Source organism: Prionailurus bengalensis, chromosome E2 (genome assembly GCF_016509475.1).
Source record: "Prionailurus bengalensis isolate Pbe53 chromosome E2, Fcat_Pben_1.1_paternal_pri, whole genome shotgun sequence".
Classification (NCBI taxonomy): Eukaryota; Metazoa; Chordata; class Mammalia; order Carnivora; family Felidae; genus Prionailurus; species Prionailurus bengalensis.
Genome location: NC_057352.1, coordinates 8525615 through 8593014, shown reverse-complemented (window position 1 = coordinate 8593014; position 67400 = coordinate 8525615). Strand labels below are relative to the sequence as shown.

General features: G+C 54.2%; 3 protein-coding genes and 2 long non-coding RNA genes across 17 annotated transcripts; 3 read left to right on the top strand and 2 right to left on the bottom strand.

Annotated features, from left to right (window-relative positions):
* Positions 1–14445: 14445 nt before the first annotated feature.
* Positions 14446–28344, bottom strand: TSKS (testis specific serine kinase substrate). 9 transcript variants are annotated; one of them, XM_043598504.1, is made up of 11 exons: positions 28025–28344; positions 27441–27666; positions 19610–19705; positions 19323–19406; positions 18947–19057; positions 18104–18390; positions 17410–17604; positions 16803–16976; positions 15965–16100; positions 14728–14927; positions 14446–14626 (listed from the first exon to the last, which is right to left on the bottom strand). In XM_043598504.1, the coding sequence occupies exons 1-11, from the start codon at positions 28192–28194 to the stop codon at positions 14470–14472; spliced, it is 1836 nt and encodes a 611-aa protein (XP_043454439.1). In that variant the 5' UTR covers positions 28195–28344; the 3' UTR covers positions 14446–14469. The 9 variants fall into 9 exon arrangements, with proteins under 9 accessions (XP_043454439.1, XP_043454441.1, XP_043454440.1 ...); XM_043598506.1 differs by having other exon boundaries at positions 18947–19015; XM_043598505.1 differs by having other exon boundaries at positions 18947–19030; positions 28025–28342.
* LOC122493848 lies at positions 17507–20983 on the top strand. Its single transcript, XR_006300049.1, has 5 exons — positions 17507–17618; positions 18364–19034; positions 19659–19729; positions 20375–20523; positions 20855–20983. It is a non-coding gene; the product is annotated as an uncharacterized LOC122493848 (long non-coding RNA).
* Positions 28345–32578: 4234 nt separating the features above from the next.
* AP2A1 (adaptor related protein complex 2 subunit alpha 1) lies at positions 32579–62003 on the top strand. Of its 2 annotated transcripts, XM_043598466.1 has the most exons (24): positions 32579–32813; positions 43181–43249; positions 43399–43541; positions 43690–43883; positions 49987–50116; positions 50494–50595; positions 51969–52077; positions 55280–55430; positions 55746–55914; positions 56021–56158; positions 56337–56519; positions 57003–57100; positions 57306–57537; positions 57645–57812; positions 57893–58056; positions 58370–58435; positions 58786–58842; positions 58953–59035; positions 59168–59257; positions 60391–60514; positions 60614–60730; positions 60849–60918; positions 61117–61251; positions 61564–62003. In XM_043598466.1, the coding sequence occupies exons 1-24, from the start codon at positions 32747–32749 to the stop codon at positions 61639–61641; spliced, it is 2937 nt and encodes a 978-aa protein (XP_043454401.1). In that variant the 5' UTR covers positions 32579–32746; the 3' UTR covers positions 61642–62003. The 2 variants fall into 2 exon arrangements, with proteins under 2 accessions (XP_043454401.1, XP_043454402.1); XM_043598467.1 differs by lacking the exon at positions 58370–58435.
* Positions 36216–38188, top strand: LOC122493846. Its single transcript, XR_006300048.1, has 2 exons — positions 36216–37866; positions 37905–38188. It is a non-coding gene; the product is annotated as an uncharacterized LOC122493846 (long non-coding RNA).
* On the bottom strand, positions 61996–66899 carry FUZ (fuzzy planar cell polarity protein). Of its 4 annotated transcripts, none has more exons than XM_043598497.1 (11): positions 66683–66899; positions 65940–66061; positions 65603–65687; positions 65421–65489; positions 65118–65222; positions 64121–64318; positions 63898–63993; positions 63480–63586; positions 63338–63402; positions 63184–63258; positions 61996–62265 (listed from the first exon to the last, which is right to left on the bottom strand). In XM_043598497.1, exons 2-11 carry the CDS (start codon positions 66020–66022, stop codon positions 62039–62041), a joined length of 1110 nt encoding a protein of 369 aa, XP_043454432.1. In that variant the 5' UTR covers positions 66023–66061; positions 66683–66899; the 3' UTR covers positions 61996–62038. The 4 variants fall into 4 exon arrangements, with proteins under 4 accessions (XP_043454432.1, XP_043454429.1, XP_043454431.1 ...); XM_043598494.1 differs by lacking the exon at positions 66683–66899 and adding an exon at positions 66328–66636; XM_043598496.1 differs by lacking the exon at positions 66683–66899 and adding an exon at positions 66483–66635.
* Between the last annotated feature and the right edge of the window lie 501 nt (positions 66900–67400).

The following is a 67400-nucleotide window of genomic DNA, read 5'->3' as shown; positions in this document are numbered from 1 at the left end:
TCAAAGCGCTTATATTCAGTGAGACAAAGGATAAAGGGTTTTAGGCAAGGGTTGGTCAGCTGTGGGAATGCAACCAGGAAATATATGCAGGGAACGAATGAAAGATAAGGATTGTCTTGGAAACATGGGTTTGCAGTCCCATCTGGGAGCCAACTTCCCACCTCCCCTGTGACCGTTAAGCTCCCTGGGGAGGGGATTTACAGAAGTCCCTCATCTCTCAGAAATTTGTGCCTTTGGTCAAATAAAATAAGCCCCAAGAAGTCTTCTTTCTTTTTTTAAGTTTTTTTTTTCAACGTTTATTTTTTTTTGGGACAGAGAGAGACAGAGCATGAACGGGGGAGGGGCAGAGAGAGAGGGAGACACAGAGTCGGAAACAGGCTCCAGGCTCCGAGCCATCAGCCCAGAGCCCGACGCGGGGCTCGAACTCACGGACTGCGAGATCGTGACCTGGCTGAAGTCGGACGCTCAACCGACTGCGCCACCCAGGCGCCCCTGTTTTTGTTTTTTAATGTTTATTTATTTGAGAGAGAGAGAGACAGAGAGAGAGAGACAGAGAGAGAGCAAGCGGGGGAGGGGCAGAGAGAGAGGGAGACACAGAATCGGAAACAGGCTCCAGGCTCTGAGCCATCAGCCCAGAGCCCGACGCGGGGCTCGAACTCCCGGACCGCGAGATCGTGACCTGGCTGAAGCCGGACGCTTAACCGACTGCGCCACCCAGGCACCCCAAGTTTTTTTTTTTAAGTTGAGAGAGACAGTGTGAGCTAGGGAGGGACAGAGAGAGGCAGAGAGAGAATCCCAAGCAGGCTCCTCACTGTCAGCCCAGAGCCCGATGCGGGGCTCGAACTCACGGACCGCGAGATCGTGACCTGGCTGAAGTCGGACGCTCAACCGACTGCGCCACCCAGGCGCCCCAAGAAGTCTTCTTTCTGTATCAGTTGATTCTCATTTGCCACCAGCTCAAAATCATCCTTATGTCAAAGTGGTATATTTTGGGGTGTCCTATTCTGATCCCCTTCATTGGCACAGAGCTTCTAAAAATTCCTTTAAAAAGAAGATCACTTGGAATCTCCCAGCTGATAAAAGTGTTTGGGGCATGTTAATGAGAGAGCTCTTGGCTGAGGGGCCTCGGGGTACTTTCCAGAGGGGGGCTGGTCTCCAGAAGGACTAAGCCATGCTTAGATTGTTGGGACCTTCACACGTACCCCCAGACCTCTGGGGACAGGAGAGGGACTGGATATAAGGGTTCAGTCACCAATGGCCACTGATTTAATCAGTCATGCCCATGTAATGAAATCTCCATAAAAAGCCCTAAACAACATGGTTCGGAGATTTTCCGAGTTGGCAAAAATATCGAGGTGCCAGGAGGGTGGCGCGCCTTTAGAGGGCAGGGAAGCTTCAAACCTCTTCCCCATACTTTGCCCCATGCCTCTCATCCATCTGGTAGTTCCTGAGTTGTATCCTTTATAATAAACCAGTAATCGTAACTAAAGTCCTTTCCTGAGTTTTGTGAGTTGTTCTCCTAAATTATTTTACCCGAGAGTGCAGGGGTCATGGGAACTCCTGAATTTGTAGTTGGCTGGGCAAAAATGTGTGTAACCTGGGCACCCTATTTGCAGCCAGTGTCTGAAGCAGGGCAGTGTTGTGGAACTGTAGGGAACCTTAAATCTGTGGGGTCTGGGTTATCACTGAACAGTTAACATCAAAATTGAACTGACTTGGGGCGCCTGGGTGGCGCAGTCGGTTAAGCGTCCGACTTCAGCCAGGTCACGATCTCGCGGTCCGGGAGTTCGAGCCCCGCGTCGGGCTCTGGGCTGATGGCTCAGAGCCTGGAGCCTGTTTCCGATTCTGTGTCTCCCTCTCTCTCTGCCCCTCCCCCGTTCATGCTCTGTCTCTCTCTGTCCCAAAAATAAATAAACGTTAAAAAAAAAAAAATTTACAAAATTGAACTGACTTGTTGGGGTGCCTGGGTGGCGCAGTCGGTTAAGCGTCCGACTTCAGCCAGGTCACGATCTCGCGGTCCGGGAGTTCGAGCCCCGCGTCGGGCTCTGGGCTGATGGCTCAGAGCCTGGAGCCTGTTTCTGATTCTGTGTCTCCCTCTCTCTCTGCCCCTCCCCCGTTCATGCTCTGTCTCTCTCTGTCCCAAAAAATAAATAAACGTTGAAAAAAAATTAAAAAAAAAAAAATTGAACTGACTTGTTGAACACGTAGTTGGTGACAGAGAATCAGAGAATTAATTGGTGTGGAAAAATATGATCTATTTGATGTCAAGGGAGGAAAACAACCTTCCAAACCTCAAAATAATATTTCGAATAATGTCACTGTTCTTGATCGCTTTATGATAACATGTTTGTCAAATATTATTTATGAAGGTTTTTTATTTCTAATTTTTTCAAATATTTATTTATTTTGAGGGTGGAGGGGCGGAGAGAGAAGGAAAGAGAGAATCCCAAGCAGGCTCCACACTGGCATCGCAGAATACGATGCAGGGCCCCGACTCATAAACCGTGAGACCATGACCTGAGCGGAAACCAAGAGTCCAAGAGTCAAATGCTTAACTGACTGAGCCACCCCGGCGCCCCCCCCCCCCATCTTTCATTTTTAGAGAGTGCGCAAGCAGGAGAGAAGGGCAGAGGGAGAGAGAGAAACTTCAGCAGGCTTTACCCTTGGTGCAGAGCCCTACCCAAGGCTCAATCCCAGGACCCTGTGATCACGACCTGAGCTGAAATTAAGAGTCAGACGCTTAGCCAACCAAACCACCCAGTCACTCCCGTTTATGAAGTTTTAATGTTTATAATCTTTCGAATCTTCTTTCAGGACCGCACTGATTAGTATTACCTGATAATTTAATATATTGGCTGTAGACCCATCTTACTACTCCTGTATAGAGAATAAAATCTTTGGGGCATCTGGATGGCTCAGTTGGCTAAGCATCCGACTCTTGGTTTCAGCTCAGGTCGCGATCTCATAGTTTGTGGGATTGAGCCCGGCGTCGGGCTCCGTGCTGGCAGCTGGGAGCCCGGAGCCTGCTTCCAATTCTGTGTCTCCCTCTCTCTCTGCCCCTCCCCCGCTCATGCTAGCTCTCCCTCTCGCTCTCTCTCTCTCTCTCACTCTCAGAAATAAAGAAACGTAAAAAAAAATTTTTTTTTAATTTTTTTAAATAGTCAAGTGTGGTTGGGGCGCCTGGGTGGCGCAGTCGGTGAAGCGTCCGACTTCAGCCAGGTCACAATCTCGCGGTCTGGGAGTTCGAGCCCCGCGTCAGGCTCTGGGCTGATGGCTCAGAGCCTGGAGCCTGTTTCCGATTCTGTGTCTCCCTCTCTCTCTGCCCCTCCCCCGTTCATGCTCTGTCTCTCTCTGTCCCAAAAATAAATAAAAACGTTGAAAAAAAATAAAAAAAAAGTCAAGCGTGGTCAAACTGGTATCTTGAAACAACTTACAGTTAAGGAAGCTCTGCTGAATGATTTGGTGGCCACTGAGGTGTGGATGTGGTTTTATGTCGGTGAGATCATAGGCAAGCGTGGCGTCATTGGCTAGGATGTTTGAAGACCAGTCTTTAACATCTATCTGTATTTGGCTTGTTATTTGAGTGTTTTGGGACCATGTGTGATCAGACCGGTATTTGAGTGAAATAAGATAATGTATCAAAATCAATGTTTTCTCGATCAGACACTACATGGAAGGACCAAGGTTTCTCTTGATCATAAAAGGAGCTGTCTTTTGCTTTAATACATTAATACAGCTCTAAGTGCATGTATTTTGCTTAGCCTAAAATTGGAAAGGATATATGTGAATATACCAACCTGGTATACGCATTTATGAGGATAATTTGGACCACAGATTAACATTCTAATTTGAGCGTTTGAACTAGATGATGATTTATTTTATTTCCAGAATAGTCCAGGGAAAGACTTGGGAAAACTAGAAGTTGCTTACAGTAGGAAAAATAGTAAGGCCACGTGCCCAACTGATATACTTAAATTGTGTTGGTAATATAAAGAACAAAATTTGGATGGTTTCTCTTTGCCAAAATCAGAGAGAGAACTTTTTTTTTAATTTTTTTTAACGTTTATTTATTTTTGAGACAGAGAGAGACAGAGCATGGACGGGGGAGGGTCAGAGAGAGAGGGAGACACAGAATCGGAAACAGGCTCCAGGCTCTGAGCCGTCAGCCCAGAGCCCGACGCGGGGCTCGAACCCACAGACCGCGAGATCGTGACCTGAGCTGAAGTCGGACGCTTCACCGACTGAGCCACCCAGGTGCCCCAGAGAGAGAACTTTTTGATGACACCTGTGCTTATAAATGCTGGAGTACTTGGTGATATGCGAAGTATCTTTGTGACATCTTTAACCGCAGGACGTAGCAAATGAGAGCCAGGACCTACATTTTTAATCTAATTTTGATGTGTGTTATATTATTGATCTATTCGGTTTTCTGATTTTTTTTTCAGTTTTATGAATTTTTAGACCCTATCTTTGCAAAAATAAGATACCCTATGGATATTTAAATAGTTACAATTTAGGGGCGCCTGGGTGGCTCCCTCAGTTAAGCATCATACTTCAGCTGAGGTCATGATCTCGCCGTTCCCGAGTTTGAGCCCCGCGTCAGGCTGTGTTGACAGCTCAAAGCCTGGGGCCTGCTTCGGATTCTGTGTCTCCCCCTCTCCCTCTGCCCCTCCCCCACTTACACTCTGACTCTCTCAAAAATAAACATCTAAAAAAATAAATGGTTATAATTTAGTATCAAAAAAAATGAAGTAAATAAAGTCTTTGCTTCTCTCATCCATGTCTTCAGAAGACCTTTAGAATAATTGGGTCAAATCCTTTGAAAAATAATCTCATTGGAATTTTGATTGAATTTGCTTTAAACATCCGTGACATAATTTGGAAAGAACACGAGCAAAACATTCAGACTAGCTATCCAGGAACACAATTAGTCCTTCATGCATTCACGTACTCCTTTAAAAGCATATTTGGGCCTTAGGGATACGGAAATGGATTACTCATGGTCACTGGTCCTTGGCAAGCGATATTGCTAAGTTTGCCAATTGCCAAGCTATTATCTCTTGGCTTCAACTCCATTCCCAGTTCCGGGCTTTGCGAATCTGGGATCGCAACTCTGCAAACCACACTTCCGCTTTGCCCACGAGCTGTGTTGGGCTCTGCCAACAGGGGGCACCAAAGAGACTGTGGAGACCTGGAGGAAGCCGAAGGGACCTGGCTCCTTCCGGTTTGCCCTCTGCTCCTTTCCTGTCAGTTTCTTGTTCCCATCAGCATCGGCATTACCCAGCGCCGCTGAGGCAGTTCCTTCCTGGAGGAGCTGCTGAGCAGAGCTTGCAGGTTTTCCAAATCTTGGACACCCTCGGAGATGTCGGCACCGTTTCGCCACTATGCTTCCGGAAAAGGTCTCGGTCCCTAGTGGTCCTCTGAACTCGGACATGCGTGCACCAGCAGAGCAGAGCCCCCTCCGCATTATCTGAGCCTCATTGCCAGTGGACCCCTCATCCAAGCCTTCAGTTTCAATTTTTTTTCTTTTCTTTTTTTTTTTTGAGAGAGAGAGCACAGGTGTATGAGTGGGAGGCGGGGAGCAGAGAGAGAGAGGGAGAGAGGGAGAGAAAGATCCCAAGCAGGCTCTGTGTCCTCAGCGTGGAGCCCGACGTGGGGCTCGATCCCATGAACCTGGAGATCATGACCTGAGCGGACATAGGTGCTTAACCAAGCGAGCCACCCAGGCGCCCTTCAGTTTCAATAATTCTAAACTTTCTCCTTTGTCTTTCCTGTTCCAGGGGCAGTAAATAGCTGCTCTCCATAGACACTATTGCCATGATACCCTAGGGTTCTCTTTTTGCCTTTCAGTTACCTAGTTACCAATCCTTTGTACCTAAATAACATTTATTTATATGGAATCATCTCTGTTACAATCACTGATGTGATTTCTGTCTCCTGAGTATACCTTAACTGATACCAGTATTAGCAACAGGAAGCAGATTTTTTTTTTTAGTTTTTTCTTTTTATTTCTTTTTTTTATTTTTATTTTTTAACATTTATTTTAGAGAGAGAGAGACAGAGTGTGAGCAGGGGAGGGGCAGTGAGAGAGGGAGACACAGAATCCGAAGCAGGCTCCAGGCTCCGAGCTGTCAGCACAGAGCCCGACGTGGGGCTCGAACGCATGGACCATGAGATCATGATCCCAGCTGAAGTCGGACGCTTAGCCGACTGAGCCACCCAGGCGCCCCTTTCTTTGTTTTTGAGAAAGATAGAGACCAAGCGGGGGAGGGGCAGAGAGACAAGGAGGGAGAATCCCAAGCAGGCTGCATGCTGTTAGTGCAAACCCCGATGCGGGGCTCTAATGAACTAACGAACCTGTGAGATCAGGACCTGAGCCGAAATCAAGAGTCAGACACTTAACCGACTGAGCCACCTGGGTGTCCCAGGAAACAGATTCTCAAAGGTAGGGTTTGAAGGATGCTTTCAGTGTTTCTTAGGGGTTTAAAACAGTGATGAGCTCCTTGCCAATGAGAAATGAGATGCCAGTGGTCCATTGTGTGCAGTGACATCATGGTTAATCATATATAAATATATGATTATGTAAAATATATATATAATGTCTATTTATTTTTGAAAGAGAGAGTATCAGCAGTGGAGGGGGGAGAGAGAGGAAGACACAGAATCCGAAGCAGGCTCCAGGCTCCGAGCTGTCAGCATAGAGCCCGATGCGGGGCTTGAACTCACGAACCGTGATCATGACCTGAGCCGAAGTTGGACACTTAACTGGCGAGGCACCCAGGCGCCCCGTGGTTAATCATATGTTGTCACTGATGAGGTTGACTGATGGGGTTCCAACTGGAGTGAGTGACTTGGGAGGTCAAATGGCTGCCACAGTTGATCATTATTGTACAAATAATGGCCACACGAACGTTGGTATTCGTGGCTTCTTCTGAGTGAGCCGACATGCTTACTGAGAGAACATTACAAGCTCGGGTCTTTAAACTCTCAGCTCCAGTCGCACTCAGAGAACCAGAGCGCTTCTACGGAAGCCCTAATAAAGTTTTATATTTCTTGTAAACACAGGGCTAACACCGCTGGAAATCCAACGCAAACTGTAGTTGTGTGGGCTTCAGAATGACCTAGTCCGTTGAACTTAAAGCCTCACCGAGTCTCTAATATAAAGCTTCGGGCATTGAATGGGAAGGTGGGGTGGGATCCTGAGACTTACAGTGGGGACATCTAACTGGATGCAGATAAATCCGAGAATCTTGAACTCTCTGTGTCCTACTTTTCCACATAGGCTACCAACTCATTTCTTCACTCTCCTTTGCAGCAAAGTCATCGAAAGAGTGACTTAGGGCACCTGGGGGGCGCAGTTGGATGAGCGTCCCGCTCTTGATCTCAGGTCAGGTCCTGATCTCAGGGTTGTGAATTCAAGGTCCATGTTGGGCTCTGCTCTGGACGTTAAGCCTACTGTAAGAAAAAAAAAAATCATGGGATCATGGTCATGGGATCAAGTCCCACGTCAGACTCTGCTGACAGCTCAGAGCCTGGAACCTATTCTGATTCTGTGTCTCCCTTTCTTTCCACCCCTCCCCTGTTCATGCTCTGTCTCTCTCTGTCTCAAAAATAAATAAACATTAAAAAAATTTCATTAAAAAAAGATTCTTTTTCTTCCTTTGCCCACCTCCCTGCCTTGTGCTCCCTCTCTCCCTAACATAAAAAATAAAAATAAAAAAAGAGAGTGATCTATACCTATCTTCTCTAAATCTTTGCCTCCCATCCTCTCTTTTAAAAATTTTTTTTTCAACATTTATTTATTTTTGGGACAGAGAGAGACAGAGCATGAACGGGGGAGGGGTAGAGAGAGAGGGAGACACAGAATCTGAAATAGGCTCCAGGCTCCGAGCCATCAGCCCAGAGCCTGACGCGGGGCTCGAACTCACGGACCGCGAGATCGTGACCTGAGCTGAAGTCGGACGCTTAACCGACTGCGCCACCCAGGCGCCCCTCCCATCCTCTCTTAAACATGGATTTCCCTGGGGTACCTGGCAGGCTCAGTGGAGCTTGCAAATCTTGATCTCAAGGTTGTGACTTTGAGTCCTACCTGGGGTATAGAGGTTACATAAAAATAACTTTAAAAATCTTTATTAAAAAGGAAAAAAAACCACCACATTTCCTCGGAGCACCTAACTGGCTCAGTTGGTAGAGCATGAGGCTCTTGATCTCGGGATTATGAGTTCAAGCCCCATGTTGAGTGTAGAGATTACTTAAAGATAAAATCTTCTTAAATTAAAATCATGGGGTGCCTGGGTGGCTCAGTCAGTTAAGTGTCCAACTCTTGTTTTCAGCTCAGGTCATGATCTCATGATCTCATGGTTCAGGAGTTCGAGACCCACGTAGGACTTTGTGCTGACAGCATGAAGCCTGCTTGGGATTCTCTCTCTCCCTCTCTCTCTCTCCCCTTCCCCCATTCAGTCTCTCTCTCTCTCTCTCTCAAAAATAAATAAACTTAAAATAAAAAAAAAAACATTAAAATCTTTTCTTAAAAAAATTTTAAATGTTTTTATTTTATTTTTGAGAGAGAGAGAGAGCACAGCAGGAGAGGGGCACAGAGAGAGGGAGACACAGAATCCGAAGCAGGCTCCAGGCTCCGAGCCATCCACACAGAGCCCAACGCGGGGCTTGAACCCACGAACTGTGAGATCACGACCTGAGCCGAAGTCGGCCGCTTAACCGACTGAGCCACCCAGGCACCCCAAAATTAAAATCTTGGAAACGAAATAAAAACACAAGTTCCAGTCCCCCACTATCTGCAAAGTTGCTTCCCATCACTTTACTTAACGGAAGACCCACACTGGTACCCTCCTGACACGAATCAAAAGAAATCCAAAGAGGGTTTCACTTTTACGAAATGCTCACTGCTCCTATGGTTTATGCCATTTCTGCTCATGACAGGTTTCACACGAACACTCCCGCTTTCAGATAGCGAGGGGAAGCTGTACACCTTTCCAGGCTTTTCCCCCCCGTTGCGTCAGTGAAACTACTTTGGCTGCTCAACCCTGTGCGTGGTGTCTCAGTGCTCATCTCAGCGGCCCTGCAGGAGTATTTGATTGCTCCTTATTGACAAACTTTCTTCACTGGCTCCCAGGGCAACACCTTTGGGGCTTCTTCCTGTTTCCCTGGTTACTCCTTTTCAGGCTTCACTGAGAGCTCTAGCACTTATCCCACGCTTCTGAATTTTGGAGTGCTCCGGGGTTGAGGTTTTGGTTGTCTTTTTTATTTATTTTGTTTAATGTATGTTGAGTTTTTCAGTAGTTTTATTTTTAAAATGTTATTGTTTATTTCTGAGAGAGAGAGACAGGGTGTGAGTGGGGGAGGGGCAGAGAGAGAAGGAGACACAGAATTGGAAGCAGGCCCCAGACTCTGAGCTGTCGGCACAGAGCTTGATGCGAGGCTCGAACTCACGAACCGTGAGATCATGACCTGAGCTGAAGTCGGATGCTTTAAAAAAATTTTTTTTAACGTTTATTTATTTTTGAGACAGAGACAGAGCATGAAGGGGGGAGGGGCAGAGAGAGAGGGAGACACAGAATCTGAAGCAGGCTCTCGGCTCTGAGCCGTCAGCCCAGAGCCTGACACGGGGCTCGAACTCACGGACCGCAAGATCGTGACCTGAGCTGAAGTCGGATGCTTAACCAACTGCGCCACCCAGGCGCCCCTGAAGTCGGATGCTTTAACCAATTGAGCCACCCAAGTGCCCCATAATTTTATTTATTTGATGCTTTTTAAAATTTATTTTGGAGAGGGGCGCCTGGGTGGGTCAGTCGGTTAAGCGTCCGACTTCAGCTCAGGTCACGATCTCGCGGTCCGTGAGTTCGAGCCCTGCATCCGGCTCTGGGCTGATGGCTCAGAGCCTGGAGCCTGCTTCTGATTCTGTGTCTCCCTCTCTCTCTGCCCCTTCCCCGTTCATGCTCTGTCTCTCTCTCTCTGTGTCTCAAAAATAAATAAAACGTTAAAAAAAATAAAAAATAAATAAAATTTGGAGAGAGGGTGAGCGGGGGAGGGGTAGCAAGAAAAGAGGACAGAGGATCCGAAGGGGACTCTGTACGACAGCAGTGAACCTGATGCTGGGCTTGAACTCACAGACCGTGAGATCTTCAGCTACTACCTCTGTGTCCATGGTTTCCAGGTTTCTGTAACCAGACCCTACGTCTCTCCTTAACTCAAGTCTCAACTGCCCCACTCGGTATCTCCTTCTGGATGTCTAATAAGCATTTTATTTATTTAAAAAAATTTTTTTAATGTTTATTTATTTTTGAGACAGAGAGAGACAGAGCATGAGCGGGGGAGGGTCAGAGAGAGGGAGACACAGAATCCAAAACAGGCTCCAGGCTCTGAGCTGTCAGCACAGAGCCTGACGTGGGACTCGAACTCACGGACCATGAGATCATGACCTGAGCCGAAGTCGGATGCTCAACCGACTGAGCCACCCAGGCGCCCCTCTAATAAGCATTTTAAACAACATTCACGCTCCAGTTCTGAGCTTGTTTGACACCTGATCTGTTTCTTCACCGTTTTCGTCATCTGTCCTGTAGCACAGAGGGTGACCCTGTAGGTTCTGTTCCCCAGCCCTCTGTGCCAAGCAGCTTTCCGCTGGCTTCAACCAATGGGAGGCCCAGGCAGGAGATAGACTGACGTGATAGACACAGGACATTTCCTGTACTCCCTCTCTGCTTCTCTGGAGGCGGCCAAAGCTCAGACTAGACAGACCTGCTTCCACCAGGTGACCTCAGTCCCTGGACATCACCACCTCCTCTGTTTGTCCTTCCAGCCTAGGGGTGGTTGTGGCCTCGTGCTGATGCTCATCTGTGGTTTCATCCTCTTTTGGCCCCTTACGTCCTCATCACCCGTGCAACCAACCCCTACATCAAATGTTCAAAGTAGTTGCTATGTTCTTGGGGTCAAGAGTGGCTTCAGGAAACAGAGCCCCAAACAGGGATTCTGGGATCGGGTTGCTCACCTGTTTGAGCTTTCATGAAATGATATCTTTGCAGGTAGAAAAGCGGATTACAGTTATCCCGGAACACATGGTCTCTAAGAGGATTGTAGAAGGGGTTTGGGGGCAGACAAATATGTTTCAATAGGAACAGTTCTTTCACTCAGTAACTGTGTATCCTTGTGTAAATAACTCATCCTCTGCGGCCTTCTGTCTTCCTTTGTATCTTAGTCAGTTCTGGTGGAGATAACAAAATACCATAGATCAGGGGCGCCTGGGTGGCTCAGTCGGTTAAGCGTCCGACTTCAGCTCAGGTCACGATCTCTCCTTCCGTGAGTTCGAGCCCCGCGTTGGGCTCTGGGCTGATGGCTCAGAGCCTGGAGCCTGCTTCCGATTCTGTGTCTCCCTCTCTCTCTGCCCCTCCCCCGTTCATGCTCTGTCTCTCTCTGTCCCAAAAATAAATAAACGTTAAAAAAAAATTAAAAACAAAATACCATAGATCAGACAGCTTAGACAACAGACATCTATATCGTGAAGTTCTGGAGTCTGGGAAGTCCAAGATCAAAGCCGAAGATTTGGTGTCTGCTTCCTCGTTTGCAAATGGTTGCCTTCTTTCTGTGTCCTCACGTGGTGAGAGGGGAGAGAAAGAGAGAGAGAGAAGGAAAGGGAAGATGGGGGAGGGGAGGGAAAGAAAGGGAGGGGATTGGGTCTCCTCTTAAAGGGCACTAATCCTGGGGTGCTGGCTGGCTCAGCTGGCAGAGCCTGCAACTTTTGATCTCACGATCAAGTCCCACGTTGGGTGTAGAGATTGCTTAAGAGTAGAAGCTGGCGGCTCAGTCAGTGAAGTGCCTGACTCTTGATTTCGGCTCAGGTCCTGATCTCACGATCCGTGAGATCGAGCCCCACATTGGGCTCAGTGCTGACATCACAGAGCCTGCATGGGATTCTCTCTCTCTCCCCCTCTTTCTCTGCCTCTTCCCCACTCGTGCTGTCTCTATCCCTCTCAAAATAAATAAAACTTAAAAAAAAGTACAATCATAAATACATAAATAAGTAAATAAGTAAGTAAGTAAGTAAATAAACGAATCCCATCATGGGGTTCATACTTATGGCCTCATCTCGACCTCCTAGCGGCCCCCACTCCAAATGTGATCGCATTGGGCATTAGGACTTCCACCTATGGATTCTGGTGGAAATAAACATATAGTCTATAGCACTCTGTAAAATGAGAATAATTATTCATTCTCTGAAGGGTTATTTATGTATTTACCGATTTATGTTTTTATTTTGAGAGAGAGCACACACACATGATCAGGGAAGGAGAGACAGAGAGAATCCCAAGCAGGCTCCACGCTGAGCTCAACCGACTGAGCCACCCAGGCACCCCTCTCTGAGTGTTTTTAGATCCCCCAGTTCCCATCATGTTGTGGGTACAACATTTTATTTTGAGAGAGAGAGAGAGAGAGAGACAGTATGAGCAGGGGAGGGGCAGAGAGAGGGAGAGAGAGAATCCTAAGCCAACGTAGGTCTCGAACTCATGAACTGTGAGATCATGACCTGAACCAAAATCAAGAGTTGGACGCTCAACCAACTGGGCCACCCAGGCGCCCCAAAAGAAGCCACTTTTAAAAATCTCACATCTACTAGCTTTTATCTATAAATCAATTGGGGAGAAGTAAATAGTATCTTAAAATTTTCGTCTTCATTTTTTAACCTTTTATCACTGGCATGCAGAAATAAATGTATTTTCTTATGTTCCCCTTTTGTTTAAGCTTCCTCGTTAAACACACTGATTTTAAGATTTTTTTTCTTATTTTTTAAAGATTGTTTTAAATGATTTTTTAAAGTTTATTCATTTATTATTTCAGAGAGAGACAGAGTGAGGGTGAGCATGAGCAGGGGAGGGGCAGAGAGAAGGAGACACAGAATCCGAAGCAGGCTCCAGGCTCCGAGCTGTCAGCACAGAGCCCGATGCGGGGCTCGAACTCTCGAAGGGTGAAATCGTGACCTGAGCCAAAGTTGGAGGCTCAACCGACTGAGCCAGCCAGACTCTCCAAGATTTTTTCAGTAATCTCTAGACCCAACGTGGGGCTCAAACTCATCACTCTGAAATCAAGTCACATGCTCCTCTGACTGATCCAACCAGGCACCCCTGAACTGACCTTAACTCTGCCCTTTTTTTTGTTTTTCTTTCTTTCTTTCTTTCTTTCTTTCTTTATTTCTTTCTTTCTTTCTTTCTTTTTTTTTTTTTTTAAGTAGGCTCCACGCCCAGTGTGGTGCTTGAACTCATGACCCTTAGGTCAAGGATGCTCAGGGCGCCTGGGTGGCTTAATCGGTTGAGTGTGACTTCGGCTCAGATCATGATGTCGCCATTCACGAGTTTGAGCCCACGCCCCGCATCGGGCTCTGTGCTGACAGATCAGAGCCTGCATCCCGCTTTTAGATTCTTTATATCCCTCTCACTTTGCCCCAACCCTACTTGTGCCCTGTCTGTCTCAAAAATATATATATATATATATATAAAAGAGTGGATGCTCTACCAACCGTGCCAGCCATGCATCCCAAAACTAATTTTTAATAATTTATAGATAGATTCCTTTGGGTTCTCTGTGATTCTCTATGTGTGCAATTATATAGCATCTAGAAATAATGATAGTTTCCTTTATTCTCTATCTTTGTACTTCTTTCCTTATGTTATTGCAATGGTGTTAGAAGAATAGAAGTTGAATGTTGGGTGTGCAGAAAGGGTAGTGATTGGAGGGGACATGACGGGGGCTTCAGTGGGTGCTAGTCAGGTTCAGCTTATCTTGGTTGTGATTGGAAACACAGGTCCATTTTATGATAATTTGTCATACACTTTTAATTTGCGAACTTTCCTGTTTATATTATCCTTCCATTAAAGGTTTAAAAATGGGATTACTATGCTGGTTTAAAATATGTCCACAAATTGACAAGGTCTCCAGAATACATCTACAGGAGTGCCTGGCGGGTTCCGTCAGGGGAGCGTGTGACTCTTGATCTCAGGGTTGTGAGTTTGAGCCCCATGTTGGGTGTAGAAATTACTTTAAAAAAAAAAAAGAAATCTTTTTAAAAAACTTTAATGTTTATAATTTATTACTGAGAGAGAGAGAGAAACAGGGAGAGACAGAGAGAGAGAGAGAGAGAGAGAGAGAGAGAGAGAGAGAGAGCGCAAGCAGGGGAGGGTAAGAGAGGGAGACACAGAATCTGAAGTAGGCTCCAGGCTCTGAGCTGTCAGCACAGAGCCCTATGTGGGGCTCGAACTCATGAACTGCAAGATCAAAGTTGCACACTTTCTACCCCCTATTTCCTTTCCAAAGAACTGTGCCATCATCAACAACTCTCTGGAAACCCCACTGGCTGAGGATCGAGTCACGGGGAGAGAGGCTCGTGCGCGGTGTGTGTGGGATTTACCAGCCCTCCTAGGGTGCCAAAAAGGAGAGAGATTTCATGCCAGCATGAGAGGCCATTTATTGTTCAGGGGCTGGGCCCCCATGTTTTGGGGGAGCTCCCCCACCGCTTCCTCCCCCCATCGTCCCTGTGGACCCCTCAAGTGGCAGGTTGCTGAGTTGATCGTGGAGGGAGCACATCTTCAGGTGTACATAGTCCAGAGTGGCCACCTTCTCCCTGTAATAACAGAGAGTGGGGGGCTGGTGCTGATGAGGCCAGATGCCAGGGGGCTAGAGTGGAAGAAGAGGGTGACTCAGGCCCTTTCCCCAAGACCTCACCCTCCTCCCACGCCCTCAGCCTCCTTCCTCACTCCGGCTTCATCTTGTCGGTCAGCAGCAGGTTCTTGGCCCGCAAGGCTTCGTCTTGGGCCAGCCGAAGGGTGGAGCTTAGGGCCTCTGCCCTGATGTGTTTGGCCAAGGCCTGGCGCTCCAGCTCCTGGGGAGAGGAGTGTAGGCGCGGCTGGGCTTGCCGGACTGGGCTGGGGGTGGAGGGGGAGCTGGATCGCGGCGGGCAAGGGTCATGGGGCCCACGGGGTCCACGTTCCTCCCCCAGGGTTTCCCATGATGCCTTGGACCTGAGACTGACCCCAGCATCCCACAGTGGGCTTTCCATATCCCATCATGTGCTGAACCTGTGGCTGTCCCACTGTCTGTCCCCTAACGTACTGCCCTTCTGTGTCCCAGCAAGCACACAACCAGCATCTAACATGTTGTCCCCTAATGCCCATGAACCATCGTGCATTTGATATGTGTCCAGGTCCCAGGATCCCATCATTGGTGAACTACATCCCCTAATTCGTTAAGACCCCGCATCTCTCTTAGACCAGCATCTCAGTTAAAATAATAATCCTCAGTCCTCTGGTTCCCTACATTCCACAACGTCCCAGGCCCCGTGTCCTCTCATGTATTAGTCCTATAGTCCTGCCACATCAGTGTCGTCTCACCCACTGCAACTTGTGTCCCATCGTACATTAGGCCAGTATCCCATAATACATTAGGTATCTGTGTTTCAGGATGTACACAGGCCTCAAGTTCCATCAGCTAATAGGCTGGGGCCGGTGGTGCAATACCTCGTGAAGAGCTGTAGTTCCATTTCCCATAATGCACTAGCTTACTGTGACTTGTATTCACTGGGTCCCCTGTCTGACCTCAATGATCCCATATGGCGTCCCTTAAGGTCTACAGAAAATCAGGCTTGTATTCCATGAAGCTGTAGACGAGCGGTCTGTCTCCTGTGTCCCACCATGCATCAGATCCAATGTGTCATCCACTGCCTTGGGCCCAAGTCCATCACCCTGGGTCCCATAATGACTGACCAGTGACTTACCACCCACCAGACTGCTTGCCTCTCCTCCCCACCCCGATGCATCAGATCCACGTGTTCCCCCAACACCTGCCACGAATGGTGTTTAGTGCTTCCCATCCTGCCACACATCAACAGTATCCTTGTGTCCGGGGCTCCCCTCCCGCCCCCCTGACCGAAAAGTGGGGCATGATGGCCTGTGGTCCCTGGTACCAGAATCTTCTTGTGTAGCCGCTGGCAGCTGGGGCAGGCGGGAGCCAGGCCCCTCTGCTTCACCTCGTCCACTAGGGGGGTCAGTGCTCGCTCCAGTAGCTGCTGCAGGGACTCGGTGGACAGCTGCTGCCCCTGGCTGAGGGAGGGGCAGTCACTGGGTGTAAGGAGCCTCATACCAACTCCATTCCCAGATGCCCCATAGCCACCTGCCCGGCCCCCACGCAGATGGGCTTCCACTATGCACCCACGCACCCTTCCCACCGTGCACTGGGGCCAACCTACAGTGCATCAGGTATCTTTTGATTTCCACAGTGTGGGTAATTCCCACAGTGCCCTGGGGGGTGCCCACTCCCAAAGGGTAGCAGACAGCCCTTAGTTCATGAAAAAAACCCCACATTTCCCATCATACACTAGTTAAACTTGAACCCGAATTGGGAGTTCCCCACTTCCTATTGCGGACCAAGCCTGGTATCCCTCCGTTCTCCAATGCATCAAGGTCTCAACCTTTCTCACGATGCAGAGAAACCTGGCCTCCCACCAAGTACTATATCCCAACCTTCCCACAATGCACTGGAAATCCAGGATGCTCAAAATGTATCATATCTTGTGTTCCACAAGACACTGACTTCATCTTGTGGGAAGGGGAGAAATCTGGCTCCCATAACGCACAAGGACTTCTAGCCTGTCCTAAAACGCATGGGGATACTCTCCCACCGTGAACTCCTCCCTATCCACTCCACCCCCTGCCAGAGTCTTGGCCAGTGCCCCAGCTCCTTCGATGGTCTGTCCTCAACGTGACCCAGAATGCACCACGCCCCGCCAGGCCCCATCCCCTTACCTGGCACAGCGGGCACAGGAGCCTTGGGGCGGCCGATCCAGGGTCATGGAGAGGTCAGACCCTCTTCGAGAGCTCCGAAATTGCCGCCCCAGCTCCTCCAGAATAGGTTTCATTGGGCCCAGCCCCTCCAGTTCGCTCCTCAGTGAAGCCACAGACACTGCAGATCGCTCCACCCTGAGGTGAGGGTAACCAGTGCTGCGAGGTAGCCTCTCCAACGGTTAAGTCCCCTTCGCACTTCACCCATTAGCGCAGCCCCTCCGTTTGCATCTAGTCTGCGATACTCCGGCCCTGCCCCGCCCCTCTGCGCTCTGATTGGCCTTTCCTTTGTGTTTTAAGTTCTGAAATGCCCCTCCCTGTTCTCCAATTGGCTTTCCCTGTTCCTACTTGGCTCCTCCCCTTATCCTTTTAAGGCATGGAACACAACGCTTCTCTAATTGGCTCCGCCCCTCAATCCTTATTATCTATAGCAAGCCACCCCCTCTTTCTAATTAGAGCTTCCACGTGCCAGGCTAGGGGCTCGACCTCTAGGCCCCAGCTGATGGGTCCATCCCTGACCTTCAAGGCCCCGCCCCCTGTTCCCTGGCCGCGCGCTCGCCTTGGTTCTTACAAGGTGCACAGCTCATCCGCCCGGCCCCGCAGCTCCTGTAGGCCCCGCGCGGTCTGCGCCTGCTCACGCTGCGCCCGCTCCCACTGGCCCAGGAAGCCGTCGAGCCTGCCGCCCAGGCCCCCGAGCAGCCGCAGGGCCTCCTGTACCGCCCCCTCCTCCTGATGCCACCGGGCAGTCAGCGAGGACACCTCCCTCCTGGAGAGGCAGAGGTAAGGAACGGGTCAGGGCTGAGGTTAGGACAGGTCTCCAACGCCCCCTCCCTGCCCATGGACCCACCCAGCTCCCAAATTCTCCTGTCCTGCCCATTTCTTGCAATCCTCTCACGTCCCTGTCCCCTTGTCGGGGGTCCTGGCCCTTCCCTTGTACTGCCACCCCCCCCCCCCCGCCAGCCCCATGCCATAGCTCCTCCAGACGCTGCGACCCTGAAGTTGGAGCCTCCGAGGACCTGTCCCCTACCCAAACCCGCCCACCCTAGTTTCACCAGACGCGGACCTCCCTTCCGCCAACCCTATACTCAAAACTCAGCTCTTTGAAGTCCGGCCTTTCCAGCTCACCATCCCCAACACCCTCCCTCCTGGGCTCCTGGAGCTCCATCGCATAGGCCCTTGTCCCGCTCTGATCTTCGAGGCTCCACCCTCGGGCCCGCCCATGTCAGGTCCTCGAGGTCTCACACCCTCGCACCCTTCCCACTTGCCTCAGCTCCTCAAGGCCGGCAGAGACCTTCTGCAACTCCTGCTCGCTCACGACGGGGCCCTCCCCCGCCCGCGGCCGCATTCCCCAACCGCCTGAGGCCATGCTGCGCGGTCGCGGAGGTTCGTTGGGGCTCCCCGGAGGGCCAGAGGAGCCAGGGGGCTGGGCGGGGGGGCCCAGGCCCTGCAGAGAGAGGCCAGCCTCCAGCTTCTGCTCCAGCTCCTGCAGCTCGGCCTCCTGCCTCCGCGGTGTCTCGTTCTGCAGCTGCTGCTGGAGATAACGCAGCTTCTCCTGGGCGGGGAAGGAAGGCGGGGTGACACCGTCCAGCCGCTTGCCTCCCACGACCACCTCCACCCGCCAATCTGCCCAATGACTCCCCGAGATTGGAAAGTAAATGGGTGGGGAAGAGAAGAGTGGGAAGCCCCGTTTCGAGTCTAGATGGACTCTCCATTGTTGTTGCTGGGGAGGACTGGCCCGTCTGAAATCCCACTCGCTTTAACCTCCGAATGCTTGCCTCCACGTCCCCATCCAGCCCTCCACCCCCACTCTGGTTCTCCGTGGGGCCAAATTCCAGCCCCTCCTGTTAGAACAAGTGAAGCTTTTCCAACATGGTGCTGGGAAATGAGTGAGAAATGGGGGCCGGACAGGCATTCCTGCTCAGAGTCGGACACGAGTCCCTCTCCAAGATCTGAACGCGAGTACGCATGGAGGAGCTTGAACGTGAACGTTGAAGGGGCGGTGGCGGTGGTGATGGGGGGCGGGGGTGGCTGGGCAGGAAGCCCCACCTGAAGTCTGCTTCAAGTACCTCTTGCGTCTGACCGTCTTCCCCAACCCCCTCCCCCCTCACCTCCAGCAGGGCGGAGTTCTGCTTCAGGACGTTGGTTTTTATTTCAGCGTCTTCCACCGACTGGGTCACCTTCAGGCAGTTCTCCTGGGTCAGAACACCAGGGCAGGGGCCCTGCCTTCCCATTCCAGTTCCCGCCTCCCAACTCTTACCCTCGCTAGTTCCATGGAGGCTCCCACCCCTCCTCTGAAACACACCTGCTTCCTCCAGTCTGCCTGGTTCCCTGGGCTTCAGGGATGGCTTCCTCCGTAGACCCCCCTCCAAGGGCTAATTTTCTCCACCCATCTCCTGTCCATGACTCTATTCCCCCTCACGTTTCCACCTTCTTCCTACTTCCGCTCCCTTCTCCCCACCCTTCTCTTGCTCGGCTGTGGCTCACCTTGAGTTGACAGCAGTAGCCTTCTAGTTCCTCCGCCTCTTGCCGCCTTCTCTCTAGATTCTCGCTCAGCACAGAACACTCACTCTGGAGCCCGGAAGGGAAGAGAGGTTAGCCAGGGCCACGAGGATACCCCATGGGGAGGAGAGGCTGGGTCTGGGAAGGACCCTTTCCCTTCCCAGCCTCAACCTTCCCAAGCAGGGCTGTGGGTGCACTGAGTTGGAGGAGAGCTCTAGGAGAGGAACTTGGCCGTGGAGGAAGAGGAGGTATGGGGGGGGGGGTCCCCACACCTGCAGCGTCTGCACGTGCTGGTTAACCCTGGTGGTCTTTTCCTTCAAGCTGGTGATGGAGTCTTTGGCACGGACCAATCCACTGTTGACCCCACTCTGGGGAAGAATGGGAGAAGGCAGGTCAGTGGGTATGTGGGAGTGAACCCCAACCCCCCAAAAAAGGTCTAGAACAGAGAGGAGGCAGGGTTTGCACCTCAATTTTGCCATGCAATGGCTGTGTGACCTTGGGCCGGGGCTGTACCTCTTTGATTCTTGGTACTCCTGTTCCATGAAACCAGAGGGTGGGCTCATTTTCTGCTTGGTGAATGGGAAGGAAAAGAAGTGGGATCCGGAAGGGAGTGGGGGTGGGGGTCAGGGGAGAACTCAGATCCATGGGAGATGGATGGTCTCAATTGAACCTTGAGAGAAATGCCCTTGGGGTCCACAGACATAAATAAGATGAACTATTAAAACACATGCTGTATTTTTCTCTCCAGGCACTGGAAAAAAATTTTAAGATAACCCACTTTCCAGATATAAGTGCTCACTAAGCACCATGCCACACACACACACACACACATTTCCTTTTCAGTCCTCTAAGCCACACCTTTTGAGGCTTTTTGGCCCAATCGGCAAGTGAGGAAAATGAGGCTTAGAGATACAATCCCCCCTTGAATTCCCAGGTACACAGCGCGTGAGATGGCCTTGTCAGATTTTAAACCCAGAGCCTTTGTTTTAAACCATGACACCACATAGCCTCTGATCATCGCCACCTTATATCACCAGAAAATACTTTAGGACTCATGCGAAGCAAACTGTGGCCCAAGAGGGATGCAGGTGGCAGGATCCACTGTCTACTCTTCCACATTTTTAGATGACTTAACCCGGCACACGACTGTCCAGGCAAAGACTACATTTCCCAGGCTCCCTTGCAGGTAGGTGTGGCCACACGACAAAGTTTCAGCCAATGGGATGTGAGTAGCAATAAGGTAGGCATTTTCCAAGTCATGCCTTTCTTAAAGGAAAAGAGGGAAAACATCCCCCCTTCTCTCTTCTTGCTGGCTGGAGTTCAAAGTTGGTGGCTAAAGCCAGAGCAAACATCTTGACCACCAGTTGCAGGACACAACAAGATAGAGAAGGCTGAGTCCTCAGTACTGTGGAGCTGCTGTACTCAAATTCCAACCACTGACCATGATGTACATGCGAGAGAGAACATCTTCCACCGTGTTTAGCCTGTGCTATTTTGTGTCTTTTTGTTACTGGCAGCCACACTTGCGACTCTATAGCTGAACCTCCAGAACACGGAACCTGTAACGCACTTCATTTGAAGAGTAAGCCTGCTACGCTTGTTGAGATTATTATGTGAGAGAGAAATAAAGTATCTTGCCTAAGCCAGTTACTTTGGTGTCCTTCACAGTTGCCGAACTAGTACGCAAAGAGAAAAGGGAGAACAAGTTTCCTCTATCTTAAGAAAAGGACAACATCACGTTCCTTGCATGATTGCTCTGGAGAAGAGGTGTGATGAGAAATATCGTATTGGGGCACCTGGGTGACTCAGTCGGTTGTGTCTGACTCTTGATTTCCGCTTAGGTCATGGCCCCAGGGGTGTGATTTCAGCAAAGGTCATGGCCCCAGGAGCCTTCATCAGGCTCCACATTCAGCATGGAACCTGCCTAAGATTCTCTCTCTCTCTCTCTCTCTCTCTCTCTCTCTCTCTCTCTCTCTCTCCCTTTGCCCCTCTCCCCTGATCTCTCTCTCTCTCTCTCTCTCTCTCAAAATAAAAAAATAAAAGAAAAAAGAAATATTGTATTAAGGCGACATAAGCAAAATGATGGATCCCCAAAATTCCACCCCTCCATAAAAACAATGAAAAAAACTGCCCAAACCTGTAAGACTCAAGTCCTTGAGAAGGTGTAACCATTATAAATATATATGCACCAAACAGAGCTTTAAAATGCATGAAAGAAGGGACGCCTGGGTGACTCAGTCGGTTAAGCGTCCGACTTCGGCTCAGGTCAGGATCTCATGGTTCATGAGTTTGAGCCCTGCGTCGGGTTCTGTGCTTGACAGCTCAGAGCCCGGAGTCTGCCTCAGATTCTGTGTCTCCCTCTCTCTCTCTGCCCCTCCTCCGTTTGTACCCTGTCTCTCTCTCTCTCCCTCTCTCTCAATAAAACATTAAAAAGAGTTTAAAATGTGTGAAACAAAACCTGACAGAATTGAAGGGTGAAATCGACAATTCAACAACAATGGTTGGGGACTTCAGCTTCAGTATCACACTTTGAGTAACGGACAGCACAACCGGAGAGAAAATCAACAAGGAGACAGAAGACCGGAAAACCACTACAAACCAGCCAGACCTAGCAGACGTCTGACAGACAGCCCTCCACCCGGCAAGAGCAGAATACACATTCTTCTCAAGTGCCCATGAGACATCCTACCTCGGGTCCAGGATGGACCCTGTATTGAGTCAGAACACAAGTCTCAATAAATGCAAAAGAACCGAATCATGCAAAGTATGCTTTCTGACCTCAGTGACCTCAGGAGAATGGAGAGTAGAAGTCGTTATCGGACGGGCACTTGGCTGGTGCAGTCAGTCGAGTGTGTGACTCTGGATCTCGGGGTTTTGAGTTTGAGCCCCGCGTGGGGTGTAGAGGTTACTTTAAAGTCTGAAGAAGATGAAGAAGACAGAGACAGAGGAGCAAGAGGAGGGAGGAAGAGGAGGAGGAGGAGGAGGGAGGGAGGGTATGAAGAGCTAGGACATCTGCATAGACCCATAAGAAGTAAAGCGATTGTGGCTCAGTCGGTTAAGCGTCCAGCTTCCCGCTCAGGTCATGAACTCCCAGTTCAGGAGTTCGAGCCCCGCATTGGGCTCTGTCGCTGACAGCTCAGACCCTGGAGCCCGCTTCGGCTCTCTGCCCCTCCCCCACTTCTCTCTCTTTCCCTCCCCCCACTTGTGCTCGGTCTCTCAAAAATAAATAAATGTCAGGAAAAAAAATTTTTGTAAATACAGTAAAACCTTGGTTTGCGAGCATAATCCGCGCAGGGAGACCTGCTTGTAATCCAAAGCGCCCGTACAGCCTAGTGAATTTCAAGAACCATTGGCTCAGTTGTGATCACGTGCCATTCGATGGCTCGCACTACTTGTATTGCAAGACAGCACGTTTATCAAGTATGAATGTATTAGAAACGTCTGCTCGTCTTGTGGATCACACCCAGAACCAGCTACTCGCCATCCAAGGCTTTACTGTATGCCCCTAAGTTCTTTGACACTTCTCTAAATGAGGAGACTTACCTGCCTCACTTGAATGTCAGCTGGACTTAGTGACCCTCGTCGCTAGTAGAATAAGGCAGAAGTGATGGTGTGTGATTTGAGAGACTAGTTCACAAAAGGAACCTTGGCTTCCTGCTTGCCCTCGCTTGCTCTGGGGAGTCACTGCCATGTCACAAGCAGCCCCTTGTGGGGAGGCCCATGGGACAAGGAAATGAACCTCCAACTAAGAGCCTTATGAATATGGAGGTGCAAACTCCAGTCCTGGTCAGTCCTTCGGATGGCTGCCGCCCCTACTGAAATCTTGACTCCAACCTTATGAGAAACCCTGAGCCAGAACCACCCAGCTAAGCCACTCCAGGCTGGTTGTTCTAAGTTTGGGGATAATTTGTTTCACAGCAGTAGCTAACCAATACACAAAGTGATTTTAAAAAATTACTTATTTTGGGGGGCGCCTGGGGGGGCTCAATTGGTTAAATGTCCGACTTTGGCGCCTGGGTGGCTCAGTTGGTTAAACATCCGACTTTGTGGTGGTTCACGAGTTCGAGCCCTGCGTCGGGCTCTGTGCCGACAGCTCAGAGCCTGGGGCCTGCTTCGGATTCTGAGCCTCTCTCTCTCTCTCTCTGCCCCTCCCCACTCATACCCTCTCTCTGTCTCTCAAAAATAAATAAAACATTAAACACATTTTTTTAATTGTTTGTTTTTTAGAGAGAGCGAGCAGGGGAGGGGCAGAGAGAGGGGGGGACAGAGGATCTGAAGCGGGCTCTATGCTGACAGCGGAGAGCCCGATGCAGGGCTTGAACTCACAAACTGTGAGATCATGACCTGAGCCGAGGTTGGATGCTTAACCAAGTGAGCCACCCGGGCGCCCCTGATTATTTTTTTAATTTTTATTTATTTTGAGAGAGAGAGAGAGCGTGCGCTAGCTGGGGAGGGACAGAGAGAGAGCACAAGAGAGAATCCCAAGCTGGCTGTGCACTGTCAGCACAGAGCCTGATGTGGGGCTCAATCTCACCAGCCGCCATATCACAACCTGAGCCAAAATCAAGAGTTGGACGCTTAACCGACTGAACCACTCAGGTGCCCCCAAAGTGATTATTTTTAAACTGAAGACCCAGAAGGTCTTGGGTTTCCTGTAGCTGTTCTGGAAAATAAAGGAAAGTAGGTCCTGGGGTCTACTCCGTTCTCCCACTTAATAGTTGTACGACCTCAGGGAGGGGACTCTTACCCTACCTGTCACATGGAGGTGAGGTTAATAGCTACCTTCCCAGGGCTGGTGGGAGGGGCACAGGCTGGCCTGTGGCCAATACTTCTTTGAGAAGGGGCCATTTGGGTCCCTGGGGGTGAGTCTTAGCTTCACTGAGAGCAGATCTGGGGGTGGTGAAGACAGGGCCTGTCGCCCTTGGCTGAGAAGCGAATGGCCTGATGGTGAGGGGGGATCCAGAGATGGGGACAAATCCCTCCTTGGCCACCCATAGGCTGCACCTTGGCCATCAACCCCCCCCCCCCCCTCTGAGCCTGCTTTGCCTTCCTTTGCCATAAAACAGGAATGATGCTACCTTGCTCAGATGGCAGTGAGGAAGGGTGGCCAAGATGGTAAGGTCAGTAAGGCAAGCTCAATGACTAGCGTCACCATTGTTGAAAGTAATGACAACAGGGCGGGAAGTTCCGGGAAGGGGCTTAGCACCAAGACCTCACGTAACCCCCAGGAATTCTGCCCTGTCCATCTTTGCGTTGCTCCTCCGACCTTCTCAGAAAGCAATACCACCATCTCTGTCCCTTTCCTGGCCTCGTAATGGTGTCGTCGCTTAAGACAGGAGCCCAAAGCTTCTGCTTCGTGTTCTCCTGCTGTTCTCTGTCGGGTCTGGGACTTGTCATCTCAGCCGGGGGCCCCAGGCACCCAGTTCTCTTCCTTCCTCTCTCCTGGTCCCTGCTCTCCCCCTGCCCCAAATATCTGTCCCCCAGTCTCTGTGGCCTCTGTCGCCCACCTCTGGATCTCTGTGCCCCCCCCCCACCAAGTTTCCCTCCCCCCACTCTGGTCTCTGTCCCCTTCTCTCTGGGTTTCCGCCACCTCCCCTCTGCCTGTCTCCAGCTTTCTCTCCTGTCGTAGCTCGGGTGCTGAATGCCAGGATGGGCTCTTGCTGTCCCCGCCCTACCGCTCCCGCCTGTGCCCCTGGATGTTGGCTGTCTTTACTGTTTCCATCTCGGAGAAGGAACCTCAAACTCCTGGGAGGCTGATGCATCCGCGCAGCCCCACCGCAGCCCATGGCTGCTTCGGGCCTTGCTCTCAGCAGGGCTCTTTCCCGGCTGTCACAATCCCCCCGGGGACGGGATGTGACTCAGAAACACTTCTGGTGGGAGGCAGGCCTCTGGAGATGCTCCGAGAGGGAGGACACTGCTCTGGCTGGGGGAGATGTCTCCGGGGCCACCCGTCCCACCAGGACTCTCTCTGCCCTGTTCCCTTCTTTCCATCTGACCCTTCCATCCCGGGCCCTCGCCCAGCCTCCTGTCTGGCCTCCCTGCCTCCAGCCTCCGCCTTCCAAACATCCCCACACCAGGTGCAGAGGAGTCGTCCAGGGCAAGAAGGGACCTTTGCATTCACACCACCTAATCCTGGCCCTGTCTCTTACAGGCTCTCCTACTTTGCTCAGGTCATTCCACCTCTCTGTTCCTCAGTTACTTGTGTTTCCATCTTTAAAAGAATTTTTTTTTTAATTTTGTTTAATGTTTTCTTTATTCTTGAGAGAAAGAGAGACAGAGCATGAGCGAGGGAGGGGCACAGCGAGAGAGGGACACAGAATCCGAAGCGGGCTCCAGGCTCCGAGCCGTCAGCACAGGGCCCGACGCGGGGCTCGAACCCGCGAACCGCAAGATCGTGACCTGGGCCGAAGTCGGACGCTCAACCGACCGAGCCCCCCGGGCGCCCCTCATCTTTAAACCAGTAATTATACCAGTTCCCTGACAGAACTTCTAAGAGAAGAAAACGAGATTCCCCACCACGGGGATGTGACCCAGTGCCTGGCACATAGTAGATTCCCATAGCACATGGGAATGGATTCAGAACTCCTGAGCTGCTCCTCTCCCCTACCCAGGAACCTTCAATGGCTCCCCATTGCCCTCAGGAGCACGCCCACAGTTCTCAGCCTGCGTGGCCTCTGCCCTCTCCACTCCAGCCTCGTCCCTCTCGCCCCCCCCCCACTCCAGCCCCAGAGACCTAACCCCCTCTCCCTGTCCTTTTCCACCTGCTGTTCCAGTTAGCTAGAACACCATTCTCTGTCTTCTGCTTGGGGGACACCTTCCTTATCTTCAAGATCCAGCCTCGGTGTTGCCTTTTCTGGAAAGCCTCCCTTGACCATGGCCGACGGGGCCAAGGCCACCCTCTTCAGGGCTCCCACAGTGACCTCTACTGTCCCCGTCAATGCAGGGTGCGCCCCCCCCCCCATCCACTCCTGAGACCGTCTCCACTACTTATAAGCTGCGTGACCTATTTGACCTTTCTGAGGCCTCAATATCTTCCTCCGTGAAATGGGGATAAGTGACAACCAGCAACACTGTTTCGGAGCCCGCAGCCGTGCTAAACGTTTTACAGAACGGGCTCCACTTCTTTGTCATGACCCCCTCGTGAAGCGGGCGTGGCTGCATCCAGAACGCTGTCTGGTTGTCCATTTGCTGCTCCTACACCAGCGCCTGGCACATCATAGGCGTTCAAGACCTATGTGTTGAAAGAGCAAACTCATGCATTTCCAGTTTTACAGATGAGGAAACTGAGGCTCTCAGAACATAGAAGGCGCTTAGGAAATGCTAGTGAGTCTTGTGAGCAACATTATGACCATGGTTGTCATTCGTGTAATTCTCAGAGTCCGTATCAAGCCCAGTTCAGCGCCTGGCCCGGAGGAAGCCTGGCCGGGGTGGAGGGTGGCAGGGAAGTTAAAGGATCAAACCGTAGGAGCGACTCGGTGGGCTCCGTTGGTTGAGGGTCCGACTCCTGACTTTGGCTCAGGTCATGATGTCGTGGTCCGTGAGTTCAAGCCCCGCATCAGGCTCCATGCTGACAACGCAGAGCCTGCTCTATGCTCTAGTCAGGAATTCTCTAAATCCCCCCTAGATCTCGCTCACCTCTCAGTTTTGCCCCAGATTTAGGTGATCCCCTCCGAGAACTCCTACTCAACCATCAAAGCCCGGTTGCGACAGCCGCCTCCTCCAGGAAGCATTCTCTGATATTCCCAGCCTGGTTTGAAAGTTATCACCGCAGTCTGTCTCTGCCAGCCCCACCAGACCGGGGGTTCCCCGAGTTGAGAAACCTGGCCTAACTCCTGCCTGGGACTCCAGCCTCACCCAGAACATTTGGAAGCGAGTGAACGAACTAAGGAGACCAATTCCCTAGGCAACAGGCATCATTCACCCAGGATGGGACTGATTCAGGGCTGGCTTCGTGGTTAGGGGAGGAGGCGGCGGTTCCTCTGGGCCTGGAGGATGACCAGAACTTTCTTCCTCCAAGTCAAGAAGAGCCCCCCGCCCCCCCTCCTCAGTATTTGTCTACCACCAGGGCGAAGACCCTAGCCTTCCCCAGCCAGGGCCCCTCACCAGTATTTCCGAGATGTCTGGGTCATCCGAAGCCCAGGGTAGAGTGGGGGAGGCAGGGGGCACCGGCAGTGCAAGCGGGCCACTGTCCTCTGTGGTTGAGTCTGTCCCTGAGGAGTCAGTGGGCTCCGTCGCGGCCAGGTTGAGCAGTGACACATTGGTGCAGGCGGAGGACCTCTTGAGGTTCAGGCACCAGTGCATTGGCTTGTGGGACATCCGAGGCTCCACCCTGTGCAGGAGAGACGGGCAGGGGGCTCGAGATACAGCCCCAGTGGGTCCGGTGCCTCCTGCCTCCCTGTCTCCACACCGCCTGCCCTCTCTGACTGCAACCTTATCGTCCACTTTCTTCGTCCTCCTCCCTCTCTGCTGCCTGCTTTCTCCTCCCTCCTTCCACCCTCCCTCGCTCCATCCCCACGACCCTCTTCCTCTCTACCTCCCTCTGCTGCTCACCACCGTCTGGCCTGGCCCTCGGTTGCCCCCTCCTCGTCTCCCCCTCCCCTTCCTCCAGCACCCACGGTGGCACTCATGCTCTGTTGGAGGCAGTGCCGGGCGCTAGGACCGTCCCCGACAGGGTGCGACGAACCCACCCGTGGAACGACACGGCCTTCTTTTTCTTCGTGATCCCCTTGGCCGGGGTGCTCACCCCCTCAGGGGCCTCGGGGACCAGCTCGGAGTGGCTCTCCACCCCCGCTGGGGGGTCCCCGGCCTCATGGATCTCTTTGGATTGCCAGATTGTCTTGACCACCACGCTCGCCATGGCGTGTGGGGGGGCCCCTGCCCCCGGGGACTCTTTCCTCTGAGACTCTCCACCTACTCTGACCGCTGACCCTCAAAGTCCCTGTCCTCCCAGGCCTGCCTCATAAAGGACCCAACCACTGGGCCCCAGTAAGGGGGGGGGGTGCATAGGGGTAGGAGAAGGCACTGGCCAGTGTGTTCCCCCAGGGGTCTCCCTGAACACTTCTGGTTCTACCAGATATGTTCCTTCCATTAGAACCACAATGCATTTCTCCATTCTAGTCCAGAACTTACAATGGATGGGCCCACTGGCCCTCGGGAGAGGTTCAGCTTCCCTTCCCCTGAGACTGTGGGTTCATCCGGCCCCTGCCCGCCACCCTCCCCCCACCCCCCATGCACACTTGATTCTTCACGCAATACCCTGGATTCGTGGGGTACTCTGGGGTCTGGGTCCCGCTCCTTGTGTCCCGCTGCTGGGGGATCCAAGATTCTGGGGGGGGGGGGGGGCTGCGCCGGGGCAGGCAGGGAACAGACAAAGAAACAAGAATTTGGTTGGGGGACGCTGGGGGTAGAGGTGGAGCGTAGGAACGGGTCTGGAGGGTCGGAATGGCCAAGGGGAGGCCAGTGTGGCTGAAGCCTTTATGCTGGGGAAGGACACAGCTGATAATTGTTGAAAGAAGTGCCCTGGTGTGTGGGGGGTGGACTGTGGGTGGCCAGGATGGAAGCGGGGACAGTCATAAGGTACGTCACTGCAAGTTTCCAGGTAAGGGAGGATGACGGTGACGGTAACCTGCATGGCGACCGACGGAGGTGGCTGACTTCAGATGTGTTCCGGCCTTGGCGTGAGGGGGAGGGACGGGGTTCTGGCAAGAGTGCCCAAGGGATTGATGGAGGGCCCCTTTGCCCAAATGGGAAGACTGAGGATGAGTCCAGTTTTTCTGGAGAAAATCAAGAGTTGGTTTGCAGAGGCCAAAGTCTTAGGAGCTATTGCTGGTTCAATCCATGAGATACTTGGGCTACTCCTGGGGTTTCTTCTTAATGAATAGGTCTGCCCGAAGCTCATTAGACCCCCAAATGTGGACTTGTTCAAAGTCTGGTCTTAAAACCTAACAGTGGATTAGTTCTTGAGCCCCAGAGCCCCATAATTGTCTTGTTCAAACCAGCCCTATAATTCTTCCCTTCCCTTCCCTACCCTTCCCTTCCCTCTCCTCTCCTCCCCTCCCTTTCCCCTCCCCTCCCTTTCCCCTCCCCTCCCTTCCCCCTTCCCCCTTCCTTCCTTCCTTCCTTCCTTCCTAAATTCTATAATTCCAAGTTCACAGGCACAATCAATGACTTTTAGCTACTGAGTGCCTGTAATGTGGTGAGTCTCAATCAAGGTGTGCTCTAAGTAGAAAACACAGGATTTCAAAGACTCAGGAAAATTAGAGGCTCCTCGGTGGCTCAGTTGGTTGAGCATCTGACTCTTGATTTTGGCTCGGGTCATGATCCTAGGGTTGTGGGATCAAGTCTGGAGTTGGGCTCCGTGCTGAGCCTGGAGCCTGCTTGGGATCCTCTCTCTCTCTCTCTCCCTCTGCCCCTTTCCCACTCGCACATGTGCTCCCTGTCTCAAAACAAAAGCAAAGATTTAGGAAAATTAGAATGGTAAATATGTTCAAATGATAGTATTCGGGTATGTTGGCTTCAATACAATATATTATTTAATTTTTTTAACGTTTATTTATTTTTGAGACAGAGAGAGACAGAGCGTGAACGGGGAAGGGTCAGAGAGAGAGAGGGAGACACAGAATCGGAAACAGGCTCCAGGCTCCGAGCCATCAGCACAGAGCCCGACGCGGGGCTTGAACTCACAAACCACGAGATCATGACCTGAGCCGAAGTCGGACGCTAAACCGACTGAGCCACCCAGGCGCCCCCAATACAATATATTATTAAAATTAATTTCACTTTTTTAACTACAAAATGTAGCTCGAGTCAGTTGAAAATTATATATGTGGCTCCCACTGTATTTCTATTTATAAGTACCGCTCTAATTCAACAGGGGTCATGAGTTCCTGTGATGGGGGGGGGGGGGCATCCAGGACTGCCCCCACACAGGATCAAACAATCCCAGGTTTTCCAGAAAGTTAAATCAGCCTTCCGGGTCTGACTCCCTATTAGAATCCAGAATGCCTTTGCTTTAGGGCCAGTGTTGAAAATTAAGTTTTGGTTACTTCATGGGCTCTAGGGTAGGGTATGTGTGGAGGGAGGACTGAGTTCCCCCACCTATCTGTATCAGGACCTAATTTCGGGACATCCTCCCCCCCCCCCCCCCCCCCCGACTGAGCCCAGAGTTAACTCCATCTGGCCTCAGGTGGCCCTGGGCAAAGGGTGGAAGGTGGTTGGGTGAAAGTGAGGTGGAGAGTTGAGGCAGGGAAGGCACACTTAGACACACTTGGGACTCTCCGTGTTTCTCTTGTCCAAAAAGAGGACACGTTCGAATCCTGTCACGAATATGTATTTTTAAAAGATATTCTCCGGGAGAGAGTGTTTCCTCTTTTTTGAGTTTGTTAATTTATTTTGAGAGCGGGGGAGGGGCAGAGAAAGGGAGAAAGAGAATTCCAAGCAGGCTCAGCCCTGTTGGTGCAGAGCTGGAGGCAGGCAGGGCTCGAACCCATGAAGCGTGAGGTCATGACCTCAGCCGAAATCAAGAATCCAATGCTTAACCCATTCCTTCAGGCCTCCTTCAGTCCTTGCAACGCTTAACGTGTCTTTCCATAAAAATGAGTTTTTCCAACTCACATTCCTATTAGTTGTTCATTGTTTTTTTTTTTTAAGTTTATTTTTGAGAGAGAGCGAGAGAGAGAACAAGGAAGGAGCAGAGAGAGAGAGAATCTCAAGCAGGCTCCGCAATGTCAGCATGGAGCCCTATGTGGGGTTAACCAAGAGTCAGAGGCTTAACCAACTGAGCCACCCAGGCGCCGCCCCTAATTGGTCCTCTACTCTCTGTTCTTTAGGGGCAAATAGCACCCCCAACCCATCCTGGGAATGGACTTTCCTGGTCACTAAGACAGCTCAGCATGTCCTTCCTCCTAGAATCCAGAATGATTTTCCCAAGCCCCATTCCTGGAAACCCAAATGGACCAATCTGTGAAACGCTGCAGCCTGGCCAGCTCTTGTCCTGGTCCCTATCCCCTGGGGGTTCAGAGTGGAAGTTCACAGGATCCAGGACACTCCCTCAAGGCTCATTCCAAGAATACCAGACTTCTGAGATTAGACAAGTGTTGTGGAGTTTAGTTCCTGGAGGTGACAGAAATGGACTCTCAGTTCCCTTTACCCCAAATTTCTCAATAGCCCAGAGAATTGTAGTCCTTCCCCAAAATCAAAGTCAATCAAAGAGGGGCTTGGGTGCCAAGGGGTGGTGGTTGGGCTAAACTAAGGAGATTCATCTATTCCTTCCTTTGAACCAGCGTTCTTCAGTACGAGATGCCATTCTTGCTCAGGAGGAGCTCCAAGTTTGGTGGAGAGATTCACAATGTGTAGAATGGCATTAAGGTTGGAAAAAAAAAAAAAACAGGCATTGTATATGGGAAAGTGGTTAAAAGACAAAATATAGTTTAAATCCCCGCTCTACTCTTCTGAGCTGTGTGACCTTGGGCAAGTCACTCAATCTCTCTGGACGTCAGATTTAACGTATGCCTAACAGGACTAGACTTGAATTCGTATTTCCCCCGTTTTGAGAAATTTGGTTTCGACATCTAGGCCGCTAGACAAGGGAGGGGGAGGGGAAGACTTCCTGGAAGAAGATTTAAAGAGTCGGGGGTGGAAGAGAGGAGGGAGAAAGGGAATCGGGAACGCTTGCGCAGTAAACACCTCACATTTGCTTGCCCCTCCCAACCACTTCTCTGCAGCAGGGAATTGCAGGCGGCGCTCCACCTATCCTAGTCCAGCTGAGTGACAACCCCCATTCACTTTCCTTCTCTACCTATCAACGCACTTCTCCCGCCCCCACAGCCGCCCAGTCGGGGGCGGGAATAGGACAGGTTTGGCGAATCCGCGACGCCTGCGTGGGCGATCTACCTGCTCATTGGACATAGTCAACGCCAGTCCCGCCTCCCAGGCCCACTCCCCCGCCTTCCTTCTTATCAATCCCTCCCTTCTCCGGATCCAATCAGCATCGGACCCGGCCGCTCGGAGGGGGAGGTCCCATAGCACGCAACCGAACTCCGCCCGTCTCTCGGGCAACGCCTCTTCGCCCCCCTTCCTGCGAACGGAAATAGCGGGCCGCTGAGCCAATCGTAGCAGCGTGCCTTTGTCCGGCGGCCAATGAGAGAGGGAGCGAGGTGTGAGCCCGAGTCTGAGCGGCAGTAATCCGGACCAATGGGAGACTGATAGCTCAGGACGACGGGCGCGAGGGGAGGGGCCGGAGGCGGAGCCGCGGCCTGCCAGCCCGCCCGCCAGCCAGCCCGCCCGCCCTCCCCCCCGGCCGGCTAGGCTCCTCGGCGCTGCTTGGGGTCCTTTCCTCCCGGTCCCCGCCTGCCAGCCCCCGCTGCGCTGTGCCCTGCCCGGCCAGGCCTGGAGCCGACACCACCGCCATCATGCCGGCCGTCTCCAAGGGCGATGGGATGCGGGGGCTCGCGGTGTTCATCTCCGACATCCGGAACTGTGAGAGCGCGGCCAGGGGACACTGGAGGGAGGGGGAGCGTGGAATTGAGGGACTCGGGGGTTACAGAGGGGCCCGGGCGTAGAAGCCTTTGCGTCGTAGAGGGGGAGAATAGAGAGGCCCCGGGGGGAACTTTAGGGCGGGGGGAGTGGAGAGACTTAGGGTGTCATAGAGTGCCTCTTGAGGTGACGACACGGAGTGACTAGAGGCGTCCGGGAGGGTCTTAGAGGAGAGGAGTCTAGTAAGGTCCCAGGGCTGGGGACCCTAGAGGTGTTCCCTGGGAATGATAGAAAGGCTTGGGGAACCTATTAGCTACGGGCTTAGAGAAATCCCTGATGCCGATAGAAAGAGAAGGAGGTGCACGAGTGGGCGGGGGGGGGTCCCCTGTGCGGCGATAGAGTGGGAGAAGGCCAGAGGGGACCTGGAGGACGTGAAACACAGGAAGCATAATGGTGCCGGGCTTTGAGGGCCTGAATGAGGGGGTGTCATAGAGGGGAAGGGGCTAGGTAGGTCACTGAGGTTCCTGGCTAGTGCATAGAGAGGGCCTGAGAGTAATACAACGTCCCAGAGGGTTGGGGAGGAGAGATGGGAAGGTGGGGGACCATAGTGGGACCCTGGTGAGGGATAGGGGAGCTCCAGGATGGAGGATGGCTTAGTAGACATGGAGGGCAGTGGTGAGGAGACTAGAAGGGTTACTAAGGGGAAAAGAGGGATCTAGGAACACGGAGGAGAGGTGCTGCAGGTGGAGGGTGTTGGGAGAACCTGAGACAGGAAGCTGGGGCCTGGAAAGAAGAGGACATAATAAAGTGGGGGCTTGGAGGATGTGTCAGAACCGGGAGAGCCCAGAGCTCAAAGAAGGGCCCAGGGAGCCTTGGGAATTTGCGGGGAGGAGATCTGGAAAGCTAAGGGTTGGAGGAAGCCTGGTTCCAGAGAGAGGTCAAGGGTCAGGGAGCAGGGCACTCCTGAATCTACAGCCCTCTCCCGTCTGACCACCTCAATATGGGGACAGTGATCACCAGCAGGAAGGATCGTCGTGACGACGAGAGGCCTGGCGCCAAGTCAGCTCCCAACTCCTGGGAGTGGGTGTTGGTGTTTGGAGCTGCCAAGAGCTTCCGAGGCTGTATCTGCACGGGCTCTGGGGTCAGCCAGACCCGGGTCTGAGTTCGAGCGCTGTCACTCCCCGGCCATGTGACCTTGAACGGGGGACTTCACCTCTTGATTGCCTCATCTGTCAGCAGGGGCTGCTGATTGCACCTTCCTGATGAGGTGGTTGTGATAATGTGTGTGAGTGAGGCCTTTTGCACGTTCCAGGCACTGGGCGGTCTTGGCTGCTGTTTTTGTCACTTCGGTGGGTCTGAAGAGCGGCCTCTGTGATTACTGTAGAACTGAGGAGGTATGAAAGGATCTGGCATGTCGGAGGTGAACGAGAGGGCTGGAGGCTGTTGGGTGTCAGGTGGAGGAGAGATGTTAATAGTTCTTACGGAAAGAGGTGAGTGAGGAGGGGTTGTGGATTAGGTGGGGGAGGGTGCTAGCAGGTGTGTGTGGCCTCTGATGCCGGTCACGGATGTGACCCTCGGCGACTCATTTAACCTCTCCAAGGCTCAGTTTTGTCTGCAAGCCCCGCCGATGACAGCACCTTGCCTTCACTCATTCATTCATTTGACAGATACTTTTTCGTTACCCCCTTTTGACACTGCCTGGGACTGGGCTCCAACAGTGAACAAGAGTCCCCGGCTTGGGAGCCCCCGTGCCGTGAGGGAGATGGAGAATAAACACAGAACTACAGTAAATGATACCAGGTCAGAGGGTGACTGGGAGGAGGAGCCGGGATTGAGATGGGGCTTGGAGGTGACACGTGAGTAGACTTTTGAGTGAAGCGAGGGAACAAGCCCTGCAGATTTTGGAGGCAAGGGGGGGGAGGGGTCCAGGCAGAGGAATGGTGTGTTCAAAGGTCCTGGGTTGCAGCGTGCTTAGCGTGTGTTCAGGTAAGAGCCGAAGGGGGAGAGGGCGGGAGATGAGGGCAGCCACGGATTTGGGAGGGCTTTGTGGGCCTCCGAGAGCGCTTTGGCCTTTCTCTGAGTGCAACGAGAGTGGCAGGAAGGTTTAGAGGCAGGAGGGATGCGAGCTGCTTGATGTTTTAAAATAATTCCTCTGCCTCTGTGAAGAGAAGAGACTCGAGGTGGCAGCGGAAGCAGGGAGATGATTAGGGGCTGCTGCCGGCATCCGGGTGAGAGATGGTGTTGGCTTGACCCGGGGTGAGAAGTGGTTGGTTTGGGGACACGTTTTGGAGGATTTGCAGAGGGATTGGATGACGGAGGTGGGGAAGGAAAGAGAAAACAGGTCGGTGTCGCTGCAGGACCCCAGAAGGGGGAGACTCTGACTCGGGGGGAATTGAGCCAGATGGGTTGGGGCTAGGGAATCGGGGATTCCTCTGGTCCTTCATCGTCTCGTCAAGTAACTGTTGAATGGCTGGTGTGTTTCAAACCTTACCAAGGGCGCTGGGGACACAGTGGTGACTAGGACAGATTGGTCTGTGTCCCTTGAGAATCTCCCAGTCCCATGAAGGAGACAGGTACTGCATGAAAATGGTGGCAGTCCTTCTCACAAACGCATGTATATAGATGTTCATAGTTGGGCTATTCACCGTAGCCCAGGAGCGGAAACAAGACAACCCAAATGTCCATCGTCAGATGCATTGGTATACAAGATGTGGTAACCCGCGCCATGGAATATTACTAAGCCATCAAAAAGAAGGACGCACGCTACCACATGGATGAACCTTGAAAACCTCATTCTAAATTCTTTTTTTTTAATTTACTTATTTTATTATTTTCTTTAATGTTTATTCATTTATTTTTGAGAGGAAGAGAGAGAGAGTGTGAGCAGGGGAGGGGCAGAGAGAGGGAGACAGAGAATCCGAAGCAGGCTCCAGGCTCTGAGCTGCCGGCACAGAGCTCGATGCAAGGCTCGAACTCCCGAACCGCGAGATCATGACCTGAGACGAAGTTGGATGCTTAACCGACTGAGCCACCCAGGCGCCCCTTGAAAATCTCATTCTAAGTGAAAGAAGCCAGACACAGAAGGCCACATGAATGATTTTGTTTGTCTGAGGTGTCCAGACCAGGTGATGAAAACGTTCTGGAAATAGATCTTGGTGCTTGTTGCACAAGACTGTGGATATACCAGAGACCACTGGCTTGCCCACTTTATGGTTGGGTGAATTGTATCTCAATTTTTAAAACTCTTTTTTAATGCTTATTTATTTTTAAGAGACAGAGACAGAATGTGAGGCGGGGAGGGCAGAGAGAGAGGGAAACGGAATCCAAAGCAGGCTCCAGGCTCTGAGCTGTCAGCACAGAGCCTGACGTGGGGCTCGAACTCACCAGCTGTGAGATCATGGCCTGAACCGAAGTCAGACACCCAACCGACTGAGCTACCCAGGCGCCCCTCAATTTTTTTTTTTAAGTGGAAAAAACGTGTAGCTGTCCTAAGTCCGTGAGAGAGAGAGGGCCACCATGTCGAGAGAATGAAAGCTCTCTCTGATTGCAGTGCTCAGACAATGCGGCATAGTTAGCCAGGCCAAGGGAGGCAGAGAAGAGCTGGGGAGGCAGAGGGACAACAGTGCAAAGGTCCTGGGGCCCAAGCGAGACTGAGCTAAGGCCTGTGTGGCTGATGCACAGAGGGACGGGATGGGATCTGATTGGGCAGGTGGGCAGAGGCCAAGTTGGTGTCTGTCCTGAGAATACTGGGGAGGGTTTCAAGCAGGAGTGAGGGAGCCGAAGGCCTGAGGGATGTGGATGAACCAGGGCCCGGAGCCGAGCAGGTGGAGGAGGGAGAGGAGTGTTGAGCCATCCTGCTGGAGAATCTGAAGGGCAGAGTGGAGTTCAGGGGGAAGGCTCTAGAAGGAGATGAAAGGCAGGCTTTGAGAAGGAGGGCAAGGAAGGGCAAATTCTGCCGATAAGGGGAAAGGTTCGGGCTGGGCCTGGCCTGAGGGCTTCGTCCTGTGCTGTCCTGTGCTGTCTGGAGCGGGGATCTGCCTCCCAGTCACTTAATCTGCCTGGGAGCTAGCTCCCCGGGCCCAGGCTGGGGCTGCCCTCCCTCTAGGGCCCCAGCTACCACTAGGCCTGAGGAGAGTTTGCGAGGGAGTGATTAAGAAAGGGGGAGTGGTGCTGGGTTTCACAGTGCCCTGAGCTCCTCCATTGGGGTGCATCCTACTCCAAAAGTGTGACCCATTCCATTTGTGGCATCTCCCCCAGCCCCTGGAGCACAGGCCCTGCTCTGATCCTTCCCAGGGTCCCCAGTTCTGCCCCCTGTGGGACCTGGCCCACGGGCGTCCTTGGAAGATGTTTGCTAGTTGAATGAATAAGGAAATGAACGAATGAATGAACCAATCAATCTTTACCGGCAACCAGACGCTGCTCTAAGTAATGGGACTACAACAGTGAACAGAAGTCCTCTCTCTCATATTCTATGGAAATATATATTCTCATATTCTCATGCTCATATTCTAAGGGAGCACGGATAGGTACACGAATAAATATAGAGTATTCAGGTGTATAGACAGGTAGCAGTGGGTGTTGAGAGGAAATAAAGCAGAGAAGGGGTATGGGGACAAGGTTAGGGATAGTGCTCTTATATAAGCTGGTCAGACAGTCTCTTGCTGAAAAGAGGACATTGGAGCAAAGAATCAAATTGGGTGGGTGAAATAGGCCTGCGTAAATCTGGAGGAGGAAGTTCTCGGCACAGCCTGTGCAAAGGCCCTGAGGCAGGACTGTGCTTGCGGTGTAGGAGGAATTCAAGGAGGAGGAGGAACAGGAAGAGGAGGCCGCGGCTGGCAGGGAGGGCAGGAGTTGCAGTCCGAGAGAGAACTAACTAGTGGATCTGTAGGGCCTGGAGGATGACAGGACTTCACTGAGCCCCAGCCTCACCCACTTCTGTGTGGCAGCTAGTACTCTTGGTCCACAATCTGCATTCAACACCTTTCCCGTGTCGGGACTGTTGTGAACCCAGGGGATGCCCCCTGAGAGTGAAGCAGCCACACGTCCCTGCCCTCAGGTGCTGTCCCTGCCCTCAGGTGCTGTCCCTGCCCTCAGGTGCTGCATTCTGCCCAGAGGCCGAGGGTTGACAAATCAGTATGTGCACCCTTCACATGGCAGGCGGCCGCCCAGGGATGCTTTCTGCAGCTGTGTTCTTCACGGAGAGTATTTCCTCTCAGGGGTGGCAATGCCTTTGATAGCACAGAGCACATCTGACCCAGCGAGCCGCGTACGCAAGCTCACATTTTCCAGTAGCCACGTTAAAAAAGTAAAACCAGTGAAAGTTTAACGTCTTTTACTTAGAACGTCCGCCGTATTATTTGAATGTGTAATCAATATTTTAAAAAAATATTCACGGGACAATTGATGTTCCTTTCTCAACCAGAGCCACAGTTTCACTGGAAATACTTGTTCTGCATTAAGAGTTCGTACAACTTAGGGTCAAAAAAGCAGATTCACAAAGTACCTGAGTTGTTCCAAATGTACGTTGCAGTAACTGAATTGAGATTTTTTGGGGTTTTTGTTTTTTGGGTTTTTAAATAATTTTTTTAACGTTTATTTATTTTGAGAGAGAGAGAGTGGGGGAGGGACAGGGAGAGAGGGAGAGAGAGAATCCCAGGTAGGCTCCATGCTGTCAGCGCAGAGCCTGCTTGGGATTCTTTCTCCCTCTCTCTCTGCCCCTCCCCCAGGCATATTCTCTCTCTCTCTCTCCCTCCCTCAAAATAAATAATCTCAAAAATATGTATATTTATATATAATTTAATATGCAAATCTATTAATTTACGTATGCATGTGTCCATACACGGAGCTGGCATATGTATAAAAAAGCCCACAGGGGCCCCTGGGTGGCTCGGTTGGTAGGCGTCCGACTTCAGCTCGGGTCATGATCTCGAGGTTCCTGGGTTCGAGCCCCGCATCGGGCCGTGTGCTGACCGCTCGCTCAGAGCCCGGAGCCTGCTTCGGATGCTGTGTCTCCTCTCTCTGCCCCTCCCCCGCTCACGCTTTGTCTCACTCTGTTTCTCAAATAAATGTAAAAAAAAAAAAATTTTTTTTAAATGAAAAAAAAAAAAAAGCCCACAGATATAAGTGTCAAGCTTGATGAACTTTTCCTGACTGAACACAGCTACAGAACGGGCCCCCCAGATGCAGAAACAACATCCTTAGCTGCCTGGCACCCTCCTTGTCAACGCTCCCAGCCCCGACCCCCCCTCCAAGGATGACCACGGCTCTGTCATCCAACACTATAGGTTAGTTTTGCCTGCTTCTCGAAGCTTTTTTTTTTTAAGTTTATTCATTTATTTTGAGAGGGAGAAAATGTACGAGTTGGGGGGGAGGGGCAGAGAGAGAATGAGAGAGAAAATCCCGAGCAGGCTCTGCGCTATCAGCACAGAGCCCGATGGGGGGCTCGAACTCACGTACCGTGAGAGCGTGACCCGAGCCAAAACCAAGAGTCAGCAGCTTAACCCACTGAGCCACCCAGGTGGGCTCGAAGCTTTTCATAGAGGTTTAAACAAAGCCCAGAGAATGCTCTAGCCCCAAATTCAATTGCTGTTCAAGTGTCCATCTGTCTGCGATGACGTTTAAGCAGGCAGTTTGTAATATATGGTCCATTTATAAAACAGGACTTTTTTTTTTTTTTTTGGTCCTTACAGAATAGTTTTAAGGCAAGCACTTAAAACAGTTGTGGCCATCTAAAAAAAAAAATAAAAAACAAAAAACAATTAAAAAAAGTAAAAATAAGGAGAACAGAGCGTGCATCTCGCACCCTTGCTGGGCGCTGCCCCCCACCCCCTGCCACCACCCTCACACAGGTTCTCCTCTCCCGTGAACTGCTCCTGAACCCTCCTCACCTTTCACTGCCCTCCTCAAATGTCCCCTCCTCGAGGCAGCCACCACCAAGGGCCCCAAGCGGCCTCTGTCCCTGCGCGTCTCACTCAGGTGTGGGGACAGGGCTCATTGATCGCCTGCGCCCTATCAGGCCGGGAGCCCCTGGAGGCAAATCACAAGTGCAACGTCCGCAGGGGTCCTGGGTGCCCCGTGTCGCCGCGCCACTCAGGCCTGGCCCGTGGGGCTCAGGAACCGAGTAATTACTACATGAAGGATCAGATGGCCTCTGGGGCCACACGGGCCAATTCCGGCTCATCACTGAGGAACTGGCCCTTCATCACCTGGGTCCCAGAGACCCTGTCCCACTGTCATCCCCAGGCCCTCCATCCCCTTCCTGAGGGCAGAGAGAGCACAAGCAGGAGCGGGGGAGGGGCAGAGACAGAGAGGGAGGCACAGAATCCGAAGCAGGCTCCAGGCTCCGAGCTGTCAGCACAGAACACGACGTGGGGCTCGCACTCACGAACCGTGAGATCATGACCCGAGCTGAAAACAGACGTTTAACCCACCGAGCCACCCAGGCGCCCCAACGTGCACTTCTTAAGGCCCTTATTCATGTCTTCATGCCTCTTCTCGGGTCGGCACTTGGTAGGCCCTTGGAACACAGAGTTGCTACCCAGATCCTGGCCCTGCCCGCGAGGGGCTCCTCCCGTGGTCTGGGGGACAGTGGCAGACCCCGACACCCACAGCATGTGCTCTGCTGGAGGTGACACAGGCAGTGTGGAGCCCAGAGGAGGCCCTGGAACAGCGCTGTCCCGCTGACATAGAGTATGAGCCACGGGTGTGGTTTCCACTTTTCCTGTAGCCACGTTTTTTTGTAAAAGGAGAAAGAAACTGGCAAAGTTAACTTTAATAATATGCTTACATAATCTGATACACCAAAATACTGTTATTTCAACATGTCTGGCATGGGTTTTTGTTTGTTTCTTTCTTTGTTTTAAGTATTTATTTTTGAGGGGTGCCTGGGTGGCTCAGTTGGTTGAGCGACCGACTCTTGGTTTTGATCATGATCAAACTCAGGTCATGATCTCATGGTTCGTGAGTTTGAGCCCCGCGTCGGGCTCTGTGCTGACAGTGTGGAGCCTGCTTGGGATTCTCTCTCTCTCTCTCTCTCTCTCTCTCTCTCTCTGTCTCTCTCTCTTTCTCTCCCTTGTCCCCACTCCCCGCCTTTCTCTACTCCTCCCCCACTTGCACTCTCTGTCTTAAAAAATTTTTTATTTTTGAGATGGGGTGGGCAGAAAGTGAGGGGGACAGGATCCAGATTGGGCTCTGTGCTGACAGCAGAGAGCCCAGTGTGGGACTCTAACTCACACACCGCAAGACCACGACTGAGCCGAATTCGGACACTCAGTTGACTGAGCCACCCAGGCACCCCAATATATTTCTTAATTTTTTAATGTTTATTTATTTCTGAGAGAGAGAGAGAGAGAGACAGAACATGAGCAGGGGAGGGGCAGAGAGAGGGAGACACAGAATCCGAAGCAGGCTCCAGGCTCCGAGCTGTCAGCACAGAGCCCGACACAGGGCTCGAACTCATGAACGGTAAGATCACGACCCGAGCCCAAGTCAGACGCCCAACCGACCGAACCACCCAGGCGCCCCGATATTGTTAAATTTTCAATGAAATATTTTACGTTCTTCCCCCCCCCCCCCCCCCCCCCCCCAGTCTCCCAGATCCAGTTTGTTTTTGCCACTTTAACCCCGTCTCAGTCCGGAACAGCCACGTTTCAGGTGCTCAAGAGCTGCCCGGCTGGGAGCTCCCTTATTGGACAGCGCAGCTCAGGGCCCGCTAAGCAATGCTCATAATCTGAAGCGGGAGCCAAGGTTAGACAGTAAATATAAATAAAATAGTTACCTGGTGTGAAATGTGCTTAGGGAAGACTTTTATTTTTAACGGTGGAAACAAGTATAAAGCATTGGCTGTGTTTTTTTTGTGTCTTTGTTTTTGTTTTCAAATGTATTTATTTATTTCGAGAGACAGGGAGAGAGAGAATCCCAAGCAGGCCCCGCACTGTCAGCACAGAGCCCGAAGTGGGGCTCGAAGTCCCGAGCCGTGAGATCATGATCTGAGCCAAAATCAAGAGTTGGTCGCTTAACCGACTGAGCCACCCACGCGCCCCAAGGCATTGCCTTTAAAAAAGTGGCCAGAGAAGGGCTCTTGGAGGAGGTGACAAGAGCTGAGACCCAGCTGACAAGGAGCTAACGGGAGAGATGGGCCGATGGGCCGGGCAAAGGGTGCAGCACACGCAAGGCCCCTGAGAGAGGAGGGAACGTGGGAGGCCGTGGGTGGAACACACAGTGAGGTGGTGAGGGGTGACATTGGTGGGGTGGCCGGGGCAGGGCCACAGGGCTTGGTAGCCATGGGGTGGAGTCCCCCCAGCAGGAGGCCGGGAGGCCAGGAAGGAGGCCGCTGCAGTGATTCGGGTCTGGGTGCGGTGGTCGTGGCGGGAGTCCCGCTGTTCTGTAGGTCAAGCCAAAGGGATGTGGCGACGGCTTGAGTGAAATGCTAACGCATCCGGGTTTCTGTCTGCACGAGTGAGCCTGTCGAGGATAAGATGGTGAAGTCTGGCTCCAGTGGGACTGGGGGACGTGGGGAGGGATGCAGCAGGCGGCGAGGGTGGCCGAGAGACCCGGTCACCGTCCAGCCGGATTGCCCTGATAGAGGAGGTGCCCGAGCATCAAGGAGCACGGGGAGCACAGGACCTAGCCTCTGGGGTCAGGGAAAGTCCTCTAGACTCATCCCATCCACGGACCTTATCAGAAGAGTAGGAATGTCGCAGACAAGTTGGGGAGAGGTTGGCAGCCGGGAAATGGAGGAAGTGGGTCTGTGGGGCGACAGGATGTATGGAGGGACAGGAAGGGAGTGGACAAGGTCAGCACCCACAAGTCTGGCCTTGTGACTGGGACGCAGTGGGACCTTCATGACGTTGGGAACCTGGGGGAGGAGCAGGTTTTCAGGAGATGCTGAGCTCAGTGGGGATGGGGTAGGGGTGAGAGTCCTTGGGGACAGTTAGAAGGCAGCCGAACTATTCATCCATCCATCCATCCATCCATCCATCCATCCATCCATCATATATTTCTTGCCAGGCCAGTTCTGGAGGCTGGTGGTGGAGGCATAACCAGAGCTGTGGGTAGAGATAGGGGCTCCCAGGGTGAGTACAGTTCAGGGGCCACAGTGAGAGGAGGAAGGAGGGAGCAAGTCAAGGGTCACCCCAAGTTATGTGCCAGGCTTCTCCTCCGGGTTGTAAAGACCACTGAGCCATGATTCTCACCTCCGTGAAGCTCCCAGCTAGAGACGGGGCCCAGGCCTAACCTCAGCCCCAGGGCCCAAGGCCCCAGGGTGGCGAGAGTGTGCCCTTCCAGCAGGGAGGGGCCTGGCCAAGGAAAATGAGGACGGGGAGCTCAACTGTCTGCGACCTTCATCACCCGCTCTGCCTTCTCCTCCCCAGGTAAGAGCAAGGAGGCGGAGATTAAGAGAATCAATAAGGAACTGGCCAATATCCGCTCTAAGTTCAAAGGTAGGCTGGTGGCCTGGACTCCTAGGGCTGGGAGAGGGGCTGGAAGCCTGGGTCTGAGGGAGGAAGGGATTGGGGACTGGGATACTTGGGACTCGTAGGCATGATCCTTCCTCATTCTGCCTCCCCTTTCCTCCTTCCTCTGGCCCTAGGGGACAAAGCCTTGGATGGCTACAGTAAGAAAAAGTATGTGTGTAAACTGCTGTTCATCTTCCTGCTGGGGCACGACATTGACTTTGGGCACATGGAAGCTGTGAACCTGCTCAGCTCCAACAAGTACACGGAGAAGCAAATAGTGAGTCCGGGTGGGGAGGGGCTGGGAGCCTGGACTTCTGGGTCTGAGGGAGGAGGGAGCTGGGAGTACAGACCCCAGGATGGGAGGGTTGAGGTCTAGGACCAAGTAGCCACAAGGCTCTCAGCCCCCCACCTCCTTCCTCACCCAGGGTTACCTGTTCATCTCGGTTCTGGTGAACTCAAACTCCGAGCTGATCCGGCTCATCAATAACGCCATCAAGAATGACCTGGCCAGCCGTAACCCGACCTTCATGTGCCTGGCCCTGCATTGCATCGCCAACGTGGGCAGCCGTGAGATGGGCGAGGCCTTTGCCGCTGACATCCCACGCATCCTGGTGGCTGGGTGAGGCACCGGGGACCCAGGAGGGGTGGGGTTTGGGATGGAATAGATAAGGTCCAGCCAAGTTTGAGGGTCAGAGAGGCTGTATCACCTGCCCCAGGTCTCCTAGCCAGGATGTGGGGGTAATGCCGGGCTTAGATCCTAGTGGCAGCCCCACGGTTCTCTCTCTTCATCTCACCAAGCCAACTTAATGGTGTGAAGCGACCTCCCCAACAAAGCCAGTGGGGTGTCTGTCTGATTAAGTGACCTTTAATAGCTAGCATAGAAGAGGTAGCAACCGGAAGTTATGTTGGTGACAGCCCTCCAGGACTTCTGCTTCTTCATTCATTCATTTAACAAACATCCGCCGAGCAGCTACTGTGCGCAAAGTGTCGTGTTGATCGCAGGGGATACAGTCGTGACCAGAAATGGACACGGTCATCGCCCTCTCAGGGATTCATGATCCAGAGTGGGAAATACACTTTGATTGAATAATTGCAGGATGAAGCATATACTTCCTCTTGGAACCATGCTGTGGGGCACAGGAGCCCATAAGGACATTTAGTTGGGCGCCTGACCTAGTCCGGGGGATGAGGGAGAGCTTCCCAGAGGAAGCGGCATCAGGCTGACACCTGGGCACGGAGGAGTGGTTGGCCATGGAAGGGGGAAAGGCATGAGATGAGGGGCACTGGGGTAGGCCTGTGCGATCATCCTGAGGCTGGAGGTCACTCATCAAATGTTTTTTGAGGGCCTTCAATATGCTGGCACTGTTGTGGGTTTGGGGAGGCAGGAAGGAGAAGAGAGGACTGTTGTGCCCACCCTCAGGAAGCTTATATCTAGGGAGGGTACCCAAAGAGCAAATACATACGTAAAAAAGTAAGATGAGTTCGGATAGTGATAAACGCTGTGAAGAAAACAAAAGTGGGTAGTGGGCAACAGGGGTCGTGGGGGCAGCAAGGGTGGTGGCAGAAGCTGCTTAAATAGACTCGTCAGGGAGGGTCTGTCCAAGGAGCTGACGCAATTTGAGACCGGAATGGTGAGAAGATAGTTATTTTAAAATGTTGGAGAATGTCCAAAGCAAAAGGAGCAGCAAGTGCAAAGGCCCCGAGGCATGAGCTCTCTGCATTCAAGGAACCAAGAGGCAGTCTCTGTGGCCAGAGTGCAGCGAACAAGAGAGAGAGGGGAGTTTGGATTTTATTCTAATTGAAATGGAAGGCAGTTGGTTTGTTTTAAGTAAGCACACGACATGATTGTCTTTGTAATTTTATTTTATTTTTTAACTTTTTTTAAGTTTGTTTATTTTTTAAAGGAGACACAGAGTGTGAGCGTGGAAGGGGCAGGGAGAAAGAAGGAGACACAGACTCTGAAGCAGGCTCTAGGCTCCAAGTTGTCAGCACAGAGCCCGACACGGGGCTTGAATCCACAAACTGCGAGATCGTGACCTGAGCCCAAGTTGGACACTTAACCGACTGAGCCACCCAGGCGCCCCTGTAATTTTATTATTTTTTTAAGTTTATTTATTTTGAGAGAGACAGAGACAGTGCGAGTGGGGGAAGGGCAGAAAGAAGGAGAGAGAGAATCCCAAGCAGGTTCCGTGCTGCCAGCACAGAGCCTGACACAGGGCTCAAATCCACGAAACCGTGAGATCATGACCTGAGCTGAAATCTAGAATCGGATGCTTAACCGACTGAGAGCCACCCAGGTGCCCCTGGCTTTGTATTTTTAAAAGATCACCCAGCTTGGTATGGGAGAAGGTACAATGTGTATTTCTAGTAGCGTGGTGGACTAGATTCCTGACTGATGCTCTTGCTGAAACCCAACTATCAATGTTGGATAAAAGAAGAAAGGAAACATTCTTCAGCGTATTCAGAGCTAGTGAGAAAACGAGGAGCATACAGGCCACAAGCTAAGAAGGGCCTGGCACCTGGGAAAATGAGCAGAGTGCCAAAGCCAGAGTTTGCTTGGAGGGTGAACCTAGATATTGGTTTTGGGGCCCTGCGGCCTCTGGGAACAGGATACAAAGCTTGTCTGAGGAGAAGCTCCAGAGGCCACACTTCAAAGTGAGGGTGACCTAGAAATAAATCCCCTCGGGGACTATCAGCAAAATTACCTGTTTTGAACCTTGGCACGGAGCAGCCCACACACTGGTTTTCAGCCTGATTTTCCCCTACCTGGGCTGTCCACAAGTTCTGAAGCCAAACTTTAAAGTGATTTAAGCTGGTAGTAGCTGAGGCCTGACATAAGCAAACCAGCCTTTTCTGGAGAAGCCCGCCTTCACCACAGATGAAGCTCCCAGTTAACATGAGTAACACACAATCGAAAATCACTAAACACAGGCCGTGCAACACCATGAGGGAGAACCAGCAGAAAGGAAGCTGAAAATAATAATCAAATTGGAATATTCACATATAACGTAACATAAATATGTTTCATATGTTTCAGTAAATAAGAAAACAGTTGAAAAATGGAAGTGCAAGCAGATCTGAAAAAGAAATGGAGAGTATTATTTAAGTGGTCTGGTTTAGCAGCCGGGTAGACAGAGCCAACGCAGATTTAGTAAACAGGCAGTAGAAATGATGAAATTCACCAGCATGCAGCCCAGAGAAACGAAGAGATGGAAAATTTAGAGAGAGAGGTTAAGAGTCATGGAAGATAGGGCGCTTGGATGGCTCAGTCGGTTAAGCGTCCAACTTTTGATTTCAACTCAGGTTGTGATCTCACGGTTCAGGAGTTCAAGCCCTGCATCTGGCTCTGCGCTAACAGTGGGGAGCCTGCTTGGGATTTTCTCTCTCTCTCTCTCTCTTTCTCTCTTCCCCTCCTCAGCTTGCTCTCTCTCTCTTTCAAAATAAACACATAAACATTAAAAAAAAAAAAAAGAGTCATGGAAGATAGAGAAGGTCTAACAATGCCATCTAGAGCTCTAGCGAGAGAGAAGGAAGAGAAGGTGACAGGGCCGTTGTTTGAATGGGTAACGGCTGAGAATGTCCCAGAAACAATGAAAGAGGCCAATCCTCGGAATCAAGCAGCTCAAGAAACCACAAGCAGAACTAGAGACTGGGGGTGGGGGGTGGTAGCGGGGAGACCACTGGAGGTGTCTGTTGCCGTCCAGGTCAGAACTGCCGGGGGCTGGCTATGTTCGGGAAGTGACGCTGACGGGACGGGTTACGTGGGGGTAGGAAAGAGAGAGAGGATGAGGGTGAACAGGTGTGCGGATGACCAAGACTGGGGAGGAGCAGGGACTCTAGAGGCAGGACCTGAGCCAGGTTTGGCCACGTGGGACGTGAGGTGCCTATTGGCCATCTGGGCCGAGATGTCAGGTGGGCGACTGGATGGCGGGGACTCGAGGCTGGAGAGCGAGTGTGGGAGAGCCGTGCACGGAGCACTAAAAATGGCACGCGGGCCACACACAGCCTCTCCACGGTTCAAGTCGCTACATTAGACAAAGGAAGAACATAAACGCATGAAACTTATTTTAATATTTTAATTTCACCCAGTCACTCTAAAATATTTTCACGTTGACCTTGGATCAGCATGAAAATTATCCATGTAACCGTTCGTGTCATCACCACCTGTAAGTGTGATGCACGCGCACGCACACACGTTGTGTTTCTGCTCGGGTTCTCCTCGCTTCCTGTGTCCAGCAGCCACACGTTGCTGGGCCACCGTACGGGACAGCGCAGGATGGACAGTAATTAAAGCCACGGCCAGTTGAAGTGCCTCAAGGAAGACATGAGAGGGGACGAGGAGTGACCTAAGGCTAAGCCCCGGGGCAGCCCAGCCGGTCGAGGTCTGGCCAGGGAGATGGGAGGAGAATGTAGAACGGGCCATAGGGCGGGACTAGAAGAACCCTTCGCATGGGACGGAGTGGTCAGTCGTGACAGATGCCGTTTTCGGTTTCTTTAAGATGAGGACAGGCAGCCACCATTGGCTTGGGTGAGACACAAATTGCCGGCTTCCCCAACGGGGAGAGCTTGGTGCCTGTGAGGGCCGAGAAGGAGGCCAGTGTGACAGACTCGTGGGCAGAGGCGATGTCCGAGTTGCCCACCAGGGAATGGATGCTGGGGGCTTGTGCCGCGTCAGAGTCAGCGGCCAGGCCGGGGATGTCTGAGTGCTCGGCTGGTCTCTCTCGACTCCCGAAGCTTGGCCTTGGCGGTGACGGGAGCACAGGGGAATGTATTTTTTTAGGTAGATTTTTTTTTTTTTTTTTAAATTGAAGATCAAATCCACATCACACCCAGTTCACTGTGTCAACTATTTTAAAGCATGCAGTTCGGTGGGTTTTAGGATATTCACAATGTTGTGCAACCACGACCACTCTTAATTCCAGAACGTTTCTTTAGCCCCGGGAAGAAGCCCCATACCTGTTAGCCGTCACTCCCCATTGCCTTTGCCCCTCGCTCCAGGCAACCGCTCATCTGCTCTCTGTTGTGCTGGATTTGCCCGCTCTGGACATTTCAGATAAACAGAAGCGCCCAACACATGGCCTTTTGTGTCTGGCTTTTTTCACTTGGCATAATGTTTCCGTGGTTCCCCCATGTTGTATGAAGCTGTGGTTCTTTCCTTTCTGTGGCCCAATAGTGATATTCGGCTGTATTCATCCATCAGAAAGTTGCCACCTTTTTTTTTCTTTTTTTTTTTTGGACTATTACGAATAATGTACACATGCATAGTGTGAACTTTGTTTTCAGTTGGTAGATGCCTGGGTGCAGGATTGCTGGGTCATGCAGTATCACAGCTTTTTCAAAAAAGAAAGGCGGGGGCCCCTGGGTGGCTCAGTCGGTTGAGTGTCCGACTCTTGATTTCAGCTCAGGTGATCCCAGGGGTCTTGGGATCAAACCCTGCGTCGGGCTCCGAGCTGAGCCTGGAGGCTGCTTGGGATTCTCTCTCTCTCTCTCTCTGTCTCTCTGCCCTGCTCACGCATATGCTCTCTCTCTCAAAAAAAAAAAAAAAAAAAAAAGGAAACAAAAAAAAAGAAACAGCTACGGTAGAATTCCTTCCATATCCTTCACACCTGCTCCGCTTTTCCCTACCTCCCTGTGCCCTGAATTTGATGGTCATAATTCCCACATGCCCCCTTGTCCTTTTATACCTGGGCACACACCCCTACATTACGCAGTTTTCAGCTTTACCTAACTAGTCGCACCGTCTGTCTTCACGTTAACCAAGGTGATAAATAGCCCTTATTCCTCCATTTGGTGTGCGGCTGGACGTTCCCTTCCCTGTATCTGGAGGTGATGGTAGAGGTCACCTCCCTCGAGAGCTCTGATGAAGGTTCCTGTATAGAAACGCCTAGAACAAAACATGGCCTGGGCTCAGGGCTCCTGACACATGGGCTGTAACAATGGTAAAAAGGTCATTAATGGAGCACCACTGGGACGGACCTTCTGCCAGTTTTGGTTTTAGTTTGACGACTGTCAGTCGGTGAACGTTCTCGAGCCATCGCCTTGAACATGCGTGTGTGCCCTTCCCCAGGGTGGGTGTCCAGGAGCATATCGCCGGGCCTGGTCCGCGTCACTCCCAGGGCACGCGGGCCAGGGGCGCCCACCACCTGTCCCACCCCACCCCCACCCGCCGTGCTCCTTTCCTGAGGGCCCGTCCCCGTGTCTGCACCCCCGGCCCGGCCGGCACGCACACGTCTGCCTGTCTGATGGGAGCATACAGAGCTGCTCTGTCGCCGCAGTTCGTGTTTCTACTGCTCGTCCTGGGAGAGGTCTTTGCACCCGACCTTCGACTGGTGCAGGGACTTCCCTCGGTGCCCTCGGCCCGGGCTTTGGTTGAATCCTCTCCGGGAGAGCTGCACCTCGAGGCGGCCGCCCGGGCGCTCAGAACAGCTCCCGCGCCCCCTCTGTGCTCCAGGCCACGCCAGCTGCTGGTCCACGGTGCCGTTTCTCCATCCCCCAGCCCATCGGAGAGGGTCAGCGGCTTGTCCCGGAGCCGCGTCCCACAAGTCAGGACCTCGAGCACACGCATCTGGCCCCGGTTCCTCGGTTTGTCATAAGGAGGAGATGGACAGGGCGCCTGGGTGGCTCAGTCGGCAGAGCGTTTGACTTCGGCTCGGGTCATGGTCTCGTAGTTCTGTGCGGCTGGGGTCGCACTCACCTCCCCCCGCCAAACTGTGCCCCTGCAGGGACAGCATGGACAGCGTGAAACAGAGCGCGGCCCTGTGCCTGCTGCGACTCTACAAGGCCTCGCCTGACTTAGTGCCCATGGGCGAGTGGACGGCCCGCGTGGTGCACCTGCTCAACGACCAGCACATGGTGAGGCCCCCGCCCGCTCACCGGGAGACCCTTCTGCCTTGGACGCTCACGTAGAAGCCCAGGGAGTTCCGCCTCTGCCCTGATTCCCACCTGGACGCCCAGGGACCCCCACCTCTGTCCCTGCCTTTACTCAGGCACCCAGAGATCTTGGTCCAGTGTCCTTAGTACCTGTCACCCACCCAAGTGTCCAGAAACCCCCACATCGATCCCTGATTACCCCTCCTGACTGCCCAGGGATCCTGTCCAGTGTCCCCCACACCCATCACCCCCCCGGCCCTTGAGCCTCTGCTTTCAGATCCACAGCCTGGACACTTATCCCCAGTCTGACCCTCCCCACCGCCCCCCAGCCCTGACCTGCCATTTGTCTGTCTCTGCAGGGTGTGGTCACGGCTGCTGTCAGCCTCATCACCTGTCTCTGCAAGAAGAACCCGGACGACTTTAAGACCTGCATCTCCCTGGCCGTGTCTCGCCTGAGCCGGGTGGGTGTGGTCTTGGCGCTGGCTGCAGGGAGGTGGACTTCCCTGGAGGCTCTCTGTCGCCTGGAGCCCCTCTCTCGTCCCCCTCCTTCTCCCGGAACGGCAGCCCCACCCAGTGGTGAGGAACTCAGGCTCTGAACTAGGTTCATCCTGGCTCGGCCACTTCCAGAGAGGCTTCACCTCTCTGGGCCTCATGTCCCCAGTCTGTTCAATGGGGACACTCCCGGCGCCCACCTCACGGTGTAGCTGCTGTCAGTCCGTCTATATGGTGTTAGTATGAGCACCCGGGAGGTGAGAACAGCTCTCCGGATTCCCACCCCACCCCCCGCCCTCCTGTCTCTTACTTTCTCCTATTTCTCTTTCTCCTACATCTCCCTTCCTCTCTTTCCTTCTGCTTCTCTTACCACCTTCGCCCATGTCCTGGGAACATGCCCTGAGGCCTCCTGTGGGGACACAGATGAGTCAGCCTGAGCCCTGTCCTGTTCGGGGGGGAGGGGCACGCGGTAGGGCCGACAGTGTCCCAGATTTTCACAGGAGTGATCTGTGCTGTCACGGAGGTAGTGCAGGGCACTGTAGACCCCCAGAGGAGACACTTAACCCAGCCTGGCACTCTAGGAAGGCTTCCCGGGAGAGGTGATCCCTGAACTGAGACTTGGAGTGAATATGAACATTTCCTGGGCAGGTAAGGGGAGGCCTGGATTCGCAAGCAAAGAGAACAAACACACCAGCTCATTCAGTTGCTTTGTCATTCATTCACCATACATCTGAATACTCCTGTGTGCCAGGCTGGTCCGGGAGACACCTACAGTGACACTCGGGTCAGGGCACATACCATCATGGCAGTGGCACAGAGCATGGTGGGAATGCTTCCTGGAGGAGGGGTGAGCAGGAGGAGTTTGCCATAAGGAGGAGTCCCACACCCTTCTACTAATTCCCCACCTATTCCCCGAGCCTTTCTTTCTTTCTTTTTTTTTTAATGTTTGTTTATTTTTTAGAGAGAGAAGAAGCAGGGGAAGGGCAGGGGTGGGGGGGGGAGAGAATCCCAAGCAAGCTCCACGCTGTCAGCCCTTGGAGCAAGGAGCTCACGGGAGGGAATTGGATCGGCAGAGACTTCCTGCCCTGCAGACGGCAGCACTGTCAAAAACTCGACGGGCACCATGCTAACTCATTCGGATGTAAATTTTTAAAAAATAAAAAATTAAATTAAAAAAAAAAAAAATCGGCGAGCACCGCAGCCGAGGTCGTCCCTCGCTGTGTGCCCCCTGGCTTCCTCCCTCCCCTCCCCGAGCCTCAGATTCCTGCGCCCCCTGGGGAAGGCAGTGTCACTCTGCCCCGCCCTTCCCTGTCCGGGCCTCACCCCCTCTTCCCGCCCCCAGATCGTCTCCTCGGCCTCCACCGACCTCCAGGACTATACCTACTACTTCGTCCCGGCGCCCTGGCTCTCGGTGAAGCTTCTGCGTCTGCTGCAGTGCTACCCGCCGCCAGGTACCGCCGAGCCCACCTGGCCGGGGATCCGGGGCCTCTGACCTGGCCAGGGGCGGGGGGCTGTCAGGGTTTCTGCGAGGCTGCAGTTAGTGGGGGGGCAACCCAAAGAATCAGACAGATCACGGCGTGTGTTGATCTGCTGTGGGCTGGGGTCCCTGGGAAGCCACGCTTGTGCTCTAGCCCTGTAACGTAGGAGCTGTTGTCACACCCATTTTAGTGGGGGGGAGACCGAGGCTTGGGAAGGAGGGGGTCCTTGCCCAAGGTCACCCAGCAGATCAGGGGGTGATTCCAGGCAGTGCCGTCTGGATTAGCATAGCTCTGTCAGAGGTGTCCGTGACCTTGTTGCTCGAGGTCACGGCCATGGTGTGGATGTTGCGCCCGTAGCGAGCCAGGTAAGGCACCGGGGGTGTCTATGTGCTCCCGACAGAGCCGGTGAGGGGGAGCCATCCCTGCAATACGCAAACAGGGAAACAGGTTTGGAGAGGCGACATCACCTTTCCAGGCCCAGGCCGTGACTAAGGGGCAGAGCCTGACTGCACCCTCTCACTGCAAATCCCTCACTCCGCCATACGGGCCAGGGCTTCCCCTGAGCTCCCATATCCTCAGCTGTGTCACTTCACGGAGCAGTTTTGAGGGACCCTGTGCTGAGGTGCTCAGAACATAGTAGGTGACCGATAAACCAGTTCCCTTCAGTTCGGCCAGGGTACCGAGCACCTGCTGTGGCCAGGGACCGATGTGCGGCCCTGAATCTTCACAGCCAACCGTGCGCATGAGCACATATCTGCGAACGCCTGGCCGTGTGTGTGAGTCTGCGCATGTCTGCACGTCTGTGTGCGTACATGCACACGCTAATGGGCTATATGATGTAAGTGACACCAGAGGCCCCTCCCAGGCTGTGAAAGCCAGTGATGAATTTTATCATGTGGTCCTGGGGAAGTCTCGGGCCCTTTCTGGGCCTCTTTCTCATCCTGGAAGGAAGAGCTCAGGCAGATCTCTAGGCTCCCTTCCATCCCAGGAGCCCTGCCTCATCATTTTGGGGTGTGCCCAGAGCATGCACCTCACCTACTCTCACCCTCTCTGCATTGTAGGCATTTCATCCATGAGTCTGAGCAAATGGTGCGCAGAGAGACTGAGGGGCCGTCTCCCGTTTACTTACAAGAAATTTTTTTAAGTTTATTCATTTGTTGTGAGAGAGAGACTGAGACAGCGTGAGTCAGGGGAGGGGGAGAGAGAGAGCAGCGCAGAGCCCGATGTGGAGCTTGAACTCACGAACCGTGAGATCATGACCTGAGCCGAAACCAACAGTCGGACACTTAAGTGACTGAGCCACCCAGGCGCCCCTATTTACAAGAAATTTTTTTAACGACGCATTATGAAAAAGTTTCCAGGATACAGACAAGTAGAGCGTCCCCGTCACCTGGACTTGACATTTTGCTGTACGCTTGCTCTTATTTTGCTAATTTTTTTCTTAAACATTTAAGTCAGTTACAGACATCATGATGTTTTTACCTTTAAGTATTTGTTATGCATTGCTACAAACCGTAGGCATTTTTATTCACAGCAGTAATTCTGTGGTCACACTTAAAGCTAACAGTGGCTCCCCAGTGGCCTCGAGGCCACCGCAGATTTCCCTAATTTTCCCCAACATAGCAATCACAGTCTGTTCAGACTAGGATCCAATCAAGATACAAGCCCTGAGGGAGGCCTGGCTGGCTCAGTCGGTGAAGCACGCGACTCTTGATCTCAGGGTTGTGGGCTCGAGCCCCACGTTGGGCATAGAGGTTACTTAAAAATTTTAAAAGAAAAAAGAAAAAGAGACAAGTATCAGATTTAATTATTTCTCATAAATCTGTCTTAAATCTGTAAGGAATTGTCCCTTTATTCTGTGACCCTGGCTTTCACCCCAATTTTTTTTATTATGAAAAACTTCAAACATGAAGAGAACTTGTGAGAACAGAGTAGTGCACGCCTAAGCCCCGCCCCAGACCCAGCAGAGACCGGTAACACTGCTCTTCACGCCCTCGTTGGCTTTGTTCTCTCAAACACCCGCTTGCTCAGTTACTTGACGTAAGTTGCACACATCACAACGCTCCCCTCCCCCAAGTCCACCTGTACACATTTCATAAGACCGAGAACACGGCGCAAAACCACGGTGCCCCTGTCGCACCTGGGAAGATTCAGAATCTCTTCACAGTGTCGACTGGCTGTCCAGGCACCATGCAAACCACCCTCGTCCACAGCTTTGTTTGTGTGCCTTAAAGAAAAAAAAAAAAAAATACAATCTAGGACCACGGCTTAAATTTCATCAGGTCTTTGTCCCTGTTTGTGGCCTGGAAATAGCCCCCCACCCCCCACCCCCTCGCTCCCTGTTTTTGAAGAAGCCGGGAGGGTTTTGCCTTGAAAGGGTGTCCCGCATTCTGGATTTGGCCATAGCTGCCTCGTGTCCCGTTTTTCGTTCCTCTGCCCCGTGAGCCGCCTGAGACATTTGGGCGCAACAATTTTCACGGGAACGCTTGACAGCTGGTCTTGTGTGTTTATTTAATTTTTGTTAATGTTTGTGTATTTTTGAGAGAGAGAGCACAAGCTGGGAAGGGGCAGAGAGAGAGGGACAGTATCAAAAGCAGGCTCTGTGCTGACAGGGCAGTGACAGCCTGATGTGGGGCTCGAACTCACGAACCGTGAGATCTTGACCTGAGCCGAAGTCAGACGCAGAACTGACTGAGCCACCCGGGCGCCCCTTGCCGGCTGTTCTATCCACGTGGTGCTGCCTCGCATTCCACAGAATGGCAGTTATGGGTGTTTGTATGGACTTCCGGTCGGCGTCTGTCTGTCTCAGGTGCTCAGACCGCTCCTTAGGGAGACGCAGGTTTCACAGTGTCTCCCAGGATGGTTTCTGGAGACTTCTTTGTTCTGTGAGAAGCCTGAAGGGTGTCGGTGCTGCAGAAGGGGAAGCTGAGGCTCACCGGGGTGGGTGTCAGCACAGAGCAGGACAAGAGCCCAGGTCTGGAGTCGTGTCTTCTGCTGCCTTGCTGCCACACACACCCCCTGCCCCCCGGTCACCTGGAGACCAAGGATGAGCTTGAGGGAGCAGAGACCCCAGGCCACGGCTGCAGGGCCCACACTTCCAGTGGAAGATGAGCGCCGTGGGGTGGCCCCTGCTGCGCCGACAGCTCAGCCCGGGACGTGCCCTCCGTTTCCCCAGAGGATGCTGCCGTGAAGGGACGGCTGGTGGAGTGTCTGGAGACCGTGCTCAACAAGGCCCAGGAGCCGCCCAAGTCGAAGAAGGTCCAGCACTCCAACGCCAAGAACGCCATCCTCTTCGAGACCATTAGCCTCATCATCCACTACGACAGGTGCCTGCCCGGGGGCTGGGGCCCTAGACTCCTGCGTCCTAGGAGGACGGGTCTGGGGGTCGTGACTTCTATGTCAGAGGACGATGAAGCCATCCAGATTGGTGCGGGATCCCCTCCTGGAAAGCAGAATTCCCGAGTCTCTTCATGTGGGCCCAACGCCCAGATGTCTGCATCACCAGAGGGGCCGTGACGGGGATGGAGGGCGAGAGTTAAGATCCAGGTCCTGAGGGTGATGTGGGATGGGTCAGCTGGGCCCAGGTCCTCCAGCCTCTCATGTGCCCCCTTGCCCCGTCTCTGTTGCGCTCTCGCTGGCAGTGAGCCCAACCTCCTGGTGCGAGCCTGCAACCAGCTGGGCCAGTTCCTGCAGCACCGGGAGACCAACCTCCGCTACCTGGCCCTGGAGAGCATGTGCACGCTGGCCAGCTCCGAGTTCTCCCACGAGGCGGTCAAGACCCACATCGACACGGTCATCAATGCCCTCAAGGTATGACACGTCGGAGCTGGCCTGGATCTCTGCTCCCGGGGAGAGGCGCGGGGCTCGGAGGCCGTCGCGGAGCCTGGACCGTCCCCCACCTGCTCTCCTCCCTCAGACGGAGCGGGACGTCAGTGTGCGACAACGGGCGGCCGACCTCCTCTACGCCATGTGCGACCGGAGCAACGCCAAGCAGATCGTGTCGGAGATGCTTCGGTACCTGGAGACGGCCGACTATGCCATCCGCGAAGAGATCGTAAGTCCGGGGAGGAGCTGGGCACCCGGGTCCCACGGAGGAGGGCGCTGAGGTTCGGGACTCCTGGGTCTCCAGCCCGGGACAGCGGTGAGCCCGGGTGCGGTCATTCCACACTTTGCCCCGCGGGGACACGCGCGTGCGCGCACACCCTCACGCGGCCTCCCTCCCTGGCCGGCAGGTCCTGAAGGTGGCCATCCTGGCGGAGAAGTACGCGGTAGACTACAGCTGGTACGTGGACACCATCCTCAACCTCATCCGCATCGCGGGCGACTACGTGAGTGAGGAGGTGTGGTACCGCGTGCTGCAGATCGTCACCAACCGCGATGACGTCCAGGGCTACGCGGCCAAGACCGTCTTTGAGGTCGGCACCCCCACCTCACCCGCACCGCGGGACGCCGAGGCAGAGGCAGGACAGCCGGGGCTGAGGCACCAGCCATCCCGGGCCGCCATCCTGCTTCATCCTCCTCAGAGCAGTGCCTTGGCCTCCCTGGGCCACCGGCAGCCCCCCGGGGGGCCAGTGTGGGGGTCGGCGGGGTGTCGTGTGCGGGCCACCCAGCGTGTGTGTGGTCACTGATCTCCGGGTCCTGGCAGGTTCCCACTCCCTCGGCCCCGAGAAAGGCGGGACACGTGCGGTCCGATTTACCACCGGGGGGGGGGGGGGGGGGGCAGTCACGTGACCGGTCTGTGCCTCAGTTTTCCTATTACACCCCCACCCCCACACATACACACACATCATAGCAGGGTGAGAGTTCCACAGGTTCATAGGAGTCCGGCGCCCCAGGCAACCCTGAGTCTGGGTGCCTGCGTGTCGCTGTCGTCACCCGCCCTGTCCCTGCCTTTGCAGGCGCTCCAGGCCCCAGCCTGCCACGAGAACATGGTAAAGGTCGGCGGCTACATCCTCGGGGAGTTTGGGAATCTGATTGCTGGGGACCCCCGCTCCAGGTGAGAGGAGGGGTGAGCACCCGGCACTTCGAGGAGTCCGGGGCTCGGGGGACCCAAAGAGTCTCAGGGTCAGTGGCGACGGGGCTCCCGGGAGCCTCTGGGACAGGGTGTCTCGTGATGGCCGCCGCCGGGGTGGCCTCTGAGGGGGGCAGCAGGGCCCCGGGCGGGGAGGGGCGCACCTGCTGACGCGCCCCGCTCCCCGCAGCCCCCCGGTGCAGTTCTCTCTGCTGCACTCCAAGTTCCACCTGTGCAGCGTGGCCACGCGGGCCCTGCTGCTGTCCACCTACATCAAGTTCATCAACCTCTTCCCGGAGACCAAGGCCACCATCCAGGGCGTGCTGCGGGCGGGCTCCCAGCTGCGCAACGCTGACGTGGAGCTGCAGCAGCGCGCCGTCGAGTACCTCACGCTCAGCTCGGTGGCCAGCACGGACGTCCTGGTCAGAGCGCCGGCCCCCGCGCGCCCCTCCCGCACCCCTGAGCCTTGGCCGCCCTCTCCTCCGCCACCGAGCCGTCCCTGACTCGCCCTCGCCCTCCCACCCCACAGGCCACGGTGCTGGAGGAGATGCCGCCCTTCCCCGAGCGCGAGTCGTCCATCCTGGCCAAGCTGAAACGCAAGAAGGGCCCCGGGGCCGGCAGCGCCCTGGATGATGGCAGGAGGGACCCCAGCAGCAATGACGTCAACGGGGGCGTGGAGCCCACCCCTAGCACTGTGGTGAGTCCCTCGGCCAACGAGGGTGGGGGGGGCCTGCCGGGCACTGCCCGTTCTCACCTCTACCTGCACCTTCCCTGCAGTCAACGCCCTCGCCCTCCGCCGACCTCCTGGGGCTGCGGGCAGCCCCTCCCCCAGCCGCACCCCCAGCGACCTCGGGTGCAGGGAACCTCCTGGTGGACGTCTTCTCCGACGGCCCGGCTGCCCAGCCCAGCCTGGGGCCCACGCCCGAGGAGGCCTTCCTCAGGTACTACCTGCCTGGGCCCCGGGCCGCCCCTTTTCCTTCTGCCCCCTCACAGCCCCCTCCTCCTTCCCTGTCCCTGTGCCTCTGTCGCCCTGGCTGCCACTTCCCCGGGCCTCCTCTCTCCCTCTGGCCACTCTGTACTCTTGGCTGACCCTGGCCACACTGTGTCGTCCTTCCCCGTAGCCACGTCTCAGCCTGCTTTTCCTTCTCTCTTTCCCTCCTCCCTCTTTCTGTCTCCGGCCCTCTGCTGCCTCTCTGGGATTGGCTGCCTGCCACGCCTGTCTTCTCTTGTCTGCTCTGGGATTGGATGGCCCAGCGAGCTGGAGCCGCCTGCCCCTGAGAGCCCCATGGCTTTGCTGGCTGACCCAGCTCCAGCTGCTGAGTAAGGGGTGGCCTCAGGGTTGGGGGGCAGATTTGCGGCCCCTGGGAGGGATAGGGGACTTCGAGCCCTTATCAAGGGGTTCCTGATGAGCTGCAGAGGCCCGGATTTGGAGGGGAGTGAAAGCCGGGGTCCTCTGATACGGGGGCAGGGGTGGGGGCACACACCAGTGTCCTGTTCCCATGAGAGACAATCACCAGTCTGATTCTGGGGTCCGTTGGGGGGAATCTCGTTATGTGGATTCTGGGGTTCTGTCCTTTTGGGGGCTCCTGTCTCTCACCTTTAGTGCTGGGTCTTCTCCTCTAGCCCCCCCCCCAGCCTCTTCCCATCTCACTGCTTTCTCCACCTTGCAGCCCAGGTCCTGAGGACATCGGCCCGCCCATCCCAGAAGCGGATGAGCTGCTGAATAAGTGAGTCAGGGGAGGGCTCAGGGAGGGGAGTGGGGACAGGTGGGGAGCACAGGGAAGGGCCTCGTCGACAGGCACTCCTGGCCTCCTGAGCTGCCCACCACCCCACCCAGGTTCGTGTGCAAGAACAATGGGGTCCTGTTTGAGAACCAGCTGCTGCAGATTGGAGTCAAGTCCGAGTTCCGGCAGAACTTGGGTGTGTCTGGTGCTGGGGGCGGGGTGGTTGGGCTGTGGGGATGGGGTTTCGGTGACCCCTGGGCTTGGGTGGTACCTGGAGAGGAGGCTGAAGGACCTCAGCTGGAACCCTGCCCCTCCCCACCCTGCGCAGGCCGCATGTATCTGTTCTATGGCAACAAGACATCTGTGCAGTTCCAGAACTTCTCGCCCACTGTCGTCCACCCCGGCGACCTCCAGACTCATATCCTTCCGGCCTGGCCCAGCCCCCTCCCCTGAGCCTGGCCCCTCCAGGCCTGCCTTCCTGGCCACTGGGAAGCAGATGGACCCAGGTCCAGAGCCCTGTTCGGTCGTCTTACTTGAAAGCCTAAGCACCTGGTTACTTTGAGGCTTAGTGTCTGTGATACCGGGGCGGGCCTCTTCTCCCCAGGACAGCCTGCAGACAGGGAAGCGATGGGATAGGTATGCCTCAGCTTGTCTCTGTCAGGCCTCTTTGACCTCGTCCTCCAAGGAGCTCCACACCCATGATTCCAGTACCTCCTGCGCCCAAGAGCCAGGCCTGGGGGTCTCGATGCTGACCAGAGCCCTCTTGTGTCACCTGAGCCCGTCACTTTGCCTCTGTGAGCCTTCCTATCCCCTTCTCATAGTGTTGTTTTGAAGATCGGTGTTGTTGGAAAACTCTGGAAGGGTGGCTGGCAAAGGGTCAGTCCCCTCTCCTTTCTCTGATAGTGGTTTTCACGCCCATGAAACTACAGGGGTTAGACCCCAAAGCTAGGAGGACCTTTTCAGTCCGTTGCCTCATGCATCGATGTTTCCAGAGAACTCCCGTAGGCTCAGCTCTGTGCTGGGCATGGGGGGAGGGGAAGGGCGAGAGACGCGTAAGACCCCATCCTTGCCAACTTGAAGGGAGACGTGGTAACGCTGCCGGTTTTTTGTGCACCTACCATGTGCCAGACACACTGATAAGTGCTTGTCCTGGATTATTTCATTGAATGCTGAGGACACTGTCCATTTTGCAGATGAGGCTTAGGAGGTAAAGTTGCTTACCCATAGTCACCGAGGTGGTAAGATCCAGGATTCAAACTCAGGTCAGCCATCACAGCCCCGGAAGGGCTTCCACCCCGGTAGGGTGCGACATGCCATAACGGAGGTCGCTGAGCCCATGGTAGAAAGCCAGAGTAGGCACCCAGGCGGCGGTCGAAGGTCTCACTTAGGAGGGACTTTGGGACTTGTGGTATGAGTCCGGGATGGCGGGACCAGCTCCTCAGAGGCCTGCAGGCTGGGGCCGCGGGGAAAGTTCAGAACCATCAGGGGTTCATGGCCACGACCGCCGGGGGCCGCCGCCTCTTTCCGGCTTCCTTGACCACAGGCGGGCACAGCTGGCGGTGCAGACCAAGCGCGTGGCCGCGCAGGTGGACGGCGGGGCGCAGGTGCAGCAGGTGCTCAACATCGAGTGTCTGCGGGACTTCCTGACGCCCCCGCTCCTATCCGTGCGCTTCCGGTGAGTCTGAGTCTGGCAGGGCACTGCCGAGCAAGCGGGCACGGTCTCCTGGATGGGGGCGGGGCCTGATGGAGCCCTCCTTGCCACCCCTCCCTCTAGGTACGGGGGCGCCCCCCAGTCCCTCACCCTGAAGCTCCCCGTGACCATCAACAAGTTCTTCCAGCCCACAGAGATGGCGGCCCAGGACTTCTTCCAGCGCTGGAAGCAGCTGAGCCTGTGAGCAGCGGGGGGCGGAGCCACAGCCACATCTGGGGAGGCGGTGGGGCCTTGACTTGACCTGACTTGACTTTGAACTGACCTGACTTGAACTTCCTCCCCCCCCCCCCATCCCCAGCCCCCAACAGGAGGCTCAGAAAATCTTCAAAGCCAACCACCCCATGGATGCGGAAGTCACTAAGGCAAAAGTGAGTGACAACTGAGCAAGACAGGAGAGGGGCCCCTAATTCGGATCTGGGGAACCGTGCCCATTTTTCTGTGCCTCTGTTTTCCCCTCTGTAAAGCGGGGCCGGTTGCCACTGGCAAGGGTTTTGGGGAACTGGCTCACTACGGCCTGGTTGCTGCCGGATCGGCAGCCTCTGATGGCTCCCCTTCTCTCGCCCCAGCTCTTGGGGTTTGGCTCTGCTCTCCTGGACAATGTGGACCCGAACCCCGAGAACTTCGTGGGGGCTGGAATCATCCAAACGAAAGCCCTGCAGGTGGGCTGTCTGCTCCGGCTGGAGCCCAATGCCCAGGCTCAGGTGAGTGGTGGTCTGGGAGGCATCACCCCCTGCCTGGTTGTACGTTCTCTGTGTCCCTGTGTTCTCTATGCGCTGTCTTCCTCTCCCCTTCCCTCCTGATTTTCACCTCTCGGCATCTCCCCCCTTCTGGTTCTGGCTTTTGACCTTTCACCCTCTACCTCCTGTGTCGCTTCCATTCCTGCCTCTCGTCCCTTCGATCGCCTTTCTGATCCCTTTGCCCCTTTTCTCTTGTCTCCCTTATATCCTCCTCTCCCGGGCTCTCTGACCCCTCTGCCTCCTCCCTGAGTCCACACCATCATGTCCCCCACCCAGATGTACCGGCTGACCCTGCGCACGAGCAAGGAACCCGTCTCCCGTCACCTGTGTGAGCTGCTGGCCCAGCAGTTCTGAGCCCTGGACTCTGCCCCCGGGGATGTGGCCGGCGCCGGGCAGCCCCTAGGACTGAGGCAGCTTTGGTGGATGGGGCAGGGAGGGGACCTCCATTGGTGACAGGGAAGACCCCAGGGGTGGGGGGATGCCTGGGACCTTCCTCCGGCCTTTTGTATTTTTATTTTTGTTCATCTGCTGCTGTTTACATTCTGGGGGGTAAGGGGGAGCCCCCTCCCTCCCTTTCCCCCCTAAGCACAGAGGGGAGAGGGGCCGGGGAAGCGGGCGCCTCCTCCCCTCCCACCCCACCCCATCGTAGCCCCTCCCGCCCCCTCCCCGTCCAGGGGCTGTGTATTATTGTGAGCGAATAAACAGAGAGACGCTAACAGCCATGTCTGTGTTCATGGCTCAGGCCGAGGGGTCAGAGGAGCGGGGTGAGGGCGTGGAGAGTGTGGGTGGCCAAGCTCCGCAGCCCATGGGTGGGGCTCTGGGCGGACACCAGCAGCAGCAACCGCCGTGGCCCCAACTGCAGGGCCACCAGCCGCCATCCTGTGCCTGGCTCCTCGGGCCCAGACACCAGGTAGCAGGCTCTCGGCACCTGGGCCCTCTGGGCTGCATCCTCCACCTTGTCCTCTGGTGTCCCCGGCTCTGGAGGAAGGACAGGAAGGGCCAAGGTGACCAGTGGGGCCTGGGCAACTAGAACGCCAACCCGCAGGAGCGACGCCACATCCCGGGCCTAAATTCGACTCCTGATGGGTGGGGGCCTCATGGCTCCAGCCGACTGTCCGTTGACTGAAGAAGGCCATGGAGTTCACCGCCCCCCCTTCTTCCCAGCCAGCCGACGCCCCCTCTTCCCTGGGGATACTGTGTGCGGCCCCGGACAAGCCGCTTAGCAATACAGACCACAGACACACAGGTCACCCCTGCCCAGTACCAGGCATGGGGCTCCCTTCTAACCCTACCGAGGACCCCGCCCCACTTGACACCAGGAAGTGGGGGGGGGGGGGAGGGACAGACCTCTGTCCCTCCCAGGTAGAGCCCTTTACCATCTTGCTGCATCCATTGGGATCTTCACTGGGGTTGTAGAATCATCCTAAGTCCCTTCCTTTGTCTCTGTAGGGCCTCATGGGTTGCAAGACAACTTTCCCTTCCTAATCCAGGCTCTGCGGGATGCCCCCCACCCCCGGCGGGGGGGGGGGGGGCAAAAACCGCAGACAAAGCCTGTACTTTGAGCGGTTCAGTGGTGCGTGTGGGTATGGGAACCAGGCTGCCTCTGTGTGAACGCTGGCTCTCTGCTGCTTATCAGCTGAGCCTCTGTTTCCTCATCTGTACTATGGGAATGAGGATGTAACAGGCGATATCCCTCACCTATGAGGATGAAGTGAATCATTACGTACATAAGCCCTCGGCAAGAGATTCAGTGTCAGTGTTGATTGCCCAGTAGATTCTGCAGTCTGGAAGCTGGGACCTCGCTGCCCCTCCCCATCAGTGTGGACGCCCCGTCCTCCCCGTGATCTGAGACTCGCTGTCCCGCAGTGTGCGAAGCAGGCACTTTCGGCCGCTGACCTGGTGGGAAGTGCGTGGCGGTGACCAATGAGTAGAAGGAGCGGAGGAGGCGCCTGCGCTGCTCAGGAGAAGGCTCTGGAGGGGGAAGAGAGACCAGGTGACCGAGAGTTCCTCCACGGCCCACGCCCCTCCTAGCCCCGCCCTCGCCAGTCACCTTGATCCCCAGAGGGCTCCACGGTGAAGAGGCAACGTTTCAATTCCAGGTGGAGGAGCAGCAGCCTGCGAGAAAGGGGGTGTCACGGGCCGGGGAAGAGGGGATGAGGGCCCCCCAACCCACGCGCCCGACCAAACCCTACCCGAGGACGTCCACGTGCAGGGGGAAGCCAGCGGGCAGCGCTCGGGGTCCCAGCGGCACGCAGGTCCGCAGCGGGTCTAGCACTGGCTGCCACCAGCGGTCCAGAAGCTGAGGCGGGGCCGGTGGGCGAGATCAGGGGCGGGTACTAGGGGAGGGGGCGTGGGCAGGGAAGAGAGGAGGGGCCCACGAGGGCGGAGGACAGAGGGGACCAAGGAGGGGATGAGAGCGAAAGAGGGACGGGGCTGGCGTGAAGGCGATTGGAACGCAGGCCACAGGAGGCGGGGCCTACAGGAGGGGCAGGGCTGACGGAGAGCGGGTCCAGTGCGGAGAGAGCGCCGGCCGGGCGCGGTGGTGAGGGGGCACAGGGGCCCGCGGCAGAGGGTGTCACGGGGAAAAAGCGGGGACACGCCCGGATTCACCTGTGGATCCAGCTGGCTGAGGGGAGGGCGCGGCCCGCAGAGCAGACACAGCTCCAAGCCCGGCAGCAGCGTCAGGGTCAGAAGCCGGTGCGGGACCTGAAGCGGGGCGCGGGATGGGCCGGCCGGAGCCCCTCCCCTCCCCCCCGAAGCCCCGCCCCCTCACGTCTCGGCCCCTTCGTCCCTTCTAGCTCGCAACCGCAGGCGCAGAGCCCCCGCAACTCACCGTGGGACTCCCGTGTGGCAGGTACACCGGGTAGTCGCGAGCGGCCTGAGGCGGCAAGGACCCCACCAGCCAGGGGAGCAGCACGGCCTCCGGCGTCCCCAGCCGCCACCAGCTCTCTGTTGCTGCGACCACCCGGCCTGACACGACCAGGCTGCCAAAGGCCGTGCCTGCTGCCTCAGCGAACCCAGAGAGGGCTTCCTGGATAAGGCAGGCAGGCCGAGTCAGGAGTCAGGGGACACAAGCAGGGGCAGCGCCGATCTTCCCAGGTGGGCCAGGGGTGTGAAGAAACTGGCATGCTCGCCTGCCTCACCCTCCCGGGGCCTGGGTTCCTTCCCCTTCACATGCAGGTACCATCCCCAAGTCACATTGGAAAGTGAGATTAAACAGGTAACGTGCCTGCTCCCTGGCCTGACAACGTGCTACTGAAGCTACCGGTTACAACAGCCCAGTGGCGGCTTATTGAAACCTACTACGTGCCAAGTAGGCGCAATCGACAGCCTACTCCAGCTCAGAGAGGTCAGGTCGCCTGCCCAGAGTCCCTCTGCTGGGAGGCGGCCATGCCAGGTGACTCAACAAGAGCGGTAGTTAAGGAAGGATAGATAGAGATCCACTGGCAAAAGGACCAGCATGTGCCAAAGCAAGGAAATTGGGAAGCTGGTGGGATTCGTGGGACCCACGAGGCAGCTGGGTGAAGGCGGACTGTGGAGTTAGAGGTCGGGGCGAGCTCGTTGGTGGGTTTCAGATCCCACAGGTCCTCAAACACCAGGCTGAGGGCATGGAAGCTGGTCCTGGGGGCGATGAGAGCCACCGGAGGGCTGTGAGCTGGGGAGGGGCGGGGTCAGCCCTGGGTGTAGAAAGACCCTTCTGGGGCCAAGTGGGGGGTTGGGGTTGGCCCAGAGGATGGGAAGAGGTTGAGGCAAAGGCCCGGGGGTAAGAGGATCAGGACTAAGCCAGGGCCACAGTGACAGGTTCAAGGGTTCCCAGGCATCCTCAGTACCTGCAGGAGAGACACCTCTGGAGGAACCACACAGTCCACACACTGGGTCAGGTCCCCGATGCGCTCAGAGTCCCCCAGGAAACTGTCAATGAGGCGGTAACTGGCCTAGCAGAGGGGAGAAGGAAGGGGCTTAAGGACCCGGATGGCCCCCAGATCTGCCGCCTCCCCTTCAGAAAACTAGCCCCACGGAGCCTAGCTCTGGGGTCAGTTGACCAGGCCGCCGCAGAGGCTGCTGGGAACTGTAGTTCCCAAATATCAGCGACGGGGCAAGCTAACTTCCATCCTCACGTCCTGAAGCCTCACCCTCAACTCCTTCTTCAGCCTCTCTACGTTGCGGATATTGGTCAGTTCTTCAAGCCCCACAAGAAGAACCTAGAAGAAGCAAATAAGAGAGGAGGGGCTGGGGATCTGGACTCCTGGTGGAGGGAGGAGGATACTGAGAACTCAGGTTCCTGGGTTTGGGGAAGAGGGCTAGGGAGTCTCACCATGGCCCCAAACACCATCTGGAGTAGTCTCTCCAGCCTCAGCTCCGAGGTGCCCTCCTCAGATGACAGAACAATGAGGGTGATGCTGTGAGAAAGGGGGCCAAGAAGCGAGAATGAGTCCAGGCCTCAGAAACAGGGCAGTGACTCGATCTTCTGCCGGCTACGTCTTCTGCCAGCCAGCACAACCCGCTCCTCGTACAGAGAAACCCAGGGATCAGAGAGGGTAACTGGCTTGGCAAAGCTTCCACAGCCAAGTAAACAGCTGGCCGTGGAGGCCATCTTCGACAGGGGCTTTCATCCGGGCCCTGTGCCTGCCCCCAAGCTACCACGTGGAGACCTGTCATGGAAGTTTTTCCACACCACGGTCGTGTCCTCGGTCCTTGCAGAGCTCAGCTGCACCTCGAGATTCTGCCCAAACATGTGTACGCCATTGAGAGAGCCGATGACCGAGAACGGGAGCTGGGGAAAAGTTGGGGACATTAGACGGGAGCCCCCAAACCCCTCCACCTTGGGACCCAAGTGTCCGGGGCCCCAGCCCCCTCCTCTTTCTGGATCCCCTGGCCCCTGCTCTTCTGGGAACCAGGATTATTGGTCCATTCATTACACTCGTGGCCCTCTAACTAAACTCAACTCTGAAACTTCTCCAGACCCTACTCCCTTGCCGACCCAGAGTCCACGTGCCCAGCCCCCTTCTATTTTGGAGATCCAGGCGTCCAGGGCCCCACCTGCTGGCGTGCGGGGGCGCCGCCGCGGCTGCTTCTGCAGAACAAGGGGACTCCGCTGGAGGCCGCGAGGCAGAGCAGATGCACGGTGCCCTCCGTCCCCTCCTCGCCCATTTGGAACCCCCTCCGGTCCCCTCGTGGGGGCAGTCAGTGACCACCTTGGAACATGCCCATAGTCACGCCAAGTCGGCAGGCCGGTCGGCCATCCGAAGCCGCCAGAGGGCGAGATGGGGAGCTGATTGGCAGAGAAGTAAATTCCCGCCTTCTCCATCCAACTCAAACCCACCCTCAGTCTCTATTGCAGCACCTCCCCCAAGCCCCGTTAGGTTCTCTTCCGCCCCAGCCGGAAGTCACATACCCCTAACAAAGATGGCGCCTCTGGGGCTTGCAATGCTTCGTAGTTTCTCCCTGAAATAGTTCGGCTGACTCCATTTATTTAGAGAAGAGAATGAAGAGCCCGGCTTGAAGGTAGTGACGGCGCCCAGGCGTTGTCTAGCAAGCGTCAGGTAGGCTAGGATGTTTTACATTCTAAAGTGATAAACAGCTGTGCCCGACTCAAAGATGGTGACGGTGCCGGGGCGTTGCCTAGCAACCCCGCGTTCCGTCTAATTTCCAGGCTAAGACTGTATGGAACTGTGCCCCACTCAAAGATGGCCGCATGACGAATCTCGAGCAAAGCCGAGAAAAATACCACCTCCCCTTTCCCCCTCGCGGATGGTTTGGTCCGGCGAACGTTGCCTAGTAACCACCAGAGGAGAAGGTTGTTTTTGTTGTTGGAAAAAGAAAGACGAAATCCTTTATTTTCCAGAATCACAAAAATAACCTTATTTTTCTAATAAATTTATACACGCTAGTGTAGCACGCCGAACGTGAAAATAGCCCCCACTTTCCCGAGATAAAAGGTTGACATTTAACACAAAATATTCACCCATTGTTGACAAATATGATCACTGTGCTAATGTTGCCTTCAAACTTTTTTTTCTCCTCAGACCGCATAAATACGACGTTTTTGTATAAATGTCTTTTGATAATCAACATTACGGATGTAAGCAGATCGATTTAGCCAATCCTGTATT

What these genes read in the sequence shown, in the direction of transcription:
- TSKS (XM_043598504.1), bottom strand. Translation starts at nt 28,194, where the DNA reads ATGGCGAGCGTGGTGGTCAAGACAATCTGGCAATCCAAAGAGATCCAT. An exon ending in AGCACGTGCAGACGCTGCAG is followed by an intron (nt 19,407 to 19,609) that starts GTGTGGGGACCC and finishes TCCGGGCTCCAG; the next exon opens with AGTGAGTGTTCTGTGCTGAG. An exon ending in GCGGATGAGCTGTGCACCTT is followed by an intron (nt 16,977 to 17,409) that starts GTAAGAACCAAG and finishes CCCTCACCTCAG; the next exon opens with GGTGGAGCGATCTGCAGTGT.
- AP2A1 (XM_043598466.1), top strand. Translation starts at nt 32,747, where the DNA reads ATGCCGGCCGTCTCCAAGGGCGATGGGATGCGGGGGCTCGCGGTGTTC. An exon ending in GACCCAGCTCCAGCTGCTGA is followed by an intron (nt 58,436 to 58,785) that starts GTAAGGGGTGGC and finishes TCCACCTTGCAG; the next exon opens with CCCAGGTCCTGAGGACATCG. An exon ending in CGGAAGTCACTAAGGCAAAA is followed by an intron (nt 60,919 to 61,116) that starts GTGAGTGACAAC and finishes CTCTCGCCCCAG; the next exon opens with CTCTTGGGGTTTGGCTCTGC.
- FUZ (XM_043598494.1), bottom strand. Translation starts at nt 66,438, where the DNA reads ATGGGCGAGGAGGGGACGGAGGGCACCGTGCATCTGCTCTGCCTCGCG. An exon ending in TCAGCCAGCTGGATCCACAG is followed by an intron (nt 63,587 to 63,897) that starts GTGAATCCGGGC and finishes GCCCCGCCTCAG; the next exon opens with CTTCTGGACCGCTGGTGGCA. An exon ending in CGCCACGCACTTCCCACCAG is followed by an intron (nt 62,266 to 63,183) that starts GTCAGCGGCCGA and finishes TCCTTCCTCCAG; the next exon opens with AGCCGGGGACACCAGAGGAC.